At 42.8% G+C, this 60,948-nt stretch overlaps 2 protein-coding genes across 2 annotated transcripts; both read left to right on the top strand.

Annotated features, from left to right (window-relative positions):
• Positions 1 to 268: 268 nt before the first annotated feature.
• LOC146428528 (uncharacterized) lies at positions 269 to 28,918 on the top strand. Its single transcript, XM_085079105.1, has 17 exons — positions 269 to 416; positions 8,286 to 8,390; positions 8,924 to 9,001; positions 9,925 to 10,098; positions 10,899 to 11,047; positions 12,777 to 12,953; positions 13,564 to 14,017; positions 14,218 to 14,380; positions 16,311 to 16,422; positions 20,359 to 20,449; positions 21,080 to 21,166; positions 22,538 to 22,690; positions 24,238 to 24,367; positions 24,702 to 24,734; positions 26,092 to 26,195; positions 27,022 to 27,105; positions 28,302 to 28,918. Exons 1-17 carry the CDS (start codon positions 381 to 383, stop codon positions 28,404 to 28,406), a joined length of 2,235 nt encoding a protein of 744 aa, XP_084935231.1. The 5' UTR covers positions 269 to 380; the 3' UTR covers positions 28,407 to 28,918.
• A 7,471-nt stretch (positions 28,919 to 36,389) lies between these two features.
• Positions 36,390 to 41,429, top strand: CBLN4 (cerebellin 4 precursor). The gene is made up of 3 exons (XM_085079189.1): positions 36,390 to 37,255; positions 38,523 to 38,639; positions 41,110 to 41,429. Exons 1-3 carry the CDS (start codon positions 36,983 to 36,985, stop codon positions 41,305 to 41,307), a joined length of 588 nt encoding a protein of 195 aa, XP_084935315.1. The 5' UTR covers positions 36,390 to 36,982; the 3' UTR covers positions 41,308 to 41,429.
• Positions 41,430 to 60,948: the final 19,519 nt, after the last annotated feature.

The following is a 60,948-nucleotide window of genomic DNA, read 5'->3' as shown; positions in this document are numbered from 1 at the left end:
TCAGACAGATCCAATGGAATAAATCCTAATAAACAGTAATAAATCATAATTGCAGTGTTCAGGGCTCAGTGATTCCAGGGAGTCACTGGAACATAAATATCAATTCAGGAAAAGCAAACAAACAACTTGGACATTTTTTTGTTTTTTCACAGAGCTGCCATGAGGAAGCAAAGCATCATTATTGTTTCTTTCAGTTCTCAGCATAAAAGGAAGTAACACTTAATAAAAGCCATTGGCTGCAAGGTTTCATAAGAGAGAGAGAGAGAGAGGCAGAGGGAAAGAACGAGCAGCATGCTGTGGAAAAGCAGGTGTGACTCCTGAACAAACTGCACTTTGCCACCCTGTAGGATTCTGATGAAACACACAGGATTTCCCCAGCCATGGATAACCCGAGAACACAAGAGAGTTTCTCACAGGTAAAGGCAGAAGGTGATGTGGTTTGGGTGGAAGTGTGCAGAGCTGGAGGTGGTTTGTCAGAAGGTGGGGATGGTTTGAGCTCCACTGGCAGGAATTTGCAGTTGTTTGGTGTAATGGGCTGTGATGGGAGATGAGCTCAGACTGCTCTCATCTATCAGACAGTGTTGGCAGGAGATGTGCAGGAGGTGATATTTTGCTGTGCTTTATTCTGGAGGAAGTTGAAATGTGTGAAGTTTTCCTTGCTACAAGGAGAGAAAATCAGTCTTCCTCTTGCCATGCTAGAGAGGATTTATCCACACTATATCTTATCTGCATTAAAAATTTCCATAAGGTAATTGGAGGGGAGAAAAAGTGGTTTGTATTGTAGGCAAAAGCAGTCCTTGGATAATCCCACTGGAATCTGAGGTGATTGATATGCCAGAATTGAATATACATCAGCTGGCAGTGCTGTGGGTCTGTCAGAGCTCCTGCCACACACGGAGAGTTGTAGCTCTCTGCTTGTTCCAATATTTGCATGTTTGGAAACGAGTTACCTGGAGAATTGAGAGGTGCAAAGCTCCTCTCTGGCTGAGACAGCTGATGGGGCTGGCAGAGGGAAAGGAGCAATCAGGGAAGAGAGTGATTAGGGAAAAGAGCAATTAGAGAAAAGAATAATTGGGGAAAAGAAGGATTGTGTTGCACGTGGGTTGGGAAGGGTCTGAGTTCTCCTGGCTGGCACAGGGTGAGCTCTGGGGAGATCCAGCCCTGTTTGCATGGCTCCCCTTGCTCCTCAAAAATGAGAGATTTGCTGTTCCAGGCTCTGGAGAGCCCCAGAGCAATAAACCAGGGGGAAACCTATTTCCTGCTCCTTGGTTTGTCATGGGGAAGAGGGCAGGGCTGCCTGTGGTTCTCTGACCCAGCAGCCTCCTTCCCCTGTTTGGAGCAGCACAGGGGATCAAAGCCTGAATCCTGGAGCTTGGCAGACAATAATTGCTGCAGCAATTATTGATGATGAACTCACAGCTGCCATCCAGCAGGGAGGATGCTGAGGAGCTGGGATGTGTCAGGAGAAGCTGTTGGTGTCACAGGGGCTGGAAAGGCACAGCCCCAGCCTGGGAATGTCCTCCCTGTCTCTGCTGGGCTGTCATGGCTTGGCACAGACCCAGGCATGAGTGGCACCTCGTGGATCTCTGCTCCTCCCTGCCGTGCTGCTGGGGAGGTCAGGGCAGCCCAGATGTGGGAACAGCCAGATGTTTGCCACCAGCAAGGGTTTTACATGAGCGAGGAGCAGCAAACAGGAAACCAGGGCCAGCTGGTGCCACTTTGCACTGACTTTCACTCCCCCAGGCCTGCAGCGAAGCACAGAGCTCAGCTTGGACCAAAATATCCACCAAAAAAAAAAAAAGAGAGAGAGAGAGAAACGTGTGTTCAACTTTTTGTGAACTGCTTTTCAAAGCTGGCTCGGTGTCTTGCTGAGGCTTTTCATCTGAGCCTTTGAGAGCTGAGAAGATCATGGTGCAAGGTGGAATGGCTGTCAGACCTTTCCCTTTCCCACCCTGCTTCCCTTTAATCAACTCCTTTAAAGTGCTTTATCCCCATGGCTTTCCCCTACAATTTTCATTAGGCTTTTTCTTAAAGGCCACCTCTCTCAAGTGATTGATTTTTTCCCCCCCTTTTTTTTTTTTATGACTTCCCTGGTCTGTTCCAATGGAGCTTAAAGTGGATTTTCAGTGAATACTTACCGAGGGATCAATTCCATTTAAATAATGCGAGATGATTCCATATCCTGAGGAATCTGTCCCTGTTTGGAAAATCTTGTGTCTTTTATAGGCAAGTGTTGAGAACATGATTGATTGTGTGATTGATTTTTCCCCCTTTTTTTTTTTTATGATTGATTTTTCCCCCTTTTTTTTTTTATGACTTCCCTGGTCTGTTCCAAGGGAGCTTAAAGTGGATTTTCAGTGAATACTTACCGAGGGATCAATTCCATTTAAATAATGTCAGATGATTCCATTTCCTGAGGAATCTGTCCCTGTTTGGAAAATCTTGTGTCTTTTATAGGCAAGTGTTGAGAACATGACAAAACCATTTACACAAAATCTGCTGGAGTTCAGGAGGAGATGCATTAGGAGAAATAACCAATTTTTACCTCATTATTTTGCTAGGATGATTTATTAACAAACCAGAATCCTGGAGAAAGGAAAAGTCAGGTCAGAAATGTTACATAAACAGATGAATGCTCTTTTTTTTTTTTTTTTTTGGATAATTTCTTAGTCCATGTTGTGATGAGAACATAATGAAGGGTTTGTTCATTAAATGTTCCAGCTAATTAATGTGAAACTCGTGGAGCCCCTGCACCCTCAGTTAAACATGCATTAAATCAGTGCTGCATCCTCCCTGCTGCACTTCATACCTTTTGCTTAGCAGGTGTTAATGTGATTTAATAAACCTCCAGCATAATGAAATGAGTCTTGTTCAGCATTTAATAATTTTAGCAGCCCAGTTCTTGCTTGATAGGAATCTTTTTTTTTATAAGACACGAGGGCACAGGATGAGATTGTGAGCCTGTGAGCAGGAAGATGCTTGTTCTTCTCCAAAATAATTAGATGTCACTGTTAAGTAGCCCAGCAATCTTTGTTTCTTCACAAGATTAATCTGACTATCACATTAATAAGCAAATGTGATAATCCTTGATATTCCTCATCACTGTGGATTATTTTAATTCCTGCAGCTAAAGGCACAGAACGTTATTATTTTAGCAGCAAACTGAACTGCTCCTCTCTGAGCCACCTTTATTCTATTTCAGTCCATTTTTTTAGCTGAGCATTTAAATTACACCTCACTACACCAACAAATTGCTAGGTAGGTTCACTCCTAAGTGTTGTTTTGAAATCAAGTCTAATTTAAAATATTCAGAGCCCAGATTGCTGAGGCTGTTGGTTCTGCTAAAGCAGCACATGGTCCTTGAAAGAGGGATTTCCAGGGAGCATCTGTGCCTTGGAAACAAAACCTCGTAGGCTGGGTGGAATTTTCCAAAATATTGAAATCTCTGCTTGCCCCATTCCCCTGGGAAAGCAGTGAAATCACCTGTTCTGAGCTAAAGTGCAAAACAAGTGTGCAAAACGTGGCTCAGAGAAGGAGCAGCTGAGATGTGGCACAAAGCATTTCTTTAGTTATTCTGAAGGATGTTCAGTGCTGGGAGATTCCTGAGTTTTCCCTGGATGGCTCAGTGTCATCCTGACTGTTTCCCAAGCATCTCAGCAGGACCTCTTTGGCTGTAATTTATCTTGTATTTCCTCTTTTCCTTCCCTTTTGGCAGCAGGTATTTGTGAACCTCCTGCCTGCCTCACCTTTCTCCAGGTCTGAAATCCCAACCCTCCCTCTCTTCCCTCATAAATCCCATTTTTCCAGAGCTCTGATTACCCTCATTGTCCTGCCATGCTCTCCTCCAACCCTTTTCTGGAAAACTTCCCCCTTATTCCAGCAGAATCCTCTGTCACTGCTGAGCTCTCTGTGTTCTGCTGCTGCCTGGAGTCTCCCAGAGGGAAATTCCCTTTTATTGCAATGTTGGGAACTCGTGTCACTTTGCAAGCTGCTCCAACTTCTGGGCTTTTTCTGCAAAAAAATCTGTTCTTCAGCCTTGCTTGTGAAGCTGGCAGCTCCTGCTGAACATCCAGATTTTATTTTTTTCCCCCCCTTTCTTGCTGAATTATAGATTGTTGCTGCTCTCCTTCGTCGAGGTTGTTTGGAATTGGAATCCACGTCACAGTTCTTTCCACAAAATCTGTAAATTTAATGATCTCCAGTCCTTCAGCAGGTCACTGATGGAACAGTGAATACACAGATAAAGTCAGTCTCCCGTGCAAGCAGCAATACTCAGTTTATCTTTGGAATTTCCGCAGTGAAACTCCAGGAATTACTTTCTAATTTTCATTTCTGGATGGATTCTCAGAGCTGCTGGAGCAGGAGAGTCCATGCTGGTCTGTGGAGTGGTGATTGAGGGAAAATCTAAACGGTTTGCCTCATGTGACACCTGGAAAATGTCATTTTTTTTCAAAGGGAATCTTAAGAAATGTTAAGGCTTAGAGATTCCTCAATATGGTGATATTTTCAATGCTGAAAATAGGTAAAATTATTCGTATATGGCTGTGCTGTGGACGTGTCACTGAGCACCAGTTTATATCTTCGTATTTTTGAGACTAGTTCTTTGAGATTTTTGATCTTGTTATAATCAATCCCTCCATACCTTTACACCAGTGAGAAATAAATTACAATAAAATATCTTTGGCCTCCTCCAGCTCCTCCTGGAAGTGGCAGAATTCCCAGGGTTTTCAAGGAAATCAAGCTGGTGCTTGATGAATACCTTCTGCTTTGAATAAATGTTGACAGATACTATTCAGCCAGATATGGATCTGAAAAAAAAAATAATGCAAAACATTATTACAGATGGGTAATTTATTTGATGAATAGCAGCTCTGGCTGACAAATAATATTAGTTTGTCTCTAGGCCTGGCTACATGAGATGGCATTGCCACATAAAAATATCCCATCTGTCACCTGCATTGATATTTCATGGAAATTAAAGGTGAAGGTTCCCCAGTCCTGGGAGAAAACCACTCCCCTGGAAATATCTGGGAGCACTCAGTACCTTTTGGGCCAAATTCCAACCTGGTGAAAGGGAATTAATTAGGAGATGGAAGTTGATCACACCAAGCTGGGGCTTTAAGGAAAATCCAGATTGTGTCTGTTAAGGCAATCCAGATTGAAATCACTCAAGTTACACATTCCACGTGCAGGCAGGGTGAAGTCCACTCAGATTTATGTCCCTAAATTAATGAGAATTCTGTAAAAACATGTGTAGCTCTGACCTGTCCCTTTCCTCTTGGGCTGAGCCTCCTTTTCCTTGCAGCACTGCCCTGGCAGTGCCAGAGGGAGATGCTGCTGGCAGGGCAGAGGATTTGGGACAAACCCTCTCAGAATTTGGGACAAACCCCCTCAGGATTTGGGACAAACCCTCTCAGGATTTGGGACAAACCCTCTCAGGATTTGGGACAAACCCTCTCAGAACCCTTCCCTCCTGGGCTCTGCCCATGCAGGAGCTGCTGCACCTCCTGAGCAGATGAGGATGTTCAATGTTCAATCAGGACAAGTGCCAGGAATGCTCAACAGCGAAAATCTTGGCTGGAATGGAATCCAATGCTCCTCTCTGGCACAGGGAGCAGGATTTCTGGGTGAGCAGGATTTCTGGGTGAGCAGGATTTGTGGGTGAGCAGGCTTTGTGGGCGCAGGAGGTGATGGAGCTGTCACCTCCCAGGTGGCCCTGAAATGATGTCTCACTGAGCTGTGCTGGGCTTGGTGACACTGTGGTGACACTGTGTGCAGGGCTGTGGGGCCACCTTCCTGCTGGGTGTCTCCATGGCTGCACATTCACACTTTCCAGGGGCATTTCTGCATTAAATTAGTGTTATATTATTGGGATCCAGGTGGGATGGGCCAAGGAATGAGAACAAGCTAAGCAGAACCCCAAATTCCTCTGCAGACAGTGCAGGGAAAGGGTTTTCAGGTGACAGGACAGGTCTGAATTGTCCCCTGGAGAAGCCCAGGGGTCTCAGGTGGCTGCACAGGACTCAGAGCCATCCTTTGACCCTCTGGGGGTGTGAAACAGGATTTATTTGGAGGTGAGAGCCAGAGGAGCACATTTGGTGTTTTATCCTTGAGCAATCCTCCACATCCCTTGTTCCTCCCCCTGCCCTGCTCAAGAACAATTTGGGTGATGTGGCTTTAACCCCTTTATCCTCACTGGATCTTGGAAAGTCTGGAATCATTCCAGAATATTTCCCCAGCATGAGGAAAACCCTCTGTGGGTCCTTGGGGGGCTCCTGTGGGGCTGTGCTGGGAGATGGAGAGAGAAGGCTCAGCTGCCCAAAACAAGCCAGAAATCTCCTCTCTCCCCACTCAACACATTTCCCTCCAGGCCAGAAATGTGCAAAGCTCACCTCTCCTCCCAGGGAATATCTGGAGCCACACACTCTTCCTGCAATTGTGAATTCTTTCAAGTCCCTTGTGTGGCTCGACTGAGTTTGGGGTGGGTGGTGAAAGTTTAATTAATGTTTTCAACAAGCTGTTGACCCTGGCAGGTGGCTGAGTGCATTATTAACACAATCTCGTGGATTTCCCTAATGTGCCTGCTGTATAATAGAAGAATTGAATTTTTTTTCTGAGTTTTGTTACCCAGTCTGGTATAAAAAAACATTTAGTTTTGTTGCTCCAGTCGCATTTTGTTAGGCAGTATAACACAGGCTGGCTAAGTGGCATTTTGGGGGATAATATGACAAATTTTGTTTCTTTTTGAGAAAAATAGGACCAAAACAAACACATGACAGAATTTCTGTCATGCTGAGAGAAAAGACCAATAGATACAAACTGATAAAGGTCAGGGTTTGATCCTGGAGTCTTGTTTGCCAGTAAAAACACCATGAAAACATGAGATTGTCAACAGCCTAAGTGAGCCAGACAGGCTTCTGACAAATAATTCTGACAGTTCTCATGGGCTGAAAAATGCCTTTTTTGCCTCTCTTGCCTTTGGAAATGTTTCCCTCCTGCTTACAGATGTGCAGAGGGTTGAGAGAGGTGTAAAACAACAGGGGGCTGTTGGAAATAACCTTTTCTAAAGGTTAAATAATGATATTAAAAGATATAAATAAATATATAAATAAAAATAATAATAATAAGTAGATAAGAAATAATAATAATAAACATATAACTATATAAATAAATATATAAATAAAAATAAATAATAAATAAAAATAAATAATAAATAAAAATAAAAGAGAGGTTTTGTGTGCTCCTTGGGGAGTGGAGTCTGTCAGGGTCTGACTTCCTAACAAACCTTCCTGAGTTTAAACACACAGAATGATTTGTTTCTCTTCTGTAAACGTTTTTCCCCTCATCCATTATTAAGCAATTGAAGATGTTCCCTGTTGCTTTCACGTCTTGGGCAGAAATTCATTTGAGTCCAAAGGAGACTTTGGTGAAGGTAAGGAGAAGGAAGAGTTGAATATGGAGTTGAATGCCTTCCTTTCTGCACTTAAAAACATAAAAAAATTTTAAAAAATTAAATTTTAAAAAATGAAATTTTTCCCCTCCAAAGGCTGTGGCAATGCCTTTCCTGCCCTGTGACAGCTGCAGCTCTCCATCCCTGCTAATTCCCCTTTTTTTTTTTTCTTTTTCCTTCTTTTTTTCTTCTTTTTTCTTCTTTTCTCTTCTTTCTTTCTGCTCGATTCCTGTTTGCCATTGCAGTCCCACCTGCCGCACTCAGAACTGACAGAAATTCGGGTGTGAGTTTATTAGCAGCTCAACCTCCTGTTTGGGTAGAAAAAAGGGGAAGTGCAGAGCTGGTTTTTCACGTGCTTCACTAATTCCCCGTGGCAGCTGCACCTCCTCACTCCAGCAACAATTTACCTTCTCTTCGCCCTGAAAATTTCCAATGCTCCTGATTTGTCTTTCATGTTGTCTTGCATGCAGGACTTCACACTCAGGGTAAGACAGACCTGTGAAAAATGGATGTTTTCACTTCTCGCCAGGGTTTCTGACAGGGAAAGGTTTCCCCCTGGCAGTTCTGTCTCCAGGTATTTCCACCACATCTTCCACAGTTGTAAAAACCCCTGTGGGTTTGATATCCTGTGGACTTTCAGCAGGTTTCAAAGGGAGATTTTATTGGCTGGGCAGGTGGTCAGTAGGGCATCAAATATGAATGATATTGGAATTTCATGGCAGCTCCCGTGGTTGTTGTGAGCACTCTGCATCCTCCATAGCCAGGTGAAAAACCAGTCTCTAAAAACATTTGATTGACTTTCTTTTTTTTTTATTTTATTTTTTTTTTGTCCTAGTTAAGCCAGGAAAAAATCCTCAAAATTATGAACATGGTGAAAAACAAAGAAGTGAGCATTGAGGGAGCTCTGCACTTGGCACAGAGGGAGGTGTGTGCTGAAAAGGTGAGGCAACTCCTTTGATCTGTTCTGTGAGATGCTCAGATATCTGAGGATATTCTGGAGAGAGAGAGAGCCCTGCTGAGGTGAGCAGCATCTCTGGATTGCTTCAGGGATGGAAAAACTCAAACATCCCCAGTTTGTAAGCAGACAGGACAGGGAGGAAGGGCTGGTGGAATTCCCACCCAGCAGAGATGTCTCATCTCTGAGATGTTCAGCTGAATCCATGGAGTGCTGCCTGGGATTGAGCTGAGCTGAACAGAAACTTTGTGCTCCACTGCTTTGTGTATGAATTTAAAAATTCTGGTTTACAATAACCCATCCAGAATAAAATTCCATCCTCCTTACACTGGCAGGTTTAGAACTGTGGGCATAAAACCAAGTTGCAAGTTCCATCTATCTCCACGTGGAATTCCTCTGCAAAACCTCCAGTGCTGTTTCTGTTCCCAGAGAGAGATTTCCCCTGAGAACAGCAGGATTTTTTGGCCAAACATTATCCTGGTGTTGGATGTGCTGCTGATTTCTGTTCTGTTTTCCAGGATTTGTTAACTGGCTCACAATTTAACTTCATTATCTACAAATACAAACACTACCGCTGGCAGAAACGGATTTTGCAGGTAACTTGGAAAATTCTCACTTTTGGTGCAGCACGTAAAAATATATTAAAACAAACTTGTGTCAACAGCACCTGATGGGGATTTCCTGGTTCCATGAAGTCAGGGATAAAGTTTTCATATTTTTTTCTGGGATTTTAATAAAATTTCTTGTCGTTTGGACAAAAATTGATAATGAGCAAGTCCAAATGAGTAAGCTAGAGGGTGGTTTTTGCTACAATTTAACTATGCAGATATAATCTCCTTATTTCCATCAATATCCACTAGTTTTTTTTTTTTTTTTAATTAAAAGATCATTTGGTTAGACATAACGTGAAAAAAATGAAGAGAGGTGTAGCAGATGTGGAGGTTATCAGCCTGGGAATCTGGAATAGCTCTATTTCAGTTCTCTAATCACCAGCAGCCTTCAAAAGTCAGAGATAATCAGGAGAAAGGTTCTGCTTTGGAGCTTTCCTGCTAGAAACAGGACGGAGGGAAAGACCACATTTGGGGTGTGATCTGCACGAACAAGTTTTGAACTCAGAAATGTTCTAAACACCTTCCCTGCATTGCTGGGGTGAGGATTGAAGGAGTGAGGAACTCAATCCCTGCCCAGGTGGTTCTGCCATTCGTTTGTGCTGAAGGGGAACTTTCTGCACTAGGTTTGGTGAGATGAGGAGAATTTAAAAAGAAGCAATGATTCAGTGTGATGAGAAATTGATGCTTATTCATCAAAGGAGACATGTGAGAACACAGCTTATGAAGAATATATGTTTGTTTGGTCACTAAAACATTGAGTAGTATTTTTGTCATGGAATGGAATTTAAAAATTCTGTTTATTCTATTATTTTATCTAAACACCTTCACATGGTGACATTGGGATGCTGCATTTGCCTTCTAACAATGAATAGTGATGGCCTCAGTTAATGCAGAATTTTCCATTCCAGCTCGATTTCAACACCAGGACCATCTTTAACATCGAGAAGGGGATCATCAAGAAGCAGTTCCCTTTCTCCCAGGTGAAAGGCTGCGAGGACTCGGACAGGAGGCGTTTCAGCATCGCCTTCCACGGGCGGCAGGACTACGAGCTGGAGGCTGTGTCCCTGCAGGACAAGAGGAAGGTCAGCTTGTCCCCTGTCCCTGGCAGGCTGGGGATGGCAGGGTGGTGGCACCCAGCAGGTCCCAGCGTGGCTGAGCGTTGTGCAGGCACAAGGATGGCTTCATTCCGTGGGTGTTTGGGGATGGAGAAATGGGAATGTGAGCTCAGGATGGAGTTTGGCCTCGGGATTTTGGCACAGTTCATGGGGAGGTAAAGCCAGCTTGAGATGTGGTGTCCAAGTGGGGACAGTTCTGCAGCTCCACCTTGGGTAGAACTGCTCTGGCAGTGTGTGAAAACGAACAAACAAAATGGGGATGTGCACAGCTGAGTCCAAATTGGAATTTTCTAAGCGCTTTTTCTTCTCTGAATAAGATATTTGTTAAAATGCTCGATTTTAAGGGTGAATGAGGATCATCCTCATGCTGAGAGAAGAGCCATTGGTTCATCTTTGAGCATTGCCTGAGATTTTTGGCTGAATCAATCGAGTGCTGCTTGGGCTTGAGCTGAGCTCAACAGAGACTTTGTGCTAGACTGCTTTGTATGTGAATGAAAAAGTTCTGGTTTACAGCAACCCCTCCAGAATAAAATTCTGTTCTCCTTACACTGAGAGCTTTAGAACTGTGGGCATAAAACCAAATTGCAATTAAGTAGTTTTGCACCACAGACAGACCTGATTTATTTTATGTTGATTTATTTTACCCATTTGGCTGTGGCTTATGGTGTCGTCTGTCCTCTTTGTACTTGTAAAATCCAACTATTGATGTCTTACTGATGGGAACTAACATGGCAAGTGTTCCTTCTCTGCTGCCACTTTTTATCTAGATAATCTACCTTCTGAGCAGAGTCCTCCAGAGCAACTCTTACAAGAGAGCAGCAGAGTCCTGCTCTGGCAGAGCTGCAGAGTGTGATGTGATCCACGAAGGGCTGCTGGACTGGCAGCAGAACTCCTCAGCCTCCTCTGAATGGGTGAAGTACGAGCTCTGGGATTTGTTAACATTTCTGATGGATGCATTCCGATTTCTTTGAGCTGATACTAAGTTCGTTATTGACTTTCTTATTGAAGTGTAAAGGTTGATGGCCAATCTGGATGAGATGAGAGCACTGCAGTGAGCTGTCAGTGCAGTGAGACCCAAAAACCCAAAGCTGTGGTGTGATCTGGAGCTGCTGTGAGCATTGGCATCACAAAGCTGTGATGCTGATGATGCTCAGGAAAATTTTAATGCTGGAACTTGGTTTTTCTCATTAATTTTCCCTCCATTCTCAGGAATGCAATGGTTTTCCATGGTTTGCTCCTCATTCTGCAGACAAACCACTCCTCCCTGGGACAGCTCCTAAAATACCTGGAAATTGCTTTTACCATCACAGGGGAGAAAGAGAGAGGAAAAGGAGTTCTGTCTAGCAAAAGCTAATGAAAAGAGAATTCACATTGTAATTATCTGCCCAGGGCAATTATCTCCAAAGCCTTCCCAGTTCACAGAAGATGATTTTAATTGTTTTTAAAAGGCTACCACTGTATGTCTTGTAAGCACTATCCTCAAGTGTGTCTGGGATTTGTTACCTTGCAACACTGAACGGGTTTGTTAACAAACAAAAATTGATTTTTGTTTATCTCGTGAAGCAAAGCCTATGTTGTTTTCTTCTTGATATTAATCCTCTCCCTTTCTCCTTTATTTTTGGCCAAGTAAGTGATGGTGGAAACATCTGGAGATCCGATTAAACCATAAGTCCCTGCCTTGAAGAAAGGAGAGATCAATAGAACTGCCAGCTCCATTAAACAATTCTTATCACTGTGACTGTTTGGGTGGGAAGAGATGCAGTTTATATTTTATGTTTAATTCGTTCTGGAGCAGCTGAACTTATTTAAATTCCTCACAGAGCATCTTAATCAACCAGCCACACCTCGAGGAGAGAGCAGAGGTTTGATAGAACTGTCAGGATGATAAAGAAAGGCAGAAACCCTCCAGAAAAATGAGGAGGCAAATGCTTAAATAAGAATAAAACCCACATACAGTAAAGCCCAACCTGACAGGGCAGAATTGCAGAGGAGAGGCTGGAGCAGAGGATTCTGCTGGAGTGGAAGCTCTGTGTGGACAGACAATTTCTTCCAGGGTTAATTATAATTTAAAGAGGTTTTCCCCAAATTTCAGCTTCCATGGAGTAACAGGATTTCCAGGAGAGAGGGATATTGGGGTAATGGATTGGGAGCTCAGTTTGGTTGTTTGTTTAGAGCTTGCTGGAGTGAAACCTGGAAGACACAGAAACTCTGAAATCTTGTCACATCAGGCACTGTTCAGTCACACAGTGGATTCCTTTAAAAGCTCAGAGTCCAAAGGATCCACTATCTAAAAAAACGAGGAATAAATGGAGTGGGAGGGACAGAGCTTGGCTAGAATATTATCAGGAGTTGGGTGATTTTTAATTGCTGGTCAGGTTTTAGCTGTAGCTCTCGCTGGGCATGGCAGGCTGATTAGATTTTGTGTCACACTTTATTTCAGTGTCAGATGAGAAGAAGAAACTCTCAAATAAGAACATCTCAGAGATTCCATGCTTTACTATTGATATTTTGGGCTGTTCCATGGGGGATTTATTGCCATTAGGAAGTCAATACTTTTCCAAGCTTTCCCCAGGGCCAGGCTGTGTGAATGAGGAGTCAAAGAGGGATGTTCTGTGTCTCCATCCATCCCTTCCCTTGTCCTGCAGGTGCTTGGCTCAGCTGCGGGAAGGAGAGCTGGCTCTGCACTGCCTGGGGCTGGGGGGAAGGAGCCACCCTGCCGAGCCTGCAGGAGCCACCATTCCCCTGGCAGCTGGCAGTGTGGGTGTCAGCAGGGACACTGGGGGCTCCAGCTTCTCCCTGCAGACCTCAGAGCACCATTACTTGTGAGTACAATTGGTAATTCATGATGTGTTAAAGCACAGCTACTATGGACAGAGGGCATCAGTGTTCCAGAGCAAAATAACAACACTGAGAAATGGAGAAATGAGGCCACCAGAATTACACCAATTACACAGATCACTCCTCCCACTGCTCTGCAGAGATCTGGGGAGGATTTTCGGGAGGAATCCCGAGTGGAACTAAGCTGACACATTGAAATCCTGTCCCCAGCAGCAGTGGAGGTGTCGTGTCAGGAGCCAGGGGGAGATCCTGGTCCAGCTGCTGGGCCAGATGTGAGTGCCTGGGCAGCACTCCGGGCTGGGGTGGCACTCTGCTCCCTGCCCAGGGTGGGCAGCACTCCAGGCTGGGGTGGCACTCTGCTCCCTGCCCAGGGTGGGCAGCAGGGACAGCGAGGGGCTGCAGAGTCACACACAGCCAAACCTCACCTCTCCAGCCTCAAACACACCAACAACTAACTCTGGGAAGGTCAGAGCAGCAGCACTGACCAGTGCAGCTGCTGAACATCACTCTGCTCCCATCAGGAGTAGCTGGGGCTGGGCTGGGCAGGAGTTATCCACATTCCTGCTGGTTTTAGTTTCCATCCTTCCCTTGCAGGTTCCGGATACCCCTGACAGTGCAGAACAGCAGGCCAGGGGCTGCTGGCAAGCTGCAGGAGGAGTGGGTGTCTCTGCTGGAAAGGCACTGCCAGCTGGGCCACACTGCCACCCTGCCCCAGGAGGGCTCAGGAGGATGCAGCAGCCCCGAAGCTGATTATGAGGAATTTACTGTGCCTGTGAACGAGGAGAAAGAGGACACTCCCTGCCTGGGTGGGAGTTCTGCAAGGAGCAGCCTGAGCAAGCCTTGGATCCCCTTGGCACAGCCTGAGGAGGGAGAGGCAACCCCAGCTGTGCCAGCTGTGCCAGATGTGCCAGCTGTGCCAGCCCTGCCAGCTCCCAGCTGCAGGGCAGAGGCTCCCCCAGCCCCCCCTGCCCTCCCCCAGCCCTGCAGCCCCTCCCCAGCAGCCAAGAGAACCAAAGCCTTTCACTGGGATGTTGTTCCTTGTGACAAGGTGAGCATGAACCCCACGGGAGCTGGGAAAGGAAAAACCTAAATACCTTCCCTGTATTCCATAAAAATAGATGGAATATGCAGTTATAAAATCCAGCTGTGCCACCAAACGGCCTGGCTGCCCTTCCTGTGCTTGGATGGAACAAAAGGCCTCTGTTCTCCTGGCTCTCTGTTTACCCTGTGTCCCTGCTGTATTTTTAGATTCCCAAGTCGGTGTGGGGATGGTGTGACCCCTGCAAGAGGAAAATAGATGTTCCCAGGCTCTGTGAGCAGTTCCAGATCCAGGACACGGCAGTGCTTTTGGGCAGTGAGCCTGCAGTGAATCAGCACATCCTGCTGGACAGAAAAGTTGCACATAACTTCAGTGAGTGGATGAATGAGGGCTCTGTGCTCCTCTCTGCAGCCCTGGGCTGAGCTCTGCCTGCATTTTCTATTTGTGCTTTCTGCCATTCAGCAGGCAGTGACCAAGGTCGTGTATAAATCATCTTTTAATTCTCTTTATAAGAAAGGCAACCGTGGCTCAGTTCCTCCCAACGTGGTCCTTGATAATGCAGAGATGAAGCCTCAAGCTGCTTCTGTCCTACAAAACCTGGGGGTTGCACTGAGCTGGGATGCTGCAGCCTTGGGGCAGAAGTGTAAAATCACCCACCACACCTGGGTAATCCAGTTCAGCCTCTGCCTTCAAAGGCTGTCCGAATTCTCTGGGCTGCAAAGTCAACAGGAGCAGGTTGGGAGGCAGAAATTGGAGTTCTGGGCTGCTCTGGGGTCAAGAAATTCTCCTAGTGCCCTGTGAGAATGAGCAAACCCCATGGCCTGTGACAAATCAATACCTTCCCTAATCTCCATCAACATTGGGATTTCTGCTCTAAGGAGCTCATAGTGAGAATTCCTGGTCTCCCTGCTGAATTTGATGCTGAATTACAAGGACAGGGCCTTGATTATTAAGGAGGATAATAAATTATAATTAATAATAATAATTCAGGAGAATTATAATTAATAATTAAGGTGGGTTGGTGTGAGAAGCCTTTGGGGCAGCTCCAGCTCAGGACACAGCAATTCCTGTTTTTCCCTCAGGCTGTGAGCAGAATCCTCTTCCTGATCAGAATCTTTTGCTCTCCCATCTCAGGTGGGATTTTCCCAAAAGCTGAGCTAGAGCAGAGCTAATGAAGCAGCTCAATGCCCAGTCCTGCTCCTCCTAATCAAATATTGTAAAGGTCTTTCCATTCCTTTGATGACAAGCAGCAGATATTAGAGGAGCAGGAGTAATTGTTCTCCAGACATCACTCTGATTTTTGGTACAAAGATGCCTTTCCCAAAAATTTCTATAAGCTAGAGATGCTTTGAGAAGTGTTACACATGTAAAGAATTTGGGGCAGTTCATCGTGGAGTTTTAATGATTTCATCTTGATGAATATTAATGAGAAAAAAATGTGTTTTGGAGAGCGGGTAAAGTTTTAATTGGGCAATGTAAATGGAGATAACTTGGAATTATTGCATCCCTTGACTAACAATTTGAAGGGTTAAAAGGAAGAGTGATAGGAAAGTGCTGCTGCAGATAAAAGAACCTTGTAACAGCACTTTTATCTACTAAATCATTGCAGTCTCTTTGAGGAAATGTCTTTCTTTTGCTTTGCAAATAGCACCATTCTTCCTTTTGATTCTGTTCCTCTTACAACGTTTTTCACTGGGACATTCTACATCCATTTCTTAATCTCATCCTCATCAGCGAGAGTTTTGCCATATCCTTATTCTAATGAACATTACTTAGATCAGAAGTTAATTTGATCCTGAGAATTCTGATTAATCTTCCTGCAAGTGCTGCAAACCATGGTCCTTGAATTAATGAGTAAGAAGATGAAGCTCCAAAAATGCCAGTAGGTTAAAAATTCTGGAGAATTGGAGTGGAGTTGTGAGCAGCAGAGGAAAATGAGAGCCCTGGGAGATCTCCACACTGAATTCAAGACCATTGTATGGGAAAATACAAATAAAAGCTGAATTAGCTAATGGATTCTTGTTGGAAAAAATAAATTTCTGCCATACAGGGAGCAGATATCAATAAGAGACCAGAAAAACATCCTCAGATTTGTTTTTCTTTGACTACTGCTATGTAAATTGAACGAAAATACAAACACTGATTTATTGCCTTATAATAGCAGCTGCTAGATATCTTTTTCTGTTTGTTCTTTTTCTTTGCTTTCCTTTTAAAAATCTGCTAAGCACAGATGCGATATTTTGTTGATTTTCCTTCCCCTGACCATTTCCTTCTGAGTAATCAAAGAATCCTTTTTCTCCAGACATTTTCCTTAAAAGTTTCAGGATCAAACCGAGCGAGCTGAAGGAAAAACTGTACATCATCCACGAGGAGAGCGGTGGGCTCACAGATGAGCAGATCAGAGCGCTGAGAAGGTAATTTTTGGGGGGAATTGTTGGTTTCTGGGACCTTTTGGAGAAGGCAGAATCTCCTGCAAATAGTGGGAATTTCAGGAAAGTTGGTTTGGAGAGGAGGAAGGCAGACAAGTGTTAAAGGAGCTTTCTGGGGTTAGTAATATTAGGAATATTTGTGTGTCTGAGTGGCAGAAATTTGTGGGTTTTAAGGCAGAATGCAAATTTCTGTAGCTACAACAAAACTGAAGAGATTTCAGGAGTGAAAGCAAACTGTTGGTGTGTGAAATTTGTAGGAGATTTTATCTTTTTGAATAATTCAAGGTGAAGAGAGAAAGGAAAGAAGGGAGATCCCCAAAGTAGGATCTGTTATACATCCCAATCCCCATTTGATATTTGGGCCATTTTAATAAACATTTTTACCTGTGAAAACTCAATGTGAAACCATCTCTTGCTTCAAAATGAGAAAAAAAATTGAGAGTTTTGCTCAAAAACAGGGAAAAAGAAGACATTGACAGAGAAAGTGAGGAAGTATCTAATTGATATTCCTACTTCTCAAGGAATCAGTTTAATTTTGGCCTTAAAATCCTGATGTGAATCAGTAATTTTGAAGGAAACACTGACCACACTGTGCTGCTCAGGACTCAATCCTGACACTGCAGATTCAGAACCTCCACACTGCCCAAATTGCTGGGACATAAATCACTGATTTATGGCAGCTGGGCTCTTTGCCACCACACAATAATGATAATAACGATGGCAATGAAGCTTGAAATATTGTATTTTTTCCCTTGAAGTCTTTCTTTGATGGCAATAACGCTGAGGGAGTTTTTCCAGCAGTGGAATGTGTGAGGGATATTGATTGTTGTATTGCTCTATGTTGTATAAAAATTGCAAGGATTCAAACTAAGCCATGTGGGTTCATGGATTCTCTCCCTGGGATTATTATTTCAAAACCAAAAATAGGTTTTGAAAACCAAAACTAGGTTTTGAAAGCCAAAACTAGGAATCCACATGCAAATCCTACACTGAAAGGAAGATTTCTTTTTCCATCCCAAGAGTTGTAAGTGCGACTGAAATGTTGAGCTGCATCTCAAAATGAAGGTTTGGATTGCCAAGGCAGTGGGAATTGAAGGAGAAAATAGATATTTTCATGGAATATCAGCACTGCCAGGTTTCCCTGGGACAAAGCACTGAGGTGCATTTGGGACAACCTAAGGAGGACACCCAACACCTCTGCAGACCCTTCCACTTGATTTGGGTGTCACAGTGGGAGATTTTACCTCTGAAATCTGTGGCCTCCTGTTAATTGTGAACCCCTGGAGTTCAGACAGGACAGCCCAGGGAAACTCCTCTCTGGGCAAACTGCACCTGAGGGTGTCTGAGCCTGGGCAGAATGGCTAAATCTGCTGCTCTAGAGGGAAAAACACTGAAAGCCAAAGCAAACCTTGTATTTCCACATGCAAATCCTGCACTGAAAGGAAGATTTGTTTTTCCATCCCAAGAGTTTTAAGTGTGACTGAAATGTTGAGATGCATCTCAAAATGAAGGTTTGGGTTGCCAAGGCAGTGGGAATTGAAGGAGAAAATAGATATTTTCATGGAATATCAGCACTGCCAGGTTTCCCTGGGACAAAGTATTGAGGTGCATTTGGGACAACCTAAGGAGGACACCCAACACCTCTGCAGACCTTTCCACTGGATTTGGGTGTCACAGTGGGAGATTTTACCTCTGAAATCTGTGACCTTCTGTTAATTGTGAACCTCTGGAGTTCAGACAGGACAGCCCAGGGAAACTCCTCTCTGGGCAAACTGCACCTGAGGGTGTCTGAGCCTGGGCAGAATGGCTAAGTCTGCTGCTTTAGAGGGAAAAACACTGAAAGGCAAAGCAAAGCTTGCATTTCCACATGCAAATCCTGCACTGAAAGGAAGATTTATTTTTCCATCCCAAGAGTTTTAAGTGTGACTGAAATGTTGACATGCGTCTCAAAATGAAGGTTTGGATTGCCAAGGCAGTGGGAATTGAAGGAGCAAAGAGATGTTTTCATGGAATATCAGCACTGCCAGGTTTCCCTGGGCAGGACAGGAGTTCAGACAGGACAGCCCAGGGAAATTCCTCTCTGGGCAAATTGCACCTGAGGGTGTCTGAGCCTGGGCAGAATGGCTAAATCTGCTGCTTTAGAAGGAAAAACACTGAAAGGCAAAGTAAACCTTGCATTTCCCAGGCTGTGACCAGAGCAGAGTGTTCTGCTCACGTGGGTGATTATTGGAAACTTCAAACTTCATTTGATACAGAAACCTCTCAATTTATTGGAAACTTCAGACTTCATTTGATACAGAAACCTCTCCATCGTTCCCTGAGTGATTCTTTGTCCTGATAGCAAAGCACTTCATGTCTCTCTAAACTTCATTTTTTTCAGAGCAAGGAGAGGTTTTTTCTCATTGTGCAAATTCCATTAAAGCTGCATTCATGTGAAAAGATATTTATGGAAAGCACTCTCGTGTTTTTGTGCTTCTATTCTCATGGCTCCCATTGTTTAATGCTTTAAGCTTTAAACCTTCTAGATAATCTGTTAGCTCATTTTTTTATGCATAATGCAGCTAGACAATTTTATGGGGTATCAGACTTCTGATTAAATGAAGATGTTTGCTCTCACCTTTTGCAATATGTTCTATGAATTTGCTTGAAAACTCAAACTATTTTTAATGATGAACAAACACCCTTTCATTTGCCAACAGCCAGCTTATTTTTAAATGAAAATTCTTTTATTTTCTTGAGGGTGAAGTGTGCAGAAAGGATTACATTGTAATCTGCTTTACTACAGATGGAATAATTCAAACCCCAGCGACTTTACAATTGAAATGTCATAATAATTATCGACAACAGTCAAATAAATCTTAACCATTTGTCCTGTGTTTAAGTTGCTAAAATATTTGCTTTATTTTTTCCATTTTTGAGTAATTTTCCTGACTTTTAATGGAAATGTATAGCAATGCCCATGAATGTTTAATCAGAGTTGCTGCAAATTTGGAAGGTTGTTTGAAGAGAAAGGAAAAGAGAGCAGACCTGAATACTCATTTTGGATTCCTTACCCTCCTCCTCACACCTGGGCTCTGCCATCGATTCCACTTCTCTTCAGCAATGCTCTGAATTCCCACAGTGATCACTCAGACAGGCAGGAAGATCTCCAAAGGAGGAGAGCTGTGGTGCTCTGTTTGTTTTTCCAAGTGGAGGAATATTTGAAGACATCCACTTTCTAAAAATCTGGAGAATATTCTGTGCCCTTGCTGGGAAGGGAGGGAGTTGTGGGGCTGTGCTCTGTGCTGGGACTGCTTAAACGAGTAAAAACCCCATTAAAATCATGGGAAAGAGGATAAATATTCCCATTCACCCTTTAAAAAATCCAGGGTAGGATTATTGAGTGTCTCTGCAGGGCCAGGAGTTGGACTGGGTGATCCCTGTGGGTTCCTTCCAGCTCGGGATATTCTGTGATGACAGGGAGAAGGAGTGGATCCTGATTGCCTTGGAAATGCCTCTGTCCCATGGTTTTACCTTTTGTAAAACAAAAATCCTGTCATTGTAAATAATCTGTGTATCTGCAGGTGAGCATTCTGGCTGTTAGTTTCCTTATGTATTTTCCTTATGGTATTTTCCTTATTTTCCTTATGTTATTTTCCTTATTTTCCTTATTTTCCTTATGTTATTTTCCTTATTTTCCTTATGTTATTTTCCTTATGTACCTAAAAGCATTTCCAGCTATCCAGATGCAACTGCAGATCAGTTTTGCTTTCCATCTCAAATGGTTCAAACACCTGCAAAGCCCCACTGGGTAAAGAATAAACACAAACCAAAAATAAATAAACACACCAAATCAAAGAGCTTCCAGTGCAAGGAATGGGAGAATTATTTTCTCATTTCTCAGAATGAAGAGGACATCTAATTTTCATCTTCTCTTCACAGATATTTGCCCACAGCAAAAGATGCAGAGAAGTATTTGTCCTTCAGGGGTTCTTGCTCAGAGCTGCATGTGGTTGACCAGTTCATGTTAGAGGTGAGGAGCTGCAGCCTTAAAATCCTCCACACCCTATTTGCAGGACATTCTCTGAGCTAAAACCACTACAAAAAGCTGTTGTTTAGAATTTTAAATTTACAATCTCGCCCAGAATCAGTGCAAAGGGATTATTGTGATGAAGAGTTGGGAGATAACAAGAAGAGAACTGCATGGATCCCTTCACTTCTCCAAGTCAAAATCCAAATCTCCAAAGTAGGAGCTGATTTATCCTGAGCTAGATTCCCAAAATCTAGAAGCTGTAACCTATAAAATTGCATAATAAAAAAAAAATATATATAATGAAATATATAAATAATATCATGCAATAAAATTGCATAATAAAATACCATAAATGGTATTTCACCATTCTTTCTCACAAGAAAGAATTGGGATTTGATTTTAATCATGTCTGGCCCATGATTAAAATGATTAAAAGAGAACACAAGCACACAGTGTTCTCTTGAATTTTCAGGTGTGTGCCAGAGTGCATCCAAAGAGCAAAATGAATAAATGAGCACAGAAATTAGGAAAACAACAGCACAGCTGAATTACTCAATAAATCATTAAACATTTATACACATTTTGGTATGAATGTGAGTTTTGATTCCTTTCCTGTCCAATTCTGTGCAGATGTGTAAAATGCCTCACTTGGGCCAGAGGTTGGATCTGCTGCTCAGTGTCAGGGAGCTCCCTGAGAGCATGAGAGAGCTGGAGCCTGTGAGTAACTAGGAATATATTTATTTTCGGGTGGTTTTTTCCCTTTTATTTTCATCTGTGCATTTAATACCATCCTTATGCCACCAAGGCTCAAAGTAATGAGCCTGGCATGGAATAGACTTTAACAAAGGAGGGAGAAAAGAATGAGTGAAGATTTTCAAATTTTTATTTGGTGCTGTTAAACTTTCCTCTTTCTTTGGCCAGTGATTTTTCAGAAGTGAATTTCACCATTAAAATCCAATTCCCTTCGTGGGGAGATTCCTGCCCTGGGAGCTGAAAGAATCAATCTAAGGCATGGAGGAAGTTTATTTGACAAACCTCATGGAGATTTATTATTTTCTGAAGTCTGAAGCAGCTCTTCCCCCTAAGGATTGCAGCACTGAACTGAAATATTTGGGAGCTCAAGTCCCTCTTTGCCTTTTTCAAGGATGACCTAAGGGTGGGAGATGCAAATATGACATTTTTGTTGTCCTCCACTGAAGCCAAATATTGACTATTTGGAAGCTATTTTATGTACTGTTTGCTTTGATGTTCAAAGTATTGATGGATATTTAAAGTTCACTGAAGAGCTGATTAGTGTCTAAGAATGTTTTTATTTCTGCCCACTAACAGCTATTTTTAGACCACAGAATATACACCTGAAATCCTGTGGGACAATGTGAATATTGGCTTTCAGCACCCTCTGGCCCTGAGCTGAGCTATCAATGTTTTCACAACAGCTTTCAGCTCTCCCATGTGTTCCATCCTTTCCCTGTTTTTAAATCCGTGTGTTGGTGACTGATGAAAAGAGGTGTGGTGCTGAAAAAATACAAATTTCCTAAGTGAGAATAAAACCACCTCTTGTGCCTAAAGGGAGGTGCCTTCCCTGGGAAAACTGAATTATACTGAGTTGGTGCACAGGAAATTATTCTTCTTCCTTGTGAGGAAACTGTGCTGAGAATTTTGATAAGAGCCTGGAGCTGCTGTGCAGAGAAGGGAGGGAGGTGAGGGATGGAGTTCTGCTTCCCCTGATCCCTGAAATTTGGGGAATCAACAGCCAAACCCTTGGTGTGCCCAGGAGGCTGAGGTTTGGCAGCCAGAAAGGGTGTGACTCCTTTTGGGGTGACTGTGCCAACACAGCTTTGTCTGGGGAGTCTGAAAACTGCTGAAAACTGCTGAAAACTTGCTGAAAACTTGCTTAAAACTTGCTGAAAACTTGCTTAAAACTTGCTGAAAACTGCTGGAAACCCCAAGGGATTTGGGGAGGGAGAGATCCTCGGGCTGAGCTGTGACCTCAGCTGGGGACAGAGAGCCTTGGGCACAGGGAGGGCACAGAACCACGGATTTAACCACATTTTCAGCCTGGTCTGAGGGAAGATTTGTGTTTTCTAGCTGATAATCCAGAAGATCCAAGCCAGCAAGCAGCTGCAGTCCAGCCCCAGGTTTGTTGCTGTCTTGGAGTACATTTTAGCCATTGGGAACCATCTGAATGAGAGAGCTGGGAAAGAGGTGGCTAAAGGATTTCGGCTGTCATCCCTGGCCAAAGTGAGTCAATCTTTTCCTGCCATTAAAACCATCATCCCTGAGGTGTATTATGAATATTAACTATGAATATTAGCTATGAATATTAACTATTAACTGTGTGTTATGAATATTAAAGTGCAGAGAGGCACTAATTCCTAACGAGGAGCTCACATTTTGCTGCCTGCCCTCAGTCCCACAGAACCAAACCCTGGTGAGCAATCAAATGGTGCCTTGGCGTGAGCTGCCAATAGCAGGTTAGCCACAAACGTGCCCAAAATCATCCCTTCATTTATCCAAGGGGTTGGAAAGGGATTTGCCCATCCTCGTGGGATGTGCAGGTGGCTGAGCTTTTCTCCTTGAGAACATAACTGAAAACGTCCCTGGCTGTGATAACCAGCTGTGTTTCCCCATTTCCCACAGCAGCACTGCCTCTGTGGTGCTGAACTCACTGCCTCTCTAATGGGGCAGAACATCAAAATTCTGATATTAAAATTCTGATATTAAAATCCCTCGGCGTGAAGAATTGGCTGAGCTGGTTAGACACGAGTTTGGGTTTTGTTTTGTGGACCTTTCTCACTTCCCTGTGCTCAGAGGATGAATTTGGGCTTTTCTTCTGCTCTGGGAACACTTCTGTGGCCTCAGAGCAATTTCTTGGTGCTTCATGCTCAGTGAAATTTGCCTGCAGTGTTTTTACAGGGGTGGCACTTGTGATCTTTCCCCTTTCCTGTTGTTAAAAAATATAATTTAGTTCTTAATTCTCTAATTAAGGGTCTCTTCACTGACCCACCACGCTGAATTTTCCACTAGTTTTAAGTGACCTCCTTCCCTCTCTTAATCAGAATTTGCCATCAGAAAATGCTGCTGCTGAAAACAGCTTTTTTCCTTCCTCCTCCCAGCAGTTGCAGAACATCATATCTTTATCCTAAAAAGCAAGAAATAGATACAAATTTCCTCATCTGCCTCGTGTCTTTGATAGTATTGTAAAATGATGCCTGAGCTGTAAATAGAAGAGAAAAGGGTTTTTATTTTGTTTTAAAAGGTATCTTTCCCATCTGGAGACTTTAATATAGGAGTGAGTGATTTATAACTCTAGTGACAATTCTGAAACACAACACACATTCTTTTTTTGTTATTTTTCTACGTATCATGGCTGTAATAGCTCATCTATCATAATGAAGAATGCCTGCAAAGTCATTTTCTGCCACAGAGCATCTTCCCCCATTCAATTAAGGAACTTTTCTCTGTGAACACAGCACAGTGATGCTGAGGGGAAAGGAAAAATGACAGTTTTGGAGGTCCAAAATCACTTGCAATCAATGAGGGCACCTGAAGTTTAACAAGAGCTGCGTGAAGGAGAAAACACCAAAAAAAAAAAAAAAGTGGGGTATGATTTTAATCAGGAATGTGTGTGAAGCAGCAAAATGAAAAGGAGAGGTTTAATTCTGCTTTCTGTTCTTGTCAAATTAACCTGGGATCTGTCAGCATCCCTGCTGCTCCCTTTTTGGTTTATATTTATTTTTTGAGGTATAATAGCTCGGTGTGTGGATCATTGCTCTGCTCTGTTGCAGCTGCCCCTGCTGAGGGGCAAGGAGAGGACATTCACCTTGCTCCATGCCCTGGTGGAGCAGATCCTCCTGCACCAGCCCGAGCTGGCTGCCTTTCCTCAGGAGCTGACTGAGTTTGAAGCTGTTCCTGATGGTGAGACCAGGAAGGGGGGAAAATAATCAACCAATAAAAAATGAAATCCTTCAACTTCAGTGGAAGTGGAAATGTGGAATGTGGGAACTCCCATCCTCACTATGGAAATTATATTTATGACGTTATATATATATTTAAATATATATAGAAATAAATAAATAAATAAATAAATAAAATACAAATATAAAAATATAAAAATATAAAAATAATATAAAAATATAAATATATAAATATATAAATATTTAAATATATACATATATAAATATATAAATATATAAATATATAAATATATATAAAAATATATATTTATTTCCCCCTCTCTCTTCCCTTCCAGCGTCCATGAAGGGCCTCAGTGCTGAAGTTGATGGTATGTAGATGTGGTTTCTCCATTCACATTTTCACACCCTGTGCAGACATCTGGAACAGTTTGTAAAGAGGGTTAAAGGTTCAAAACATTGAGGTGAAGGGTTGCCACGGTGATGCTTAACCTGTCATGTTACTGTTAAAAAAAAAAAAAAATTTCAAGCGTGTCCAGGTGGTTCAGAAAGGTAAAAACAAAAGTCCTGTCCGTGGTAAACAGAGTTTATCATAAAATACAGATGTCAGGTGCTCCATTAAAGCGAAGGCAGAGTCTCTGGAAGCTGGAATGGGAATGCAGCAGGACAAAACCTCCTACAGCTCAGCCCTGGAGCTCCACAACTTCCCTGTAGCAAACTGGTTTCCTTCTCCAACCCCAGTGAAGTCGACAGGAGGGAGCAGGAAAAGGTTGTTCAGATAGAAAATGGGTTTTGGGAGAGATTTACAGCTCCTCATGGAACAGTACCATGAGCTGTGAGCTCCGTGGGTTTTGGACTGAACCCTTTGAGAGCTGACAGAGGAGTGTGAGTGAATGGAAATGATGTTTATTCTTTTGAAATTCATAACAATTTGTGTTTCGAAGGTGTGATGGGGTGCTGGCTGTAACTCCAGACCAATATTCCCAAATTCAGCCTTTGACAAGGGATCTGAATGCTGGTCACTCTCAGCTCTGGTTTGGCAAACCTCTGCACCCCTTCTGGCCTTGGGGTCAGCTTTGGGAGGAGCTCAAGGGGAGTAGCTCAAGTGTGTTTTATCATAGCTGATAACACAGTTTTATTCTGCTCCAGGGAATTCCAATCCACCTGTCAGCAGACATAATAACCAAACAGTTTGCCTTCAGTCACTGCCAGGCTGCAGGGACAATTCAAAATCACGGAATATCTGAAGGACACTTTGGGAAAGTGGTAAAGATGTAAAATAAGAACCAGAAATTGCAGTCATATATCCAAGAGGTGACTGGGGCAGCCAGAAGGGACTGACTCTTCCCTCTGTGGTTTCCTGATGTGCCAATCTGTAAAGGAACCCTGAACTCCCTGCACAAAATTTGAAGAATGTTGTTTCTGTGGTTAATCCCAGCGCTCAGAGCTAGCAGAGGTCAGATTTATGGCTGCTGCATTACCACACTATTGACCTCATCATCATCCTGCAGCTGCTGGGGTGTGATCACATTTTTTTCCACAAGGAAATTCCTCTTTCAGGAACTCCACTTCAAACCAGAGAGTTAATATTCCTAGATAAATGCATTGTAGGAATGCATTTCCTACAATTCTCTTCTATTTTCCTTGTGCCCTAAATTAGACAATCCCAGTCCTTTGGACACCTCTTCATGCTGCTGAAATTCTTCATTTTCTTTCCCCTTTTGTTAGTTTTAAAAAAAGAACTGGAGAACATCATCCACTGCAGGAGGTTGATTAAACCCAAACCCAGCAAGGCAACAGCCCAGGAGTCCCAGTTCTGCAAGGAGCTAAAGGTAAAACTTTACCACAACCTTACAAGCTGGAGGAAGGGATGAGTAACCTGGGAGTTTGTGCTGAGACTTGTAAATGGGGAGAATTTGAGGGAAAATGGCTTTTTATTCTCTCCTGAGGGTATGTCAAGTTGTGATTTGCAGCATGGGAAGGGTTTGCAGGGTTTCTGCACCTCCTGGTTTTCCTTCCCAGGCAAAGGGATGAGCAGCAGGCAGCCCATGGTTGTTCCAATAAGTTATTTGGGATAATAGGAATTTTAGAGTGGATTTGTGATTTCTTCTGCCTGCAGAGAGGATCAGAGAATCACAGAACAGTTTGGGTTGGAAGGAACCTTAAAGATCATCCAACTCCACCCCCTGCCATGAAACACAGAATAATGAAATTATTTGGTTGAAAAAACCCTTTAAGAGCATTGAAGTTGTCCAAAATGTGGGGGATTTTGTTTCCAAACTTGTTCCCAAGGCTCTGATTCTGCCCTTTGGGAACCAGAAACTGGCAGTGTTTGCTGCAGGTGCAAAAAGGCCAAATGCAATGGAAATTAGGACTTTCTGATGCTTCTCTGGCTCTGCCAGTTTAAATGGATTTAGGATTTGTCATTTTGTAATGCAGTTACAATTCTCTAACGCTGATGTTTCCTTTATTTTCCCTTTTCTTTGATATCTTAATTCTTGCAGGGAAATGTGTGTGCTTCTCTTTTGTGAAATGTGAAATTTTTCTGACGTGCCAATTTTGCCTTCAATGGTCTTGTTTTGGCTGCTGCTTAATTCCTGCTTTAATGGTGTGCTGCAAATGAAGAGCAAATGAAGAAGTTTTTTATTTTTATTACAGGATTTAATTCAGAAATACGAAGGGGATCTCTGCCAGCTGTCAAAAAGATGTGATGAAATGAAGAAGCTTTACAGCAACGTGCTGGTAGATATCATATTAAAATGCAGTGAAAATAACCCCAAATTTCCTTTTAAAAAGGGAAGAAAGGAGTGGAAAGGAGTGCAAGAAATTCCCACGTGCTTTATATTTATCCTGTGTTTAGAAACAGAAACAAAATCCCAAATTTAATAGTGGTCAGGGATCTTAAGGAAAGGGACAGGTTTGCTGAAATGCAGTGATAACCTCTGAAACTGGAAAAATATCCTTGTCCTGGGATTAAATATTAAAGTGTGGTGATTTTTTTGGTGTGTTTTTTATTACTTTTATATATATATATATATATATATATATATATATATAATATATATATTTATTTATATTTTATTTATATTTTTACATCTATATTTTTTATATATAGATTTTTTTTTTTTTTTTGTGAGTGGGAGGGATTAAAACTAGAGAAATTTCATGATAAGCAAATGTTATTCAGCAGCTGCAGCCCAGGAGGACCTTTGGGGAGCTACCTGAGCAGCCATTGAAGATTAACGAGATGTTTTGACGATGGAAATGTAATTAAAAATGTTTTACCAGAAGTAATATTGTTAACAAGACACCAGGGTTTCTGTTTGTCTCCTGCAAACAGGAGTAATGCCTCAGTCAGGGCAGCAAGCTGGGTTGGTGTGTAGCACACAGACAAAGAACTCTCCCAAAAAAAAAAAAAAAGGTTGAAGGGTTAGGATAAAGCAAGAAGAAAAATGTGGAAAAGTGAGAAAAAAGGGAGAGAAACCTTCCCATCCCTTTGGGATATTCTCTAAATATTCTCTAAAATATTCTCTAAAGAACATTTTGGGATGTATTTCTCTCCCTGAGAGTGGATTTTTGGGGTTTTTTTTTCCCTCTGAGCAATGTTATTCCTGAGCAGATCTGTTTGCATATTTACAAAGCAGCAAAAATGTAAAACAAATATAAAATGAGATGGGTGATCAAAGACCAGGAATCTCCCCAGCACTGGGGAGGAACACTCCAGCTCACCTGCAATGGCAGATTTGGGATTTTGTTGGGTGGAAATCACATTGCACAGAAACCAAAACCCCTTCTTCTTTCCCCTCTTCTTCTTCCTCTTAATATTAACAACAATGAAGAGATTTAACTTTGCTTTTTAAATTTCCTTACCCTCCTGGTCATGGTTTAGATCACTCAGCTATATCAATACTAAATATTTTTCTATTTCCAATTGCCAGGTGAGGTTTGGGGAGCCCCAAGACCTGGACTCCCAGGAGCTCTTTGGATGGATATCTTCGTTCATCAGTGATTTTAGGAAGGCCTGTGCTGAAGTCTCACCATAAAACCCCAAATTTTGTGGAGAGGTGAGGGAAAGAGGAGCCCTGGGAACAACTTTAATTATTTTTTTCTTTACTGATGAGTAGCACATTGCCAGTCTCACCTGTGCAGCAGAACACCTTCATTTGGAGAGCCAAAATTCAATTTATGGTGTGTAATTTTAAAGTGGTATTTAACCTGTAATATCACAGATCACTTATGAGCCTCTCAATTTTGTGCTTTTGTACCTTGAGATTCCTGGATATTTAGGAATTAAACACTTCTGACCTTTTATTATTCCTCTTTCCACTCTTTTCCTTTGGATACCCAGACTTCTGACCCAGATTGAACTATTGTTTTGAATGAATAATTTTCTAATTATGGTGATCATAATTATGGTGATCTAATTTCCAAATAATACCTTAGACATTTTATAATAAAATGGGGAGCTGTAACCCCCAGAAGAGAATATTTAAATAAATTCTTGTTTGTTTATTTTGCTATTAAAACATTGCAACCTTCGTATGTAATGAAGAAAGGATCTGACTGAGTGGTTTATTTTGCCCTCCCTCCCAGATAAGACAATAAAATAATGCTTTTTATGGCAAATGTCATGTATTTGGGTGAAATGCTATGGAAATTAATCAATATGTGAGATTTGCAGTGTCAGGAAGAGAAAAATGTCAGAGAAGCAAAATAAAAAGGTGTTGTGAGGCATCTGAGTCATGGATCTGGGAAGTAATTATCTGTTGGTTTTGAAAAAGAAAATCCTTCTGCTGTGTTTGTTGGTTTTTACATGTTTTTAATTAGAATAATTATGTAGAGCTGAAGGCATGAGAGGAAAAGGAGGCCTAGAAATGCAAAGGCAAAATGGATGTGTTCAACATTAACAGCAGAAAACAACTGTAAAAGGTCACTGATAAAATCTATATTTTCCCTCCCAGTTTTGCAAACAGTGAGGGTTGAGAGAAAAGTGAATTATTTCTGATTCATTTGGGGTCTGTTTGGAGTTTTGATGGAAATGCTGAACACTGCCTGACTTGAGCCCTGAGATAAGTTGGCAATAATCCCTCTGGAAGGCTGAGATTCACTTACACCTCCCAATTCCATCCTCACAGAGCTCTCAGCTCACCCTTAGCCCTTCTCCATCCCCAGCATCTCCAGGTGTGACCTGCAACACCAGCAATTCAGGCCAAGGGCCAGGAAAGAGCCTGGCTGCTGCAATATTCAGGTTTTCAGTGCTGCTGTCAGCAAAGCACGATCACCAGGAGTGCAGAGGCACTTGGGCACTGCAAAGGGAGGATGGAAGATTTCTTTTTTCCATGTCTGCACCAGCCAAATGTGTCCTTTTGGCTTCTCAGCAGTCTTGTTGGAGCAGCTAACCAGGTGCAGTTGTGTTTCTCAGAGGCAAAAGGAATAAAAGAGAACCAAAATTAGTATCTCTGAGGCTTATTTTACACAAAAAATGTTTACAGAAGAAATTAAAGTATTTAATTCTACAAAAATGTTGGCTGTATTCGCCTCAAGTCAGCCTCACAGTGGTATCACAATGGTATCTACAGGATTTTCACTTTCCATGACTCATTCCTGCCTGAAAGAGGAGAATTCAATTCCATTTTAATTCTATCCCACAGAGCCCTGTGCATGTTGCTGCCCTGCAAACAGCCCTGCAGCTTTGGGTGGGAGTGATTGCAGCTCCAGAACCTGCACCACCCTCACTGGCATGGAAATCCTGTCAGATATCCTGATACAAATTCCCTTTCCATGGAATCAGCATCCCTGCATCCCTCAGCAGCAATCATGATGCTCCTGAGCAATTTCATGTTTTCCACCTTAGCTCCACAATCCTGGGAAATCTCTTTTAACTAAAATTTCTTTTCCCTTTTTTTTTCCCTTCTCATTACTTTTTCCCCCAAGTCTTTCTTCTCTGTTATTCCACCCAACAGCTTGTGCTTGTTTTATAGCTCAGCTGGCATGGCCTGCTGCAATTAAAAATATATCCTGCCCAGTGGTCGATAGCTGTGCCTTTGTGTGAACATCCTGGAGCATTAATTAAAACAATTAATGCCCAAATACCTTCTTGGCATGAAGTTCTATCCCCTTCAGAGAGCACAAGGCTTTGCTATGGAGTGGGAGATGTTTCAATTTTCCCAAATTAGCTGTTCCTTCAGTGCCTGGGAGCTGGAGACACCCTGATTTATAGGTGAAAATAAATAGACCTTGTTCCCTACCTCATTCTTTATTTCTCAATTTATTTGGTGGAAGGCTGGGCTTTCCAGGTCTCTTAAATTGTGTTATTGTGTTTTAGTGGTGTGAAGAATATTTTTTACACCTCGACATTTATTTGGGATTATATAGAGAAGCTCTGAGTCTCCCTGGGGAAAATACCCTTGGAATTCCTGCTTAGCAGGTGATGGTTTTATCCTGCAAAACTCATAAAAGTCAAAGCATTGGGTGATTCTTCTCTTTGTGGGAAATATTAATATTTAGGAGGGATCTGACCAGCAAGAACTGCAGGAATTTTACACCTGGGTTATTTGTTTCCCTACAAAACCCACCATCTTGGGGTGATATTATGATAATCCTCTACTCCCTATCACTTGTTTTTATGCCCAGAAATGTGGTTTTGGAGCTTTAACTGCTGCAAAGAGCTGACTTTTGGCAAATTCCAAAATATGAAAGCCTAGTGAGGATGTCACAAATTCTGCTCAGTGGAATTGGTGCTCAGCTCTGTTCAGCAAGGCTGTGCTGAGATGCTGCTCTGCTTCTCCTCCCCTCCCAGCTCAGCTTTTCCAGCAGGAAAAGGTCTCTTTTCACAGTTTATTTCCTTCCAAAGCACATCCCTGGCAGGCTGAGCAGCACCAGCAGGAGCAGGGCAGATCATTTCTGCATCTCACATCAGACAATAATGGCCTTTAGCAACATCAGGGCTCAGAACAGCTCCACTCTGCAAGCCTGGAGCTCCCAGAAGAAATCCTTAGCTTTATCCAATGTCTCAGTGAGTTTCAGTCTGCCCCAGGAAATGCTGTGAGAAATGGAGCTCCTTTAGGCACAGGTCACTGAAGGGATTTGAGTGCCACAGGGGCACCACTCATGAGGCTTTTTCAAGAATTCACAGGTTGAAATACAAATAGCTGTCCCCAGGGGCAGATTTTTCCCAGGGTTTCTTCAAACCAGTCATGTAAAGAGATTATCCAGCACTGGAGCCAGTGGAGAAAATTTAACTCCCATAAATGGACAATTATATCCCAGGGCAGTGGCTGAACTTTGCTTTCCAGTTTTCCTCTTATTTTTTTTGTTTCTTTCCCATTTGAACTGCCAGCACCAGGCAGAGTGCTCCTGCTAATTTGTATAAATGAGCAGTAAAAATAAAAATCGTGGTCAGTAGGAAGACGTTCCATGCAGGAAAGCTTTGATATCACTGATGTTTGCTGATCTCTGGGTAGAATTAATGCCTTTTGAACCCAAACAGCACTTTTAGAAGGGGAAAAATGGTGTTAGACTGAGAGAATAAAACCATGGGGTGTCTAAAGGAGCACCTGCTGGGTGTTCACTGCACAACAGCTAAAGCCTGAAAGTGTTCTTAGAAATTCCTCCTGTGCTAATGATGGCTCAGCAGAACCACAAACAGGTTTTAAACTGCTCATCTTGGAGAAGAACAGATGGGAAACTTCAAACCAGGAGCTGCTCTGATGGAGAGCTGAGGTGACTCAAAGAGCTCCTGGACAGATCCTTCCCTTAACTCCCAGGAATTTGGATGTGGATATTCACATTTTGAATATTCAATATCTCAGTCTCTGCCTGAGTGGCTCAACCAGGCTGCCAAAATGCACAACTGCTCAGCTTTCTCTCCAAATCCAATGCAAATCCCCATTTTTCACTGTTTGGAATGTGCTGAAAGCTGAACCAACTGCTTTATTCCAGAGCAGCAAAGAACAGGAGAGCCTTTGAAAGCTCAGCCTCATGCAGGTATGAAAACTCAGTGAAAATCAGATTTTCTTTAGCACCAACTGGAATCCTTCACCTCCCAGCATGGTGTGCTATGTCTGAGCAGCACAGGGATTTTTTTGGGTGTACACTGAAATGATTGCAGCGTTGCTAAATGAGCTTTAAGCTTCACACTCGCTGCCTATTTACCCAGAGATGAATTTTGCCCACTGGGAACATTTTATTCAATGGCAGCCAGCAGTAATTAAACAACAGAAAGCCACAAAGTAGCTAAATATTGCTTTAAGCTCATTTGATAAATGAGACATTTGAAACAAAAGGCTTCAGATGCAGATTTGAAGGCTCTGGATGGGAGAATTTAAAAGTGCTGGGATGTGTTTTGAAACATAAATCACTGACACTCTTTTGCACAATGGTAAATAACTGATCTCCGCTATGGTGATGTCATTTGCTCACAAGCATTGACCTAAAAAATCCCCAAACCCCAAAGGTTATTCTCCATAAAGATCAAGTGTTGATGAGCAGATTTATACCAAAATTCTTCTTGGAGCTCCTAGAGTTTTTCCTGAACAAGCTCTAGAGGACTTGGCCTGAAAGGTTAAAATTATAAATAGAAATTTGCTCGACTCGATTCCAAACCGGGAACTTTCCTCAGTCAGTAAATAACTCCCAGATAACAGGAGTTAATTAATTGTCATTAATGCTTCCATTGAAGCTCATTCCTTAGAATGCTGCCGTTTAAAACAATCTGATCTCTCCCTTTGCTGTCAGGAATTAAGCTGATTAGGTAAATCAAACCCCATCCAAATCCTTTAGATTATGGATTTACTGAACTTGCCCTGTAAAAGGACAACCCTGCTGGGATGTCTCTTCTCTCCAAGCCCTGCCTGCAGTGGATGAAACACCTCTCCAGCTCCTTGGCCCAAAATGCACAAAACTCTGTGGTTTAGGGGTGTAAATCCTTTTTCTCCATGTCTTTGCCTTTCTGCTGTTCTGGCATTCTCCCCAAAGGGCTGGAATTCAGGCAAAAAATAACTTCTGCTTAAAGCTTTTATCTGAATCTTTGCGACTTAGATCTGCTTATTAACATTTATCTTTGAGGAGGAACTTTGAGACAAACTCAGTGCAGTGCAGGCAGTGAAATTCAGTTTTCTGCTGGAAGACAATGTCTCAAACTGGAAATTCCATCGACTGGGATTGGCATGGACTGGGAATCAGACATTTGCAACATCACTACTGATGCTGCAAATAACTGATCCTACTTGGGGTCTAGGAGGGACAAACAGAACCTCCAGGGTCACCTTTTCCTCTTGTTTTTCCACTGATGTAAACCCAGATTTATTAATTCAATAGATTAATTCTGTTGGACTCAGGGCAACAGAATAACTGGAATATTTCCAGCAGGAAGGACAGGCAGCAGCTGCCTGGGAGCTTTCAAACCCCAATTTTCACAGGGTGCTCGGGTCTGGAGTGTGCTCAGCTTTGCACTGCTGGGCAGAGAGAAATGCTGAATAAATGCCTCAAATGCCAGAGCTGTCAGCGGTTCTGAGCAGTTTTACCTTTACACATGCAGGCATCCTGCTGACTCATTTTCTTAATCACCTCTCAGATTCACAGGGAATGGTAAAATTCTCTTTCCCGAGGAGGTCATCAAACACAGATTTATCACAGCAGTGTCAGGGAGACTAAAGCAGCCCAGCAAATGTAGGGAGGCAATTGTTTTTCATTGTTTTCTCTGTTCTGCTGCTGGAGAAATTTTTAAAAAACACTTGAAGATGGGATGGACTGAGGAGAGGTAGGTTGAAATGGGCAAACTACAGAATAAGGCTAATTTAAAAAAAACAAAGAAAATCGGATTTTAGATTAGAATAAAGCAAGGAAAATCTAGGCTTGATTCTGCATCAGTGTGAATTCAAGACCAAAAATTTCAATTCATTGTAGTCACATGCATGCTGAAGATTTTATTCTATCCCTACAGGATCTCTGTACACTTCACACTCACAGAAATGAAGTGAAATTTACTTTACACAATATTTACTTCTCCAGACCCATCAGGCTCATTAGCCAGGTGAATTTGTCTCGGGTTTGGCCAACAAACTGTTTCAGCAGCACAGCACTGCAGGCCAGCTGTCCCAGAGCCAGCAGCCAGATGGAGACGCCAGCCAGCTCAGGAATTGCAATTCCAGCCTGGAACGATGTCAAAACCCAGGGAAAAGCCTGACCAGGGAGCTCCAGGAACACAGCTTGGGATTGACATCAATACTGGGGGTTTGAATCCCCACATCTCCTCCTTGGGGTGGAATCCTGGGAGGGGCTGGGGGTGCTCAGCTCCCTGGAAAAACCTCTCCACACTCACCAGACAAAGCTCAGCCTGACAGAAATAAAATATAATGAGGCTGAAGAAGAAAGGAGAGGAAGGAGAGCTCTGTTACCGAGGGGTTTGAACAATTCCGAAGCCTCCAGACACAAATGTGAAGCTCAAAAGCAGGAGAGGAAGTCTGAGGAAGATTATTCCTGCCTTTGGTGAGGCAAATGACTAATTACACAAAGCAAGATGTTCTGTTTCAAAAGAGATTCGGGAGGCATCATGCAATATTGATGCAGAAATTGTATTTAATGCAGGTTTACAAGGCGGGAGGTAAAAGAAAATGTAAATGCAAACGTGGTGGTTTATCCTCATTCTCCCCGTGGCTCTTCCCTTTGCCAGAAATACTGGAAGTTCCCTGTGAGACAGCAAAATTCCTCCAGCTGGAGACTTTTCAGGCTTCCACAGGATGTGTCCAGAAATGGAAAGAGGTTGTGAGCTTAATTTAACTGAATTTCCATTGTGGTGTCTTTCTGCCTCTTGCCTGATCAATGGCATTCCTTAAAATTTGAGTCTGGCCTTCTGAATTTTGGAGAGTTCTGCACTTGGTGTTTGCTAAGAGGAATTTTGGCTGCTTTGTGGCTTCTCAAAGGCTCTGCTGAGTTCTGCAGGGTTAATGCCTCACCCTCAGTTCTCCACATCAGCCAAAACTAGCCCCAGCTCACATTTGCCTACAGAAAGCTTTGGTGTCCAGCAGAGAGTGGATTTTGGTGCTTTTTATTCCTCCTTTTTGTCTCCTGTTGCTTAATTTCTTCTGTCTGCACCCCGAGATGCCTCTGGGCAAGCAGGGCATGAATGAAAGCTGCTGCTGGCTAGTTTTTGACTCAGGATATATATTTTTTGCAAAGCTGTTGATGGCACAAAAAATTTGCTGTACTGAAAGGCATCACCTAAAAATCATGTGCTCAATTTGTTACAAACCATTGGCACTTTTTTTTGTTTGGGTGGAAATCTGTTGGGTGGAAATTCTGCTTCTGGGAGCTCTGTGCCATTTCTGCAAGTCCCTGGAGTGGATTTAGGTTTTCCCATGAGGTTATTTCAAAATAACCAGGTGATGCAGGAAAGATCTCACCCAGATCAGCAGCACCAAACCCCTCGTGGTTTTAATAACCCCAAAATTCATGGGAGAACCGAGCTAAGGTGCCTGTTCAGTCTCCAATCCTTCCAGCACACATTACAAAAATGAACTAATCCTAGACAGAGCTGTTCAATCGCAGCACAGCCAGCAGCTGCCCCGTGGCATCACCATCGGGTGGCACCTGGCTGATCCTCAAAGAGCACACAGCAAAGTGCTCACGGTGACCTCAGGGCGTGAGGGATTTGGGGAGAGCTGCTCCCTCCTGCCCAAATCCCAGCTGCAAACAGCTGCACAGCAGCTCCGTGAGCCGGGAGACTCCTGCAGCTTCAGGTGCTGCCTTTGGGCAAGCTGCAGAGCTTTCCCCCTCCTCCTCCTCCTCCTCCCGAAAATCGGGGATTTGCGATGTTCTGGCGCTGTCAGAACTGCTCCTGGCGCTTTGCAGTCTCTGCAGAAGTTGCCTGGGAGGGCAGGAGGGTGTGTGAGTGAGTGAGTGAGTGAGTGAGTGAGTGAGTGAGTGAGTGAGTGAGTCGGGGGCAATTCCGCGGGGAGGAGGGAACGAAACCTCGGCTAGGTGAGAGCTGGGCAGGTTTGTCATGACATAACTGCCGGAGAGGGGGGATTTGCGGCGGAGGAGGAGAGAGAGAGAGAGAGAGAGGAGTGTGCAGCAGCCTGTCGGAGCTGTCAGAGCACAGAGCAGCTCTGGGGAAGGTGCCACCGCTCCGCTCCGAGCATCCTGGATCTCCTGCTCCAGCTGCGGCAATCATGGCAACGCCGAACGGGTTTATTTCTTCGCCACCTCTCCTTTCTCTCTCTCGTCAATAAATTCACCTGAAGGCTTTTTTTTTTTTTTTTTTTTCCCCTTCTTTCCCCCACCTCCCCTTCTCACGCTGTTTTCAGATGCGGAGCGAGGGGAGGGAAGGGCGTTGCGGGCAGCGCGGATTGCGCTCGGCGGCTTTCCGCGGCGCGTTTTAAAGAGCTCGCCGAAGGCAGGGAGAGAAAGAAAGAAAGAAGGGAGGAAGGAAAAGAAAGGGAAGAGAGGGGGAAGAGGAGAAGAAGAAGAAGAAGAAGTGGTGGCGCTGGGAGAAGGAGAAGAGTAGGAGAGGAGCGGAGCGCAGAGCCGGCAGTGCGGAGCGGCGCGGAGCATCCCGCGGTGGCCGGAGCGGGGCGCGGAGCGGCCGCGGGTGCGGACAGTGGGCTGGCGGCTGCTGACCATGGGCTGGAGGCTGCTGCCCGCGCTGCTGCTGGCCCTGCTGGGCTGCCGCGCCGCCTCCGCGCAGAACGACACGGAGCCCATCGTGCTGGAGGGCAAGTGCCTGGTGGTGTGCGACTCCAACCCGGCCCCCGACGCCAAGGGCTCGTCCTCCTCGCCGCTGGGCATCTCCGTGCGGGCGGCCAACTCCAAGGTGGCCTTCTCGGCCGTGCGGAGCACCAACCACGAGCCCTCGGAGATGAGCAACAAGACGCGCATCATCTACTTCGACCAGGTGAGCGGCGCGGGGATGTCGCTGCAGCAACAGGTGTCGCCTCCCGCCTCGCCCTTCCCCATCCCGGCTCAGTTTGGGGTGGAGGGGCAATCCGCCCCGGGGCGGCTGGAGCTGGGGGGATGCAGAGGTCCCCGTTTGTCCCCCAGCCCCGGGGAACCAGGGAGGTGCCCGGCTGGCGGCTCTCGGTGGCACCGCCGGGTGACATCGCCCCGAGGGGTTGGGGACAGCGGGATCTCAGCCTGTGGAGGGTTTCACGGTTTGTGCGGCTTTTTGGGAGGGAGAAGAGAGATTTTTAAGGGGAAATCCTTTAAGTTTCCCAGCACATTTCACAGTCCAGCTCCGCTCAGCGCCGATATCCAAGTGCAGATGCCAACACACGTTTGAACAGCAGCTGGGGTGGAAAACCTCCTGGGACAGTCCAGAGTCACCGAGACTGATGGTTCTTCTTGTTCCTGTAGCGAACAGCGAGTTGAGGTGACAGCTGGAGCCAGCTGTGTCACCCAGCTCGGTGCTGGCACTGCCAATGACCCCAACTCCATGGACAGCCCTGGTGGCTCCTGGGGCTGTGCCTGGCATGGAGGAGCCTGGAAATAGCAATTCAAAATCAAGCGTAACTGAGGGGAAAGAAAGCCAAATGGAGCCATTGCAGGGATATGTAGCATATGGATGATGCACTCGATTAATGAGTTCTCCTCTGTTACTTGTCTCTGTTTAATCAAACCCAAATTGTGATTGGTGCTCATAAAAACAACTGGAGGCTCACAGGCAGTTTTTGCTGGGAGCTGCCAGGTATTCCAGTGACCCAGGCTGGCTGAAAATCGGGAATGTCTCGTGTTGTTCATGTAGTTCTTCCTCCCACTCGCTCCTTTGGGAAGGCAGTGTTGGCTTGAGCATTGCTTTTTAGCCAAAAGCTGTGTGCCATTCCCAGAACTGGTGTTTGGAGGTCATTTTGGAGCAATGATGGACAAAAACGCCTTTTTAAAAACTCCTTTAGGACATATAGAAGAAAGGACTTGAAGGCATGGTGTAGTAGCAAAGTAAGGAATAATTCCCACCCTAGTTAATTTGTAGTGAAGTTGTACTATAAATACAACTAAATACCCATTTTTTGAGTTTATCCAAAGTAATTGAGAGAAAATTAACAAACCTGCATAGCTCTAGATTAAAATTTTTCCATGGGTGAACAGTTTCTAAAGTTAATAATCTGTATTTTTATTCAGCACTCACTACCTCTACTCATTGCCATGCTGCATTTCTCTGTTTGTAGATCCTAGTAAATGTGGGCAATTTTTTCACCTTGGAGTCTGTCTTTGTATCACCAAGGAAAGGAATTTACAGCTTCAATTTTCACGTCATTAAAGTCTACCAGAGCCAAACGATTCAGGTAGGTTGATCGAGCATGATTATAAAACCTTTATTTAAATTGTTTATTTGGGGTAGGATCTTCACTGAGCTCAGGAGCATTTAGCATGATTTGAAGGAAAAATAGCTTCGTTTACAGCAACCTGTGGTGTTGGCTTCCTAGCAGGAGAGTCAATAATTTAAACAGAAGAGCTGAAATAAAGCATCCTCACCTCAGATAAATCACCAGAGCATCACTTCTGTGCCATGAATAACTGAGGTGACATAAAGCAGAATGAATGAGTTAAAGAGAGCTCTGAATTTCACCTCACTGCTGTTGAAGAGTCTCATTTTGCAACTGGTTAAGCTCAGGACTTCTGGGGATTTGTACCAGATTTGAGTATTTTTATAACAATTTGTGCCCTGGCTCCTGGTGCAGAGAACCTGGTTATGACCTCAGTCTGCTGAGGACCAAGGGTGGTTATAACCCAACAGGAATGTCCTCTAGGGAACCCTTATAGCTGTTTAAACTCCTTTTTCCCACTATGTAATGCATAAAAGGTGTATCATGTATTAGAAAAAAGGGGTAATTTTGCACTTTCTTCTGTAGCTTAATAATTAAATGCAAGAGGGGAAAGCCTCCAAGTTCCTGAACATCCTCCTGCTGAGCCAACAGCAAATTCCTTGAAGTAATTCCTCAATTTTCCTGCTGGCTCACACAGTTTCTGTGACACCTCCTGAGATGGAGAGATCAGATATTTCTCTGTGGCAGCTCTGGCTCCAGGTTGCTGGTGAAGTTCTTGGGAAAAGTGGCAATGGTGGAGATGGCAGAGAGCCGGTAGAAACCACAATCCCATCTCTGATTTTCCCTGAGAATCCCTGATTTTCACTGAAATTCCCCTTCAGTTTTCCATGGAAAATCCTAATTCCAATCAGGTCAATGGCAAAGCCTTAAATGAAACATTGACCTCATGAAAATCTTTATGATGAGCTTTTAAGGTGTTTGTTGTGCTCAGAATGTGTTCTTTTCACTCTCTTGAGTGCTGAGGGTTGAATAACTGCATGTCAGCCACTTCCCTGGGTTTAAAATGCACTTTACCAAGAAAGATGCCAAAATTTGGGTTCTGCAAGTCTGGCTCTTCCAGGCTTGAGAATTCCAATTTCCAGACTTTCCAATTCTTTGGAATTCAAGCTCTTCCAGACTTTGGTGTTCCACAAAGCAGGAGCTCAAACCTGGGAGTCTGAGACTCATGGCAGGGAATGTCCCAGCCCATGCCATGGCCTGGAATCTCCCATGGACAGGAGATTCTGGAGTGATGGATGGGTTTGCTTGGCTCCTTTTGCAATTATCAATGTGAAGCCTGATCCTCACAAACCTGGGCTGTGTTTTCTGCTGTGATTAAACTCCTCTCAGATCACTGCAGGACAACCTGACCTAAAGAGATGATCCAGAAGGAGTGAGATAAACCCAAACCAAGCAACGAGTTTGGGTTTATCCTGATGCCCTTTTCCTGTGTGTTTGATAACTGAGTGGATCAAACTGGATTGAGTCTCAGCCACATCCAGACTGAATCCCCACTAAATCACCTGCAGGCTTCCTACACCAGTGATGTTCCTCTGCCCCCACAGCATCTGTTGGGGCCATTAAACATCATTAAACTGCAATTGCTTCCCTGGAGACAGCTGATTAAGTGGATTTCCCAGAGAGGTGAATCCCAAATAAATACCAGGCTCTGCTGCCCTGACTTCTGCTGAGCATTAATTTATTCTGTGGTGATTAAAATTAATGGGAGAAAATGCAAAGCCAGCACAGTGGGGATGGGCAGGAATTCCATAATTCACCCCTCTGACTGTATTAGAGCTGCTCAGGAGGGAAAAACAGAGGAAAGCTGACAGCTTGCCGTGGGGGAAATGCAAAATGCCAGGATCTGCCCATTCCCCCAGGCCCTGCCCAGCTTTGTTTAGAGATTCTGCTCTCAGAGCAGAGGCTGTGCTGCATTGCACAAGTGTCTATAGAAAAATGGAGTCAGTTTATAAAGCTGAAAATCTGTCCTAAACCTCAGCACTGAGCTGCCACCAGCGTTGGGAGGGAAATACATTTTATTCCCAGTGCAGTGTAAGCTCCCAGCCCTCTGAGGTGCCTCTGACACCTCGTGTCACACCTCTGGGTGACCACATTCCTTGAAAATGTCTTTTTTTTTGCTCCTGTGTGACTGAATAACCCCTGAGACAGGCAAAGCGATCCAAACTGAGGTGATGCCTCAGGTTCAACCCACGGAAAATCAGTGTGTTTGTGCCAAATAAATATCATTATTAGTTTAAAACAACCCAAAAATGCACTGAGGATTGAGCCTTTGCACTGCAGTTCATATTCAGGGGCAGTTGTTGATGTTTTTCTGTTAACTAGAGCTCTTTGGGGTAGTTCTCAGTGTTTTTCTGTTAACTAGAGCTCTTTGGGGTGGTTCTTGATGTTTTTCTGTTAACTAGAGCTCTTTGGGGTGATTCTCTCACAGGTGAATTTGATGCTGAACGGGAAGCCAGTGATCTCTGCCTTCGCTGGGGACAAGGACGTCACCCGTGAAGCTGCCACCAACGGGGTCCTGCTCTACCTGGACAAGGAGGACAAGGTCTACCTGAAGCTGGAGAAAGGCAATCTGGTGGGTGGATGGCAGTACTCGACATTCTCTGGCTTTCTGGTCTTTCCCCTGTAAAGTCACTTTTCCCGTGACACTCATCCAGGTGTGGACTCACCCTCTGTCACACGAAGATCATTCTGTCACCATGGGATTGATGGCTCTTCATGGGTTCCTCGTGGGTGAATATGGATTCTCTCTCCATGGATTTTGGATCAGAAGCCCCACAGAATTTTGTGTGTTCAAATCTGATATCTTTGGACTGAGACTAAAGCAGACAACAAATATCTGTGCTTAGGGTTACAGTCTAAAGCTGCCTGCAAGATTTATTCCGATTTCATTTCCTGGACTTCGTGAAAAAATGGGATTTTCTCTAACTGAGGAAAGACTGGCACCCAAATCTTTAGCTGAAAGGAGTTTGAGCTCAGCCTTCAATCAAGAACTGGTGTGTTGCTGCCAAAGAACTGTGTGTTGATATATTGGTCACACGTGCTGTCCCTGGGGTTTGACTGCCGGGAGCCGTTCCGTTGTCTTGAGAAAGGTCATTATTGATGCCAAGTGGCTGACTGGAGTTCTCCTCTGCGTGTTGTGTGTCGGATGGTTCACCCCAAGGCTCCAGCTCAGCCACAATCCAGTCCTCCAGGAGTCTGAGGGGTTGTGGAGGATTGCAGCTGGATGGGGAAGGTGTTCCTCCTTTCCGTGTGCTGATTTTGGAAAAAAGCAGATTATAACCACACAGACCAAACTCACCAGGGCTAGAGGTGATCATTCAGCACAGCTTTGCCCTGCAGGACACCTCACATTGTTCTTCCATTTTAATTAACACGATCCATAATAATTGCTTTGTTCACATTCGGAGGGATTCCTTCCTCAGACACAACCCCTGTCAGCTGGAGATGAGATCCCCTTGTTTGTATTTCTGTGTGTTTTCCAACCCTCTGTTGTGTTAAAAGTCTTCTCTGGTTTTGCCTTAATTCCACAACTGTACATAATTTTAGGTGGTGTGTTTAATGAATATGAAATCCAAATAACCTTTTGTACCTAACTTGGTACAAAAGCTTCCCAGCTCCTTGTACAGGTCATGTGAATTCATAAACTTATTTATTATCTCATTGTTACATAATAAAGAGTAATATATGTTAGCTGAATTTTTGACCTTTGGATTTTGGAAGTCGCTTCATACTATTTTTTTATTAGATATAATTATTATATGCAAACTGGAAGCTTTTGGGATTCACAGAAACTGTCCTGGGAGGCAGGAAAACTGCCATGAGTTAGTCTGGCAGAATCCTAGAGGCAATCAGAGCGATCTAGAAATAACCTATGCATTTCATTTTAAACAAATTTGGGCAGAAATCCTGGCCTCACTGGAGTCAGTGGTGAGAATCCCATTGATTCCCAAGGATTTTGGGTGAAAACTGTGATTTAGGTTTTGCCATCAGCATCAAACTCCAGTGCCATCCAACTGAATGTTGAATAAAATGATTTTCTCATGAGCTGCTAAGGAAACCTTCATCCCTCGTGCCCCAAATACATGGAATTGGTGGATCTTTGTGCCTTGCAGATCGCGGAGGATGTGGTTCTAAATTCAAAAATTCTCTGTACTTGAAGGTGTTTGTGGGTGAGAGAACCTGCAGGAGCTTCCCTAGAGCCACTCTGGGCTGGGATTTGCTGCTTTTGGGGTCTCTTTGCAGTTCCTTCCCTTGCTGTTCCCCAAGTGCAGTTTGCCAGGTGATACTCCATGGATTTAACATCTTTAAAATATTTTAAAATCTTGAAAATCAGATTTGAAATGAGGTTGGTGCTCCTCGTGAAAACATCAGGGAATCAGTGGCACAGCATTGTGCCCAAATTCCCGATTGTTCAGCACCCACCAGACAGGATTTTTGGGGCATTTTCAGGAGAATAGGTGAGTTACCTTTGCACTCCTGGGAGGTAAATCAGATGAGGAGGTGATTTTTTTTGGACAAAACTCTGTTTCAGTACTGAACACTGCACTTGGGGAAGAAGTGGAAGGACGTGGTGAGAAGGTGAATGGTTCACATTGCTGAAAAATATTAAAAAAATTCACGATGACCAATCAAGGTGTGTTCCTGCTGTACCCCCAAAATGTGTGTATATAAATATATGTATCTCTGAAATCCCTGGAATTGCAGAACATAGTTTGCATGACGTTATAAAGAGATTACTTGTGAGAAGAGTTTATTTCAGAGGGGATCATCGGTATTTTGTACAAAACTGGTAAAATCTGCAATCTCACCTTGCCCATTGATATCTCTGTAATGTCAAAGAAGTGTTGCTACACAGACAGGAGAAAAATGGCATTAAAGGTGTCAGTTTAATTTCAGAATGATCGAATGTATCCAACTTCTTTAATCTGCAAACACATGATCTTTAATTGCTGCCTTTAGCATCCAGCAATAATCCTGAACTCTCTCCATGCAGAGCTGATTTCCCCTCGGCAAAACATCTCTGATTTCCTCAGAGTCATTAATGCTTATTTAAACTTGAGCTGGAGAGACTGGGAACTTATCCAATTAAGGAGATGCATTTTGATGGGAATACCCTACATTTTGCTGCTCAGCTTCTCAGATCAGAATTATTTTGCTGGTTGAAGGAGGAGTTGGAGTGCAGTTGCTGTCATCACCCAGCAATGAGCACTCAGAGGTGACTCTGGGGACAGGCAGGTCACCTTTAGACAATGAAATAAGAACAAACTGTGGGGCTTGGACACAACTTGAGCTCCCAGATCTTGCCCTCACTTTTATTGTTTTTATTGTTTTGTTTTTATTGTTTTTACTGTGTTGTCCCACATCAGCTGGGTTGGCAGAGCTGCTCCAGAGGAGAGAGGATGAGCCAAGCTGGATGGAGCCACATCTGGAAAATGTTCCCTCTTCCCTCTTCCCTCTTCCCTCTTCCCTCTTCCCTCTTCCCTCTTCCCTCTTCCCTCTTCCCTCTTCCCTCTTCCCTCTTCCCTCTTCCCTCTTCCCTCTTCCCTCTTCTTTTCTTTTCCTTTCTATTTTCTCTTCCTTTTCCTTTTCCTTTTCCTTTTCCTTTTCCTTTTCCTTTTCCTTTTCCTTCTCCTTCTCCTTCTCCTTCTCCTTCTCCTTCTCCTTCTCCTTCTCCTTCTCCTTCTCCTCCTCCTCCTCCTCCTCCTTCTCCTCCTCCTCCCTTCCCCTGTCCTGCCCCAGCAGTGGAGAAGCAGCAGCTCAGAGGATATTTCACTTTTTAAAGGGTATTTCAGATGAGAGGTTTGATTTGCCCAAAGAACCTCAACCTCCACCGAGCTGCACCAAAACGATCAGAGTTGACTTTCTGATCCTCCTCAGCTCCAGCAGACTCACTGGTTTTGGGCAGGGCAGAATTCCTCCCTCTGTGTCTTCCTGCTCCACAACATCAGGATCCATATCCAAATCCTTTTCCCACTTTGCAGGGAACTTTCTAGATGACAAAGTCAATCATGCAAGAAAACCTTTTAGCCCCATGTGGTGAGGGCAAAAGGAAGAAGTTACTTTTTGAGAATAACAGATTTATTGTGATTTGCAGTGAATTCTTTACAAGCAAGATCAGCACTGTTGCTTTTTCATCTGTTTTATTCATATTTTGTCCACATTTTATTGTAAAACGAAGGGAAAACCCCCCATTTCCCTTTCTTTCCCTCCCCAGAGGTGTAAATGTTGACAGAGCCAGGTCTCCCTGCTCACCTCTCCTCACCCAGAGTAGAAATCTGCTCTGTGTGTTGACTCTGTGCTGTGAGGAATTTGCCAAATAACTGCAGAGCCCAAAAAATCCTGTTCAAAAGAGCCTGGTGGCACAAGGGGGTTTGGAAAAGGTACCTTTGAAATTCTCACAAGCTGTTTTGTCTCTACATAAAAAGGAAAAACCGACTTTGAAGCAGATGGAGGGAAAAGAGATTGTCTTTTTTTTTAAAGCAACATTTTGTGTGTGGTTTATGTTACATCGTTTTCTAGCAGCACATGAAGATTTTATGAGTGGTAATTCAATCACTTTGGCCTTTTTATGGCTGAGCAAGTGTTGCAACCTCACTGCTGCTGCTGAGAAAATGGAGACAGAGTTTGGGAAATGATTCCCAGGGTGGCAACACATCCAACCCTGGTCCTGCTCAGTTCCTGGATCAATCCTTTCTCTGACACAAATCATTTTTTAAATACAAAGGTTTTGGAGTTAATGGCATTCTGCTATATTCCCCTTCCATACTATATCAAAATAACATTCCTAGAAAGGTGGAATGGTTTAAACAATTTTAAACGCCCTAAGAAATCCACAATTATCTGCCAACTCTATTTTAATCCCCCAGCAGAACACATCTGCACAGAGAGTATTTTTACAAGCAGGTTTAGAATAGAGAAATAAATGCCAGGAGCTTTGTCCTAATCACACCAAGGGAGCCAAGCCATTCACATGAAATATGGGCTGAAGAAACCAGAAAGCTGTTCTCCTCCTCTTTTATGCTCATAGAGGTTCTGAGCTGGGAGCACATTTTACCTTACAAATTCATGCCTGTTGCCCTTGATGTTGTAAGACCTCTTTAAAATATTCAAACTCTTTGTCTTCTTTGCCCAGATGATGTAAATAAATGAGGATGCCCAGGGATGGAATTTATTGCCTGGCATGTGCCACAACTACATTTCTTTTGTGCTGCTGCTGTCCAGACAGAAAAGGCTCCTTGGAGAAAAGAAATTGTCTCAGACCCTCAGCTGAAGTTATTTATCTGGATGGGAATGGGAAGGGGAATGAAGCCCTTTTGTGCCCTAAGGGAGTTCATATAAAGAATAATGATAAAATCAGCCACTGCTCTATAACTGCTGGTGGATTAATGGGGAAGTGGCTGGAGTGGAGGGATTAGTGAGAGCTGTGATCTGAGGAGTTCCATGGAAGTTGTGATCACTATTTTAATCCTCACAGTTTGGGGGAAGGGAAGAGTTGCATCATTTTTAACAAATTCTTTGCCTTCCCTCCTTCCCCCCATTTCCCTTCAGCCTCGTGCTTCTCCTTTGCTGCAGAAGAACAAAGGGATCTGAAAGGATCTGAGAAAATCTCACTTCTGGAGAGGGATGGCACAGGTTGATTTATTGGGTTTTATTTGCTGGTATTTGATGTGGGGGAAATACCCAAGTGGAGGGGTGGGAAGGACAAAATAACAAATAATTTAACCTAAATACATTCTTGACCTGTTGTCCAGTTCACTGAATTGCCTAAATATGTTTTCTTTGTCCATTTTCTGCAGTGCATGGCTCTGACCCATCCTGCTCCAACCACCAACTCATGGATTGTGTTCCTGCTGGAGAAAAAGAGATATCCAAGGGTGGTGCAGAGCCCTGGGGACAGCAAATAAATCAGATTTATCCCAGAATTCCTGAGAGTGCCTGGATTTCCTGCCCACAGCAGCTCCCTCACCCCACTGGGGGCCAAGGGCAGCTGTGGGGAGGAAAAAAAGGGTTAAAATGTGTGGAAGCCTGAAAATGGCAATCAGACATCAGTTAGCCATCCTGGAGTCCTACTGAATTCAAAAATCAATGTTTGGGGTTCCATTTCATCCCTTTCTTTGTAAAAGGGAGTTCATTTCCAGTGAACAAATGGGTTTTCCCAACAAAGGCTGTCTTTGGAATGAACACTGTCCTAAAATAAATGGAAGGAAAAGTCCCAAAGATCCAGCAAGGCTGAATTTCTCTGAAGCTGTGCAATTAAGTAGCAAAATGAATTAAAAGGAGGATTTGTCTGTGCTCTGCTGCACAATATAAATAAATATATTTTATATATATAAATATATAAAATATATAAATGTGTATATATATAATATATATTATTTATATATATATATATGTATAAATGCTGCTAAATATAAAGAAACAGAGCTGAGAGATGCATTTTCAGAGAGGAGGATCAGCACCAGAGTTGGGATATTTTCCATTTTCCTCCTCCAGAGCCTCCCAAGCACCTGAGCAACCCTCACAAGGTCCTTACCTCCTGCAGGCTGTAAAATTTTACTCAAAACCACTCCAGACCAAGAAATGCCACTGGGATTCAATTAGTGTTTGCAAAAAGCAGGTGCATTAGGAAAAAAATGGATTTTTATTTTTGCAAAAAAAAAAAAAAAGAAGGAGAGAGTTGGTTTGGATCCAAAAATATTTGAGTTTAATTTGAAACTCACATTTTTCATTGAAAGATTGCATTGGTTCAAAGAGAAAAGGGGAAGAATTAATACTGAAATAAAACATTTGAAGTTTTGAAGTACACATTTGCAAACAGAACAATTAGATTGCTCCAAAGTGTTGTGGGTTTTGTTGTCAAAATTTAACTAAGGGAAAAATGGTACAATTCTGAAAGTTCATTTGGATTTTTTTGGTCATCAGTTTCACCAGAGCTTCACCCAGCTCAGGGAATTTCCAGGAGGATTTTGGACACTTCAGGGTGTGGAAGGAAAGTTCAGGTTTCACATCAAAGATGATTCTCTCTGTGCCTAAAACCTTCCCTGTCAGTCCCTGCTGATAGGATGGTGATGGGCAATTAATGTGATTTGTTAATTAAAGGTTCCTATCAACTGTAATTCTGGAGCTCTGGTGAGCTCCTCAGAGGTGACCCAGAAATGTCACCAACCCCTCAAAACTGGGAGAGAATCTCTGCTCCTTTCACCTTTTCCTCTCCTCTCTCTGGACGTGCAGCCAGCCAGAAATATTTAAATCAATACTGAAATATTGATAAACATGGCTTAGTCCAGCAGTTATTGGTACAATTTAGCCAATTCAGCTCAGTTAGCCAACACTGCAGTGTGCTGGTCCTGCTGAAATTTGCTCCTGTTGGGTGATTTTTTGGCCTTTATTTTTATAAATGAATTATTTTCATTAATTCACCTCCCTAGGCACTGAATAAAGACAGCCACCAGCTGCCTGGAGAAGCTTCCAACACCAGAAAAATGGAAAAAAAATCCAGAAGAGCTGCAGGAATCAGAGCCCAGGTGGAACTGCTCAATGCAGCTCAGATTTACAGCCAGGACAGGAGATAACCCGAGGCACAGATCTCCCTAAAGATGCCTCATTTCTCATTTCTCCGGGAGAAATAAACTCTGGCTCGTTTCTAGAAAGCAAAACAATGCAAAGGACTTGCAGAATGAATCCCTAAAGCACTGAGGAATGCTAAGCAACATCAGGGCTGGCAAGAGAAATGAATTCTCCATCAGCATCGAGTGTTTTACTTTCTGTGGAGTGTTTCAATGGATTTCTACAGAAATAATAAAGGCTTCTGGAGGAGATAACTCCAAGCCCATCTATCTTTGTTGCCTGGAATTCAATAGTGGTTAAGCAAGGCAGTCTGGGCTCGTTGTGCTGCAAACACTGATTCTGTGGGCAGGATGGAGCTGTCAGCTCCTCTTTGTTCAGGAATTACTGCCCTGGAGGAGTGTGGAATTCACTTTCCTTCAGGTTTCTGAGGGTGTGTAACTCTGATCACTTAACAACGGCAGGGACAGAAAATAGGATGAGTTTAGAAGTCTGATTTGCAGGCTGTAATCCAAATCCCTGGGGTTTAGGAGTTGGGTGGAATATTTTCCTTTTTCCAGCACACACACCTGCTGGAAAAGGATTTTTTTGTGCTTTTAGGTGTCAGTAATGCCTAAGACCCAGAGGGGCTGAAATGAGGTTTCCAGACAAATAACAATTGTGAGATCTCCAAACTGGGGGGATTTGTCAAAACTCACCCTGAGATGAGGAATTTCACTGAGGGTTGCAATGAAAGGTTGCTCAGCAGAGCAGCAAAAACTGCAGCAAGTACATTGTGTGGGGAAAAAAAAAGATGATGGCTCACAGTATTTAATTTATTTTATTTTTTTTTAGATGGAGGAGAAGAGAGCAAAGCCTGATGTGCAACACCACCTGCAAAACTTGCTGAAATACCATTCAAAAAGTCACCCCAGGAACACATTGTTTAAGCAGGAAATGAATCAATAACTGTTTCAGCACTGCAGTTTTGCATCTTCAAGCCAAGCCAGGGATGCCTGTGAGCTGAGCTTTCCCCTCTGTAGTAAATCTGAGTTTAAGGTGCTCAAAAGGGCATTGTTGGGGTTTTTTTTTTCTGGAAAGCTCAGCTAAGGAATTTGGTTTTCATGATGCCCCGTGGGGTGCCCACAAAATAATAAGTCAGCATCATTTTCTAGCTGCAGCTGATCACATTTATTGCTCCTTCTTTAAACCCTCCTTTCAAAGAAAACAAGGCTGCGAGCTGCATTGCACCCACAGGAATAATCTTTCTTTTCCTCACTTTGGTAATTCAATTGTGACTTGTAAACTTGTGCAGTTGTAGCAAAAAAAAAAAAATAAGTATTCAGTCAACTCTAATCTGTCTTGAGGAGAGGAAAAAGTGCTTAGCAGGGCTGGGGCAGTAAATCCTGGCTGCTTTATTCAATAAATGTAGAATTTCACTCAGAAGCCTTAAGGAAGAAGAGTTTTAAAATATCGGAACAATTTAGCACATGGTGAAGCCGAATAAAGATGGATTGGATTTTGGGGTGAGATTTAAACTGATGACAAACCAAATCCCACTTCAATTAACTGCAGGAGTGTGGGATTATTGATGGTTCCTGGGGGGTGAGAGACAAACCAGGCTGCTGGAGAAATCCTGGAGGATCACACCCTTCCTGCTGCTGGGAAAACAGACTCTAAAATCATCCCAAAGCTACTTATAAATGTAAATCAGAACTCAAGGTGTTTTACATCATCACCTCCCTGTCAGCAGGGCAGGAGCAGCAGACATGAAGCACAAGCCCAACGCCAAAATCTGAAAAGATTTCAGAGATTTGGGTTCACCTCCTCCATGTCTGCAGCTCTGCTTCTGCTGAATTCTTCATTGCAGCGACAGAGGAGATTTTCAGTGATAATTAATGCTTTTAGCAGTTATTTGTCATAGCAAGTTCCTCCTGCTGGGCTGAACCAGGAGCATTGCTCCCTGATGGAATCTCCTCCCTCCTCCAGGAGGCTGAACTGGACCAGGAGGGGTGCCTTTGGGCTCCTGAATCCAGAGACAAAATCAGGATAAGTCATATTAATATTCATTAGCAAGGAATAAAAATCTGCTGGCTTTCAGCAAAGGAAGGGATGTGACAAGATGATAAATACCAACACCACCCAGCTGGGCTCAGGGTGACTCCAACCCTGCCAGGCTGTTCCCACAGGGCAGAATTTCCTTTTTTTGGGCTGATCTCCAGCAGCCTCTGTCCCTCAGTCAGTGGTAGTGACCTCACTCTCATTTTTGGGGACTCCTCATTGTCCACCCAGTGGAAAATTGGCTCCCAAAACTTTTACCTTTGCTTTATCCTGAGGGCTCTAAAAAAATGTAGAGATTTTTTTTTTCCACAGCCCTTGGTCTCTTGGATGGACACTTTTCCTGGGATGCTACTAAATCCCTCTGGGTGCTCTGTGTCTGGTTGGGTGCTCTGTTTGGGTTTTAGAGCAGGGTTTGATCCTGGGAAATGTTCCTGCAGCTCCAGGATCCTCCCATGGCCTGTGGGATCTCAATAATTTTGCATGTTTTGAAAATCTAAACTTGTTTATCATCTCTAACAACTCCTGTATTTTTATTTCCCCAAACACCCAAGTGCAGAAGCACCAGCATGGCGTGGATTACAAAACACACATTATCCTTTCATGCATTAAAGATGCTTTCCCAAAATTCACACTGGCATTAGGAACACAGCAATTCCCCTTGGCTTCCTGCCTGATGTCTGCACAGAGCGAGGTGAGCAGATGCCATTCGCCTTTGAAACGCTTTGGAACTGGAATATTTCTGCATTTATGCAGAAAAAATGATTCCTAGATGCTCATTCTTCACCAGCAGGTAAGGATTCCCCATTTAGGCTGAGCAGTACTGGGGTGGGTGAAGCTGTAAGAGTGCAGAAAGCAGCAGCAGGGTTGGGCAGAGCAGGATGGATTGGTGTGGCAGTGAGCTCCCAGGTGGCCTTGGGCACAGCTCTGCCATTGAAATGGACCTCAAACAGCACTCTGGAGACAATTATGAATGGCTCTCAGTGTTGCCTCCAGGGCTGCTTTGAGTTCATGCTGAGTTTGCAGTGGCAGGAGGCTGGAGATCCTTGTTAGCTGCAGAGGTTCAAATCAGAGCTGAGGAATTAAAATCCTTAAATCATCTTAATTCACAGCCAGACTCGAAATTCAAACCTCCCATCTGTGGGAGAAGTGGGGAAAAACTCCCACCCTTTAAACACTGAGTGAGGCTCTCAAAGGCAATGCAAACTGCAATTCACCAACAGTAGATTTGTTTTTCTCTCTGAAGGTGCAGGATTTTGGAATTGGTCACAGAGACAGTGAGCCTCAGACAGCACAGGGATGTAGCTTTGCTCTCTTCCCAGCTGGTATTTTGTTGCTAGCACAGGTTTTTCCCATGAGAATTTTTTCCTGTGTTTTATAAACAAAGATAAAGTTTGGATGTTATTAAAACAGTGTCTTGAGATTTGGACAGTTCAGGCCTGGCCAGTCAGGCCTAGGGGGAGGTTTCTGACTGACCAATCTGGGTGACCTCTGAAAAATCTATGTAAGTTGGAATTAAATAATAAAACCTCTCTTTTTATGCCACGCTGAGAACCTGGGTTTTTTCTTACTCTGCTAGCGGCTCAACAGCGACATTATTTCACACAAATATTACAGGATTGAAAATACAGCAAGTTAAAGTGACTGTATGAGGTGACAAGAACCACTACTGCTGCAAGAATCTACTACTTTTTCCTTATTTATTTATTTAATTTTTTTTAATATGACCTCAAGCACACAAAAGTAAGAAACCTTACAATTTATCACACTGGTCTGGCCAGCACTGATCTACTCAACAGATGATCTATGCAGCCAACAAATCCTTGAAATAAAAAAGTTCTTATCTGGTATAGACACTTCCTCCAGGAAGTTGTACAAACTGCAGAGTGATGTGTGAAGAGAGCTCTAAGTCACGCCTTGAATTTCAGATTTCCAGGGTGGAGGAACTGAGCTAAGTCCTAATTCACCCCTGAGATTTCAGTCCTAAAACCCAGAGTCCTAATTCACCCCTGAGATTTCAGTCCTAAAACCCAGAGTCCTAATTCAGCCCTGAGGTTTCAGTCCAAGTCACATCCAAAAGCAAAACTGGAATTGCCTCTGCAGGAATCGTGGGAGAAAACCATCCATATTTCATGCTGGGAGCTCAGCTTGATTCATTCTCCTGCCAGTTTCTGCATATTTAATATATTCTGGCAGTGCCCAAGGCCAGGCTGGGTGGGGTTTGGAGTGACCTGGGGCAGTGGAGGATGTCCCTGTGTGTGGCAGGGTGGGATGGGAAGGTCCTCAAGTTCTCTTGCAATTCTAACCACTCTGGGATTTTTTTGGGATGACTTTGCAAAGCTATAAACAATGTAAGTCACATTAACAGCCTTAAAAACACAGACAGAGAGAAATCTCTTCTAATGAGGCTTAGAAATCCTTGATCCACAGGATTTGGTTGTTATTGTCCATTCTCCAACACGAGGAAAGCACAGGAACAGAATTAGCCCTGATTTTAACGAAGATCTACCAAATCACCTCTGAGTTTCACAGTTCTGCTCATCTCCAAGGCTCTCTGGGTGCCATGTGCAGGGACAGATAAAGCAATCCTATTTTTTAATCTGAATCCTAAACACATATCATAATAACAACATATTATTATGTTATATGTATATATATAATAAAAATATAGTAAAAACATAATAGTAATAATAATATAATAATGAAATAAAAAAGCACTGAATCTTGTGCAGGCACAGATAAAACAATCCTATTTTTTATCTGAATCCTAAAAACATATAATAATAACGTATTATTATGTTATATATATACAGAGAGAGTAAAATAAATATAATAAAAATATATAATAATAATAATAACATAATAATAATGAAATAAAAACCCACTAAATCATGCACAGGCACAGATGAAAAAATCTTTTTTCTTAATCTGGATCCTAAAAACATGTAATAATAACAACATATTATTACGTTATATATATATATATAAAAAATAAAATAAATATAATAAAACATATAATAACAATAATAATAACAAAATGAAATAAAAACCCACTGAATCATGTGCAGGCACAGATAAAACAATCCTATTTTTTATCTGAATCCTAAAAACATATAATAGTAACATATTATTATGTTATATATATATATATATATAGTAAAATAAATAGAAACATATAATAATAAAATAACATAATAATGAAATGAAAAGCACTGAATCATGGAGGTGCAGATAAACAACTTTTTTATCTGAATCCTAAAACATATAACAACATATTATAATGTTATATATATATATAATAAAATAAATATAATAAAACATATAATAATAATAATAATAATAATAATAATAATAATAATAATAAAATGAAATAAAAACCCACTGAATCCTAAAGCCCTGACCCCCCTGAGGGTGCAAACAGGGAGAAGACAGTGGGAATTTCAGCACAACTGACTTCCAGAGTGCTCAGATCTCCAGACTCAGCGGTTGGGATGTTTCACCACTGAAGATCTGCAGTTCATGTGACAAACCTCAGCCTGTTTTTGTCACCTTCCCCTTCCTCAGGTCCCCACCTGGGAGAGCAGTGGGGATGGAGAGAAAACAGGGTTTGGGTTCAGTTTTAACATCTCCCACAGGTCTGAGTGAGGAATTGAATAAAGAGCTCAGGAATGACTCCAAAATTGATGGGAACAAACCTCCTGTGATGTGAGAGGGTTGGGAGTGCTGGGAGCAGAGAGAGGAAAAGCCAGAGATGGCAGAAGGAAAATCCTCCTGCTGGCAGCAATCAGAGGGTTGGATCATCCTCTGCAGATAAACAGGCAGGGGAAAGGTCAAAAGAGAGGGCTAAAAGTAGAAAAATAGCATTTCAGGGGAAGCTGCTGAAAAACCCTTTATTGGGAGCAGCTCAGGGCTGTTTCTCTGAGAACCTCTGGTGGAATCCAGGTTGAAAATAAAAAATCAGGGTTGAAAAACCCCAGCTGGAGAGATCTGAGCCCTCTGGAAATCATTTGTTCAGATCAATCCTGAAATTCCCACTGTTTTCTCCCTGTTTCCCCCTCCCTGTGGATCAGATCTTTAGGATTCAGCTGCCTGGTTCCATTGGGGTAAAAACAACCCAATTTAATGTGTTTTATGGAGCAGCAGCAGCTGGCAGAGCAGCCCTGGCATGGTTTGTGCTGCAATTCCCTCCCTGAGACCACAGGAATTTTTGTGGTAAAATCCCACAGGAATTTTAATTTCAATTTAAAAATTTAATTTAAATTTAAAAATTCCACAGGAATTTTTGGGTGAACTTCCACAGGAATTTTTGGGGTAAAATTCCACAGGAATTTTAATTTCAATTTAAAAATTTAATTTCAATTTAAAAATTCCACAGGAATTTTTGGGGTGAAATTCCACAGGAATTTCTGGGGTGAAATCCCACAGGAATTTTTGGGATGAAATCCCACAAGAATTTTTGGGGTGAAACTCTCCCCCAAACCCCATTTAGATCCTGCCAGGCTGGGCCAAATCCATCCCTAATACCATTTAATTATTAGCAATTCAGCAGCAAATGGAGTCGATTTAACTGTGCTAGAAAAGAAGCCTTTGCTGTGATTTCCTTTTTCAAACCCTGGCTGCCTTTTGGAGCATTTCAAAAGTGGTTTTTAAAAATGCCAATTAGCAGCTGACAAACGTGGAGGAAATGTATTTCTGACATGGTGATCTCAGATCCCTCAGATCCCTCAGTCCCAGAATATGTCATCACTTTTTATTCAAGTGTAGCTTTTGTTGGAAATTCCCCTTTATTTTGGTTTTAATGAGAATTTAAGAATGGAATGAAAGTATAATCCTGAGGCTTAATTCCGGCATGAGGCTAATCGAGTTTCTGCAGAACAAAAATGCCAAGGGTTGTAGATTCTGCTGGCAACCCTTACTTTTAATAAAGCAATGCAATTCATTACCCTTGAACATCCCAGAGGTTTATTGCTGCAGAGAAAAGCGTCCTGAGCACCTGCTTTGCTATTATTTCTGGAAGAAAAACAATGTAAAATAAAGATAATGGAAGTGTCTCTGACAGACAGGTTGTTTTTTTAATTTTGTTTTAAGGAACTGTGTGGTTTTAACGAAGAACCTCCTTAAAAAAATTTAGGAGTCGCTGCTTTGCATACCTAATTTTGGGTTCTGTCAGCCTAAGTCATAATTTACTTTATTCTGTGCCTTTAAACACACCATTGTGCATTTCCAGGGGTGATGTGGATGCCAGTTTAATTACCCAATGCCACTTTATATCAGACTGATAAAACTATTAAACCAGAAATGCCATGCTGGGCTGGAATGGCTCTACTAAAAGTGAAAAATCACCTTTTCTCCTGTCAGCACTCCTGGCACAGCTGAATTTCCTTCTCCCAGGAAAGGTGGAAGTGATGCTGATGGAGCTCACAAACCTTTTGAGAAGAAAATCAGAGCTGAATTTGAGATTTTGGCTTTCCAGAATTGTCCTAAAATGCCTCCTGGGTTGGGATTAGGATTTTGACACTAATTTGATTGACTGCTGAATGGAAGAGGGAGGAAAAAAAAATCCATTTAAATGTTACACTTAAATAAAAACCCCCAGCAAATTGCTTTGCTGCAGGGAGTGTTCACATGGAAAAAAACCCAAAAAAACAAAGAGATGAGAAGCTTTTCCAAACTCCTGGTGTGATTTTCTGGATCAAATGTGTAATTCCTGCTGCTCATTGGGCATTTTCCTCACCCTGTCTGGCTGGGAGGAACTCAAACCCCCTTTGGATCAGGCTGGTTTGAAAACAGTGTATTTTTTCCAGCAGTCAGATTTAATAATAGTTCCTCATGGAGCAGCTTTTGTTGGGTGTGATCAATGATATTGATTTCCCTTTAAATGTAAAGATTGCCCAGATCCACACTGGCTGCACTGACTTAAAGATGAAGTGACTGCCTGGTTTGTTAAGGTTTCTTCTCAATAAATCACCTTTTGTTTGACAATTTTGTCTCAAATGAATCCTCAGGAATTAGTAGCTTTTGATCCTTAATACAGAAAGCTTTATTTTTATGTACATATATATATTAAATTTATATATATATATATATTTGTATTTTCTTTATCATTTTTTCATATGTTACACCAAAGCTTTGAGCAGTGTTCAGCCCTCCAATATAAATTCAGGATTATTTTTTCTAACTGATGTTTATTTAAGTAAAACCCCACTGAAGAGCTGTGACCAACTCAGAGCTCTTCCTTGCCTCACTTTTCTCAGTCTTTCCCTTGAAAACGTTGGAGGAAAAGGTCTAAAGAAAGCAAAGTTCAAATTGCTCCAAATCTGTCCTCCTACCGTCTGCTGAGAGTTTAAATTGAGAGCATTTAAAAATATTAATAAGTAAAAATACCTTCTGAGCCAGTCCAAGTTCCTCATCCTCTTTTTTCTGCTTCCCACCAAGGTTTTTCCTGTGATAAAAGAAGCCAGAAATGAGAAAAAATAACTTTACACTCTCCTTTTTTCACTTGGTTACAACTTTCCCTAAAAGAATTTAAGAAATGTTGGACAATGGTGACGATGAGGGGAATCAATTCCCCAAATAACTCCCATTTTCCTGGCTGAGAAACTGAAAGGCCCCAAGTTTTTATTTCAAATCTCTTTATTTATTTCAAGTATTTTATTTCAAGTGTTATTTATTTGAAATCCAGCTGGAGGAAGAACAGCTGTTCCATTCTGCAGTGAAACCTTGGGAAAAGCTTCAGTGGGAATTTCTGAATGGATTTTGAACAGCAAAGGGAAGAATCAGAGAAAGGAAGGTGAAGCTTTTGACCATCTGCAGCAGGAAATGTCAAAATCTCATATTTTTATCTGCTCTAAAGACATTCCTGAGCTGAGAGAGGAAATTCTCCCTTTCTGCTCTTCCTGCTCCTCTGGGTTGCTCTGGAGAAAGGCTGGAGAGCTGCTGAGGCTCCTTCTTAATCACATTCATATTTATTAATTGCAATTAATGCTTTCACACGCTGCTCACACCTCCTTGGGAAGGTTGGTGAGATCTGTCAGATGCATCTGTGCAGCATCCCAAAATATTCCAATTGCTTTCTCGGCTACTCAACGTTGCACCAGAAAAATGAATCCCAAAACATTCCAATTTCTTTGTCAGCTATTCAACATTGCACCATGAAAAAGATTCCCAAAATATTCCAATTTGTTTGTCAACTATTCAACATTGCACCGGAAAAAAGAATTACAAAATATTCCAATTGCTTTCTCAGCTATTCAACGTTGCACCAGAAAAATGAATCCCAAAATATTCCAATTTCTTTGTCAACTATTCAACACTGCACCATAAAAAAGTTTCCCAAAATATTTCAATTTCTTTCTCAGCTACTCAATGCTGCACCAGAAAAAAAGAATCCCAAAATATTCCGATTTCTTTCTCAGCTGCTCAATGTTACACCAGAAAAAAGGAACCAAAAGCTCCTTTCTAACAGCTGAATGAAGTTCTTTCCTGAGACTCAAAATCCTCACTCTGGTGCTGTGCAAAGGGTGAAATTCATGATAGGAAAACTAAGGGAAACAACCTGAGCCAATGGGGAATTATGCTGCTGCATGTCAGGGAACATTTAAATTTCACGTGGTGCTTCTAATACAAAAACAACCCCAAATTAACAGAAAATCCACTTCTGACAGAGTAAATTCTCCTGGTAATGTGAATCCCTGCCTGGTTTTGCTGGAGGTGATCCAGGCCAGGAGCAGAGCCCAGGTTTTCATCCTGTCCTTGCAGATTTTGGCTTTGCTTTCCCCCAATCCCTTTGTTTCCTGCATGGAGCTGAGCTGCTGATGCTCAGCTGGGAGTCACCAAAAGCCACCAGCAGGGCAGGAGGTGAGCTGGGGATGTTCTCTGCACATTCCCTGGGCTGGGAATGATTTCCAGGAGCTTTCAGTCCCAGGGATCACAAGCATTCCCAGTGGTAATTGTTCCTACAATTAACTCTGCCTCCTCTCATTCGGAATTTCTGCCCATTTTTAGGAATCCAATGAAGACACACAGATTTTTACCTCCTGGACAGCTGGGAAGAGATGCTTTTGGAGCAGGAAAAGGGCAGGAAAAATCTCAGGAATGAGCAAATTCCCATTGCTCAGGGGTTTCTCCAACTTTCAGCTCATGCTTTTTGCGTTTTGCTTTCACAATTAACTCTGCTTCCACTCATTCAGAATTTCTGCCCATTTTTAGGAATCCAATGAAGCCTCACAGGTTTTTACCTCCTGGACAGCTGGGAAGAGATGCTTTTGGACCAGGAAAAGTGCAGGAAAATCCCAGGAACGAGCAAATTCCCACTGCTCAGGGATTGCTCCAACATTCAGCTCATGCTTTTGGTTTCCTGTCCTTCCACACTGTCCTGAGAACCTCAAATCATCTTTCCAGCACATCAAACCCCTGCAGTATTTATTTCCAACTCATCAAACCCCTGCAGTATTTATTGCCCCTGTAGCAGAAAATGTTTGATGTCCTGCAATGCAATACAAGTCAGCTGCTCCACGTTTGACATCTGAATTGCATTAAGAGAGGAAAATCATTATAAACTGAATATGGAGAGACTCCACTCTGGATCATTCCCTGCTGGAGGTTTCCCAGCAGCCACTGAGGCCAAGGAGACAAAAAGGACACCATAAATTCCATAAAGGGGTTTTTTTTTAATGATCACAGCGCTGGATTATGAGCAAATTCTTATTTACTTTGTTCAGTGCCACAATTAGTGAAGATCAAAGTGCCTGCAAGTGCATTTTATACTGTAAATTATGAGGTAATTAACCTTAATGCACCCTGCTTAGGATCTCCAAACTAGCTGGGAACATCCTTCAAACACAAACATTAATTATAAATAAAATGCTTAATTAGAAATAACGTGAATAAAAGGAGCTCCTAAAGCCTCTGTAGAATATCTGAACCTGGTTTTCCCTAGTGATAGCTCATTGACTTTTACCACAGATAAAGGGAACAGATTATTTCTAGATTATTTCCATCCTTTTTTTTTTTTTTTTTTGAGGCTAAAAGTGTCCCTGTTGGTGAATGACAGTTCAGCAGAAATGTATTTTATTTCACATAAACTCTGACAGAACAAGGAGCACAGGAAGCCTCACCAAGAATCCTCACTCAGTAAAAAAGGATCTGCAGAGCTTTGCAAACAAACCATCCGAATTGCTGAGAATCATCACCATTTCCTGTTTGCTTATCATTATAATCTGATTACGGACCCAACCTCGCAGCAATTTTTTAAAGGAGGCAGTTAACATTAAAGTATTTTTATGCAATTATCTGCTGTTGAGCTGCCTCATTAAGCAGCAGTTGCTACACAAATTTCCCTGTTGTTTAAGCACCACTGTTGCCATTTGCAGATTTCCCTTTTAGCCCAATAAAACAAACCATTGGATCCAAGACCAGCAGCTCTGCTCTACAACCCAGTTGCCAAGAAACCATTGTTAAATATTTGATATCATAAATATTGACAGAGGAGCTCTTTTTATTGTTTCCTCTTGCAGGCGAATCGACAAGGAGAGAGTTTTAGATATTACAACATTCTCGCCCAGCTCCATAACCATCCATCTTAAAATAAAATCCATTCAATAAATCAGAAGTTTAGCCTTCAGTGGGAAACTTCCTGGAGCAGAAGGTGGGGAACATTATGGAATCAATGTGTGGAAAAGGAGTTTTTATTTGCAGTGGGTGCAGCGAGGATGATTTTGTGTGAGGACTTTGCTGGGATTGCAGATTGACTCTGCCACAAGCTGAAGGGGAAAACTCTTTCACTGGGGTTGGCTGAGAGAGAGGGGAGGAGGTGGGAGGTGGATTTTCCTCCTCAGGCTCTGATTTGGCATTGTGAGTATGGAAATAGCTCTGGGCAAGAGGAGAAAATGGCATGAGGTGACACTGGCAGGAGCAGGAGCAGGAGCAGGCTTGGGAGGCAGAAATGCCTCTCACTTTTTAATGATTTCTGGAGTTATGCTGTGTTTTTATGGGTGGAGCTCTTGGAAGGTAGGAATGGGCAGAAATGGCATTAACTTCCATGGAGCAGTGCCAGTCCATCCCTTAAAGCAATCTGTCTCTAGATGGGAACAAGAGGGAAGATTAAATATAGTTAATATGCGAGTAGGACTTTGTTTTTCAGAATTGGTTAAAAATACTCCTATTTTCTCACTGTTTTCATGAGAAAGTCACCTGTTGTGGTAAAAATACTTGGAGCTTTTTTCCAAAAAGTTGATTTTAATGTAGCATGATCACAGAGAGTTAAAACTGCTTTAAAAAGTTTTTTATTTTTGAAAGCGTCTGCCGTCTGGAGTGTTCTTTGGATGCTTTCAAACCAAAGAAATCAAACTGTTATCTTATACTAATTACACTCTCCTGGCTGAAAAGGTGATACACTAACTAATTCATCCATTCCAAACCGCTAAACTCCAAATTACACAAATCTTTCCGATGTACTTCTGTCCAAAGTTCCCCAAACACAAAATCATTACCGTGGTCAATATCAACCCATTCCCACCCTGCCAGAAGAGAACAAAAACGTTGATCTCAAGAACCATCAGTGCCATCTGGAACCATCCATTGCCACGGAAGGAAATCCATTCCCAGACAAAACATTGGATTCATTTTCCCCCCAGCCTACCAAACCCAGCCAGCTCCCTCCAGGAGA

The sequence above is a fragment of the Lichenostomus cassidix genome, chromosome 20 (assembly GCF_008360975.1).
Source record: "Lichenostomus cassidix isolate B80296 chromosome 20, HeHo_3.0, whole genome shotgun sequence".
NCBI classification, from domain to species: domain Eukaryota; kingdom Metazoa; phylum Chordata; class Aves; order Passeriformes; family Meliphagidae; genus Lichenostomus; species Lichenostomus cassidix.
This window is presented reverse-complemented; position numbering and strand designations above follow the sequence as displayed.

Coding starts and splice junctions, on each gene's coding strand:
- CBLN4 (XM_085079189.1), top strand. CDS start 36,983: ATGGGCTGGAGGCTGCTGCCCGCGCTGCTGCTGGCCCTGCTGGGCTGC. Junction 37,256..38,522: donor GCATCATCTACTTCGACCAG/GTGAGCGGCGCG, acceptor CTCTGTTTGTAG/ATCCTAGTAAATGTGGGCAA. Junction 38,640..41,109: donor ACCAGAGCCAAACGATTCAG/GTAGGTTGATCG, acceptor ATTCTCTCACAG/GTGAATTTGATGCTGAACGG.
- LOC146428528 (XM_085079105.1), top strand. CDS start 381: ATGGATAACCCGAGAACACAAGAGAGTTTCTCACAG. Junction 16,423..20,358: donor CAGATCAGAGCGCTGAGAAG/GTAATTTTTGGG, acceptor TTCTCTTCACAG/ATATTTGCCCACAGCAAAAG. Junction 24,735..26,091: donor CCTCAGTGCTGAAGTTGATG/GTATGTAGATGT, acceptor CCCTTTTGTTAG/TTTTAAAAAAAGAACTGGAG.